Below are 72,089 nucleotides of genomic sequence, written 5' to 3'. Positions count from 1 at the left end.
AATATTAATAGGAACAGCGTTTTTCTAATAAAATGGTATAGAATTTATCCAACATGTAGAGCACAACAAAGGCAAATGAGGACTGGGCTATACACACACACATCACTGGGTTCTGGTTACACAAAATGCTGCGCTGCCTGCCTGGAGCCTGACCAGGGCTGAGCTCGCTCCTTCCCATCCCAACACCTCTGCTGGATGAGGGGGGAAGCTGAGGCTTCAGCCTCACACCTGGTAAGATGATGGCCACTCTGTTCCCTTTTGCCTTTGCCACATCCCTCCCTGCTTCTAACAAAATTAGAACATTACATATAGATGAAGTCAGGCAAGAAGTAACAGAGGCGCTGCCAGTTGGTAAATGTCTGTGCCTGATCTAGGTCCAACCTCACTTCTCCTTCCTTGCCTCCTCCCATTGCTAATATTCCTCCCAGTGCTTCACAGATGTTTTCTTATCATGCTACTGAGTGGTTATTTTTCAAGTGGCTTCTCAGAGCAGATGTTCTACAGACACGTGCTGTTTAACTTTCTGTTGATGTTATTTCTCTTATAAAAGAAGTATTACTGCCACATTGCCTTTAAAAAAAAAAAAAAAAAAGAAAAATAAACCCCAGAACTCCAAATAAAGAAACAAATCATTGGGATTTTAAACACCTGCTGATAATCTGATAATATTGTGAGAGAACACTGGATGCTGCAGTTATTACTGCACATTTCATAATGCAGCTCTTTCAAAATGTCTCTTGCTCAGAAACATCTAGTCCTTATCCAGTTGCAGAACAAAACATCTATTACTTAGCAATAAAGGTTGCATAAGAAACAAAATGTAGTACAGGTATGCTTAGACATACACTATTTCACAGCTATATTTTGTTTATTTGTTTTAACACACACACACACACACACACACACACACTCACACACACACACAAAAAGGGTCCCGAAATAAACTGTGCATCATTTGGTTTTATGACAGCTGGTGAACCCATCCATATTCTGTGAATCTTATCTCTACCCCTTCCATAAGGTTCATACACTGGGGCATGTTCTCCTATTTACTTGGTCCTAGCACCTTTCTATCCCCCTTTTTATAATGTGTTTCCTTCCCTTTACTATTACAGATATATTTACTTGCTGCAGGTCTGCTCAGGTTTTTGAAGGGTATTTCAAAGTGCTGCACTTTCAATCCACTAGTTCTCAGGTCACCACCTGCAAATTAGCAAGGAACAACTCATTGCAGAGAAATATTGTTGGAGGCTGATTTTCAAACAGAAATGTGCAGCACAGCAGTCATGTGGAAAAAAAGCTACATTGGAGACACTGTCTGGGTGGAGAAAATAAACAAATATTATATGAGTTTGAGAACTACAACCAGTGGCCAGATTTCCCCCAACAAGTATAAAACTGGAATTGGTCCATGAATTAAAACTTGGTTTCATGGGAACTGTGCCAGTTCAAACCAGCTGAAGAGCTAGCCCACAGCCCACAGCCCACAGCTTTTGGCTTTGACCAAACTGCACATCCTGTCCACTACACGCCCTTGATGTGGAAGCACAGCCTTGAAGAATGAGAACAAGAGCAGAAAATCTTTACTAGAGCCACCTTGTGCTCCTGTTCCAGTTGGCCTTTCTCTGAACAATCAGTTCATCAAACAATACTGCAAGTGCCTGATTCATCCTCTCTTTGTAAGTGAAACTGCTGGATCCAAGCCAGTATAAAACTGGAGCCACACAGAGCTCAATTAAGCCCAAGGATTTTGAAAGGGTTGGTCAGCTAAAGCTTTTACAGTTCTTGTTAATACTAAGCACCAAATGTGTTTATCTTGCACAGACTTTGAGTTCCAGAAATTTGGGACACGAAGCTGTGGGATAGTGGCAGTGTGACAGTGACAGATAACTCAGTGAATGGGTTTTGAGACAGTCTATCTACCAGGCAGCCTTCTGTAACTCTCTGACTTCTGCTTTTAAAAGGCAGCTTCAGTTCTGCACTCATCTGTTTAGGAAAAACAAATCCAATGTTTTCTGTTTATAGTCTCTCCCTCCTTAGCTCAACATCACTCCTTTCTCACTGTCCTACATACCACCAAAACATCTGGGGTGGTGGCCTGTGCCAGAACTCACACCAAGTTGTTCAATTAGTCAGATATCCCCAGGGATTGGACAAATGCCTTGTATCAGATGTCTCTCCTTCCCACTAATAGTTCTTGCTATACAAAACAATAGTGCAGTGATTTAAAAAAAAACCCACCCTAAAACACAACAGTGGGATATGAGAAGTTTGGAAGCTGAGGTGAGGAAAAAAAGAAAAAAAAAGGTTAAATATAGTTGCCTGTGTGCATACATGTGCATATTTACTCACACACATACACACAATATAACATTTTCTCCAAACATTTATGATGACCAAGAAATGTCAAGGGTGGGCACAAAATATTACCAGAAAGCATAAGAGAAATAAAGTAGCTGGTTTCAAAAAGAATGGAAGGTACTTTTGATTTGGGTTCTACTACCTGTGGGAAAGCTACTACAGGAAAAGTGGGAACAGTGGGAACTGTCGGAAAGAGTGCAGTTGAAATTCTTCCCACTTCAACCTAAACAGGGAAAAGTGCAACATAGGCCATTGTGGTTAGGTAAGGAATGAAATGCAAAGAGTTTTACAAGCAGAAAGCTGAAAGCTTTTAAAAAATATAAACAAATCTGGTGCAGAGGATTTGGAGGAACTGTGTGTAAAAACAAGCAGAAGTAAGTTAAAGGATCAAATTAAAGGAGCAAATGGAATTACTGAATGCTAAACTACATAAATATTTCAACAACAATGAGCTCTTTAGACATACTCACATTAAAGAAAAAAGAAAATATTACAGTGGTCTCCTAAAAATGCACAAAAATGAGAAAGAGGGACAAAGGAAATGGTTTAATAATAAAGAGGAGGAAGGGGAAAAAACAAGAATTATATTACTGGTCCTGATTCAGAGCCCAGTCCTACAGGAATCGAAATGCAACTCTTTACTCTTTTATGGGCAGACATTCATCTGCACTAGGCAGACAACAAGACACAAAAGGCAGGACAAAGCACACCAATTTCTCCACCTTTTCTCCCAATTGTGATTATGGGGCTAGCTCAGGCTCCTATGCATGTAAAAGAGAGATGTGAAACTCCTACAAATTTCACCTGGCCACAGTGATCCTAAAGATGCCTTTCTGGTATCTGTGAATCACTCAGATTCTGTTGTGGTGTGTTTTATGTTTGTTCAGTTTTCCCCCCATTGTTCTCTCAGAAGGTCCTGCCCTGTTACCAGTTTGTGTCAATCCCCAAACCCCTCCCCAGTTGTCTTGGTTATCTTTCTTGTTCCCCACCCCTGGCAGCCTGCCTGTCACTCGACACCCCTGCCTCTTTTTCTAGAAAGTTCGGGCCAGGATGTCGGGTGATTGGGTTAGGGGCCAGGGTCCCTCCCACAACTGTGTTTGATGGGTTCTCCGATTATGCCAATCCTTAATGTATCCCTCTCTGATTTGCTATCTTTCACCCCTCCCACCCTCTGTAAAACCGAGGCTTTCCCTGCCTCGGGGCTCTCAGCTCCTTCTACCTGAACCTGCACGTTTCCCTACCAATAAAACCACCCTCCCTGAAGAAACTGAGGGTCGCCTCTTCATTTCATCCTGCGACTTCGGAGCTCTCTACTGCGGCCACACGTCCGCAAGGCCTGACATCGCCTTGGGCACAAGGCCCTGACTTCGGGTTGGGGAAGTGCCTGACTGGCTGGAGGTTGGCTGGACACTTATCTAGCCTGGGCGTTTTACTTTCCACCGGCCACCGCTCCAAGATTCACTCTTTTCTGATCACTTACAAGATTCAGACCAACTTGATGCCAAATAGCAGGGCACTCTATATAAAGCCATTACAACATTATTTAACACCCCATACTCTAGAGAAAACCCAAGGCAGCTCAGGAACACTTAGGTAACTCCCTACTTACTTTGTTTATACCTTGTGTCTGTGAAAGGAAAAAAATAAACCAAAGTATTAAGAAAATATTAAATATCAGTATGACATAACAGGCTGTGAAGAGTGATAATTGGCAGATAGACAGTCAGTGATTAGAATTTTTGGAGCTGGAAGACTTCCTTATTTTACATTACTCTCTTCTGTCATATGGACATTCAAAGCAAAGCATTTCTGCAGAGGATTTACAGAGGGAGTGGGCTCTGAAGGTGTTGCCCTCCCTTTGCATCAATATATGCTTGTGCTGTTTGATGGAGACAGAGCCTGCACTGAAGTGGATAAACCAGTATTTTTCCTTCACGCTTTCTCTCCTCATCTGGCTCCACACCTGTTGTGTGTTAAGTATATTTTCCTTGAAGATAAAAAATATTTAGGATGACCAAATACATATATACAAAACAATGAAGGAAGTGATAATGATGTACATGGTAAAATATCCTCCCATCCAAGAAGCCCAACCGCCATGAAATGTGGCAGAAGCATTCTAAACATAAACACAAATAAAATCCAGTAAAAACCTAGTTCACTAAGATAATGAAACACCTGGAATAAATGGTGGCACAGGACAATAAAAAATTGCAACCATGTTCTAAGCATTTTTTTTATTGTAAATAAAAATATAAACCACTGAAAAGCAGAAATCAGATAAATATAACCAGAAAATGAAAACACTTGAACACATCCATGAGCAGGCTGCATATGTATTAAAAGCAACTGTGAAAAAGCAACTGTTCACTATTATTAATTATTGTTACTTTATGCATCCTTCTGTTACAGAAAGTATATGAAACCAAAGCCAGATACTTACAGTGGAATTAAGTACATCCATGCTTACAAGGTCTGCAGGAGAAAGTCCTGATTTCTTACTGTGAGCTACCACTGGGGAAGATGGCACATATTATGCCTGACCACTCAGGAAGGAGGATAACCTTTCAGAAATAAGACCAGTGTTGTCAAGAATATTTCCTGGTTTGAAAAACCTGCCTGGCCTCTCAAAACAGATTTGCTCTACTTAAAGTTAGCTCTGAACCCCAAATCCAAAATCTGAAAGGAATGGTTCTGTCCCTAGTTTTGAAACTCAGCCCCTTCTCTGAGCCTGGTTCTCAGTTGCTTTATTGAAGCCACATTGATTTACACTTTCTGAGTGTGTGGTTCTCTAAAGACAAGCTGAAAAAGCTCATGTACCCCATGCCCAATACACATACATTTTGACACAGACTTTGAAAAGAGTGTTAAATCCTTAATATCATTTAATATGGGAGTTTATTACATTTTTTTCCTTCCACAGCTGTAGGCTTCCTCAGTTCTCCTAATTTCTGCCCTGAAGCACAGTGCTCACATGTTCAGATACTGCCCAAGCACGCTGGATGACAGCCCTCTGTTTACACAGAGGACAATCCTCAGCCCAAGTTTTCTTCCCCGTCTTCAGAAGATGTTTTCTCAACAGACTGTGTCTCAGGGCAAGAAGCAACAGGGTTTCATTAGTGCTTTGCTTGGAAGAGTGCTGATTACCGCCCACTGTGGGTGTGGGAGTTTGGGCCATGTTTTGGCCTGAGGGTGCTCCAGCTATGGCCCCATGTCCAGCAGCCAAACCAGTAGAAGATGATGGTGATGGCTGTCACTCCCCACTGCCCTCTGCCAGCTTGGAAACCATCCACTGAGAAGCTGCATCTCATTACTGCTGCTGGACAGTGCTGGGCCGCGTTCGCCCACAGTGATTAATTCAGTGAATTTGGCATGCAGAAAAGAAATCTCTCAAAATTGCATTATTCCAGCAAAAACACCTGGATACCCTTAAGAAACAAATATAGCAACACTAGTATTTAGAAAAAATAATCACTAGGAATTTTAAAAGGGGGAAATGATTTGCAGTCAGAGATTTCATGGATCAGAACCAGCTTGGTAAAACAGATCCCTTTGTAGTGTTATCAAATGTTCTGGTACATGGTGACATGAAAACTGTAGTTTTCCTATTCTGCTAAAATATTAGGGAGTGACTTCATTAACCAAAAGCTTTGCTTTATTATTAAAAATGTCGATAGGTGCTTTCTATGCCACTATGAAACAAAACCATATAAATAAGTTATACTTTTATGCCCCATAAAGTAGATCAAAACCTACAGTTTTGACTCACAGTCCATTATGTGTGTCCGTTATTTCTTTCCCCTTTCCTCCCCCATCTTTTTACCAGGAGAAGGCAGTAGAGAATTTGAGCATTACTCAAAGTTGAGCATCACTGAAGTTTTCTTGCTTTTCCTCTAATAAAACATAGCAAAATTGAAAGTGTTAGTAAATCTACATGCCTGTCTTCATATATCAGAAGGTGGAAAGATGCTGGCAAAACTTGGAAATCAGGGTGTCTAAGACAGCAATTCTCCCACGTTTTTATCAAAAAGGTTCTAATATTGAACACTTCAGCTGATTCAAAAGTATAATAATTTAATTGTGGCCCAGATTTTTGAAGCCTTTCTAAACTTGAAGTTCAGAACTACAAAGGATCATACAAAGTAAGAACCAGCAAAAAACGTTTGCCAAACAGTCCCATTTAGTATTTTGAATATTTCCCATATGGAATGGCAGTAACCAGGACAGAGAGGAGTAGAAGAGAATTTCACTCCAAAATCTATCCAACAGGACTTTATTGTTTCAAATACAAAGAAAAACACACAATGATTGTGTGTACTCAACATCCCTACTCTGTATCTCTCCATTACCCATTTGAGGACAACACAATCTAATTTCAGCATTCTGAGCTAATTGAATCAGGGTCTGAGAGATTAGTGTTTCCAGTATTTTTCTGCAAAAATGTCTCACAGTCCATTCTATTGAAAAAGAAAGATTACATTTAAATCTTTAATTTCTTTATTCAGTCAGTAAAGTTCACACATGATCTCACAGAACAAAAGTAGGCAAAAGTGATGATGTGCGAAAGGTATTTTTTTCCATGTTCCATTTCTGTGAAATCCTATCTTCTCAAGCACACTGCCTATAATATCAATTTAAAAGATATATAACAGGACATTTCATTCTCATCTGCAGCTTCTGCCTGGTTTGTAAAATCCTTTCAGTACTTCAAGCTCCTTATTTACTTTTCTGAAATGTTTTCTAATTCACCTGTTTCATGAGAAGAGCACTGTCTTCACACCAAAGGTCTCTAGACCACTTCTCTACCCATCAGCCAATTACCAACAATCGCCTATGATAAAATTACAAAGAGTTCAAAACCTACAGTGTTTCTTTAAGTTAAGCACAAAGAAAATTTGCACTTACAGTCACCATGTTATGTGTACGTAATATGTGTACAAAGTACACCAGAATCTAAGTTGCAACAGTCTTGCCTACACAAGGTAAATGCTTGCACCATCTTATCGGCCTCAGGACTTTTTCATTCTTTGTATTTGAATAGCAAAACATGTAATATAAAAGCCATATGATGATTAGTAACCAAAACTAAATTGAAATCTTTACAAATTCAAACCAACGTTTGAGCAATTGTAAATCGGGATTTGCTTGTGCAAGATGTTACTGCAATATTTTGGGCAAGACTCTTCACCACAAAATGCTGATTTTATTCATTATAATGCAATACCATGACAAAAATCTCTTACTTGATCCTGTACTGAACTTTTGCTTAGCTTAAAATATTATAGCAGCAACATCTGCTTCCACAGTATCTCTAATAAATAGATATGCTCATGAAAAAATTGCACCCCAAGTTCATCTTGGTCCTCTTTAAAAAAAAAGGGCTTTTTTTTTTCTTTCTGACCTTCTTCCTAGAAAAGACAGATAGATTGTGTGCGGAGTTTATTACAAGATCGATCAAGATAATTGAGGTATAATTTTCTTAGCTATTTCTGTCATCATTTTTAAAGGCAGAGATGATTATGTTTCTCTTTCACCCATCTGGGAAAGCACACTGTGTTCTCATGTAATTTGAACATTTCAGCAAGGATGTGAGACCATCTTTTTGGATGTAGCTAATAGCTCTGCCATTAGGCCATCCTCTCTTGAGACTTAATTTTTTCTATTAATAATTGTCAACACTATCTCTTTTTCAGAAAAAAAAACAACCACACCTAAGTCTTCGCTTCCTGTCTGGCACAACACCAGCCAATTTGAAGCTCAAAATGTTGTTACAGTTCTGAGGCTCCTTAAAGATTCACTTGCTCCTCACGAGAATCTTCACAGATAAAACCTTTCCTACCGCACACTTTTTTTAATGAATGATAGCTGAGCATTTATGTGATAAGAAGCATGCTCTTTTTATAAGGTCACCTAAAAATTAAACTCCAAGTCTCATATTTTTGAAGGAGTGACCATGCATAAATCCTCCTTTCATTTATGTCAATCTTCCAGTGCCATAATTTAAGTGAATTACTTATAATTGCATGTAACCTTTCAGAGAACCAGATCCTGTCTCTCTGCTGTGTTAGTTTTCACTCAATCTTTTTTTTCCTGTTTGCCATTCCATTATTCCATTTCTGTTAATAGTGATATCAGTTACCACAAGAAATGTTCCTCTTGTGAAATACATTTTTTGTATCCAATATTACATATTTTTTTCCAGTCTGTGATGATAACACAGTTTCACTGTGATCTCTTATATTTCAATCTCCTTCAACCACCTGTATTCTACCCTATATTTCTACAGGTATTTTCCAGCAGTCACCTGCAGTCATTAATGATTGAATAGTTAAGACTTCCAGTCAAAAGTTTTTGCTTCTGTTTACCATTAAGGCAAAACCAAGACATTAAATAGATTAAGGCATGCATGAGTGTGTATTATTGTTTATGTAGTTTGTAGTAGTGGCATGAACCCTGAGTTTGCAATTTTTCTGGAGCTGGCAGAGGCAAAATGTTCTTACTGGATCTAAACCCAGTGATTTTTCAACTGTGTTGGTGACATAAAAATATCTATGCCTCAGTGTCCACACCATATCTAAGCATCTGTTCCTACATTAAACGTTCTTGTTTATATATATATGGATATAGAATCTTTGATGTGCCTTTTATACCAAATCTAGTCACTGTATAAAGAGCTGCCAGCTCTGTATTTGATTTACAGTAATAATATTAATCAATTTATACTGTTCCATCCTACTCTTTCACAAGTATTTTTTCCCTCTACCATCAAAAAAAGGCATCTTAGTTGAATTTTTTTGTTAAATTGTTATGAAACTGAAGAATCAAATCAAACTAAATAGTAAGCTTTGAAAATTTGCATCTTAATGGTGGATTTAGTCAACCAGGACTTTTCCAGGACTATCAAAATCTCTTTGAATAGGAATCACAAATTCATCACTATCTATCTGGGGAGTTCAAAGAACTTCAACATTTTACCAAAGAGTTTGCTTGCTCTGACTGGCAGCAAAGTAAATATGATGGGCAGTCTGTTTAAGGCAACTGTCCAAGCCCAATCACATTGCATTTTCATAGGATCAACATTTGCAAACATTATAGCTGCTGCATCTACAAAAATGCATGGGAATATCTCCAAAGCAGATGGCAACTAGCACATCACAAAAACATGCAGATTCCTGAGCCAATTTGTATAGCAAAACAGCATCTACCACAGAGCAAAGGGAAGAATAATTAGCATATTCAAACACTCAGAACTTCCCAACATCCCACGGTTTAGGCAAAGGACAATGAAAAGTAATTGCTCTCACATAATACTGGCTTTCACTTGGACAGGACCTACTTACAGCAGGGTTTATTCAACTGAGTAATTCCCTTTGAATCTGAAAGAGTACACAATTAATTTGAAAATATTGGCTAAATTTTGCATAATGGAAAACACAGGAATCCAAACAAGGAACTTCTTAATGAGATTATTTCTGAGTCATAAACCAATGTGGTTCTAATGTCATGAATATATCAAATTTTATTGTAACTCACAGGTATCTAATACAGTCCACATTTCAAGACAACATTTAGCAATCTGCCCCCATATAACACAGAACACTTTGTGCCAGATTTCTTCATATAATGCATGCCTAGGTCTCTTTGCAATTGTTTCTAAAAACACTGATAATGTTATGCAAACATAACCTACAATGTTTCCCATTGTCTGAATATAGAATTCTTTAATTTTCTACATAATCCTCTCAGTTAATCGACTCAGAACGGAATTATCCAGAGATGGCTGATTTTGCAGATTTCACGTGTGAGAATTCATTCAGATATGTAATGGAAAATCTGCCCTACAGCTACGTGTGCTTAGCGCAGATCCAACACCCCGTGGATAACCTTTCTACAGTGACCTGTTCATATTTTTCATACTCCAATTCCATAGTTCTCTGCTGCAGGAAACAAAACAAAATCTTGTTATTGCTAGCTTGATGGTGCTGATTTGAAAAATGTAGGTACATTTCAGATACGACATAACTGTCTCTTAACTGTGGCTACTCAGCCACCACACTCCAACCAAGAGTGTTTGCAGATCCAAACTGGGACCCAATTAAATTTCTGAGTGACATAATTTTCAGTGGCCTGCTAATAATACTATGCCCATGACACGGAATCCAACAAGACAAAACCAAAGCTGAAACTTAGGATGTGTTTAATCTCACGTAACTTAAGATGTCCATACTTTAGGTGGATATAGATGAGCTCATGGCCATAGCTGAAACCAGGATTCTTTACAGACCACAGAAAAGATTCACTGCCTCTACTGACTACAGAAAAGGGACAACGCTACAGATTCAGAAAAAGATACGTGAAGTCCAACTAAACAAAAGAGTAAGGACCAGCCACAGATTTTATCCTCAGCACACAGAAAAAACTGTACATACAGAATTTGTTAACAGAGGTTACAGAACTACTCTTTTGGGACATATAATTTTACAAAATTAAATAAAATATAAAAAAATCTATATATCATAGTCATTCTGCACCCTGCTTTTATATTCAAGCATAAAACCATCTATAGGAAAAATGCCCTTCTGTAACCTCTGGTCTGTGACAAAACAGAATCACCAGAGTGTTTTACTCCAAAGCACCAAAAACATTACCTCAAAAACCTGAAGTACAATATTGCACTTTTCATCCTACCTTAGTTTTACTTACATATTTTTGTATGAACAAGCTGAACACTGTTTTGGAAGAACTTGATGCAGTGACACAAAAGTAATTTAAAATGGAGCACATTCAACTTAAAGAAATGGGGGTTCCAATAATGCACTGTCTGAAAGTCGAACTGTATCTTTAGGACACCCTCTGATTTCCAGTCTTTCAAAGGTCTTGGTGGTTGAGCTTGTCTAATAGTCACAACACTGTACTGGAAATGTGAACAAAATATCAATTTTCCCAAATGAAATGCTACAAACTTAGGCCAACGTAAACATGATAATCAGAATTATCCCTCTATAAGTTTGACCCCAGGGTGTGGTGCTGCACAGCTGAGGAGCTGAGCTAACAAGTGTTGAAAAAAAGGAAAATGCTGCTTTATGGCATCATGTAAATTGGCACAAAAAATTGCTCACACCGACACCCCAATCTTTACAAATAACAGCCAAAATGTGGAAGCCATATAAAGTCCCACTGGTATGAAAGCAGGAAAAAAAGCAACAAACAGTTCTGTCAGGGAGTTCTGTATTATATGTTTCCAGTATTGATATAAATTTCTAGATTTCACCTGCTCAGGCCCAGAAAAGGTAAATTAACCAAAACCAATGTGAACTCGATTACTTTCTACTTGCATATTAAAAAAGCACCTTCTGCCATTTCCATGTTCAGTGGCATCACAAGACTGTGAGTCCAAAAGACTCTTTTGTTGTATTCAACTTACCTTTGGATCAACTAGAGAGTTACTCTAGAATGACAGTAAGGTAACCAAAACCAGATTTTACCATTAAGAAAGCAAATGTAGATTTTCTCGTGATTGTATTAAGTCTTGCCAATATATTTATGTGAGCAAAGCTCTCTTTCAGACTTCCAATTTATACTGGCAAAAGCATTCCGCATTGGCACAAGATGCTTCAGTTGGATAGACTGCATTTCTATGGAGAAATTGAGAGAGCTTTCTAGCCTAGCTGTGTTATTTGAGAGTGTGGCATGTTCAATATGCTCAATTCATCTATACATGAAAGTAAAATGGGGCAGCAGTGCTCTGGGCACATTCATTTATGAACTGCAGAGCAGAAACCTCAGTAGAATACTCCTACTAATTTCAAGAATTTCTGTTTTGCAAATCCTAACTTAAAAAATTGAATCCAAATTTTAAGAGTTTTAAAATAGCAGTCTTGGGAGTATTTTCATGCATGTCTAGATTTTAAGGTTCATGTTTTCACAGCTTCTTTCTCCACTTAGAGTGCCTATGTCCTTTTAAGGCAACAAGAACCTGAGATTTATCTACAGTAACATATATGCAAGAACACTGGTCCTTGAGAGAAATACCAAAACACAACAAAATTATGAGGTGTAACCAACTTGCCACATAACCAGGTTAAACTGAAGAAGGATCTTTAATTCCCCATGGAGCCAAATCCTTCCACAGCACTTCAGTCTTCTGCAGAAGATCTCCCACATTCAGGTGTGTTCACAACCCAGGAGGAGAGTGTTTGAAATACTGTCTGATACATAAAGCAGCTCTGCTAGCAACTTTCAAACCCATGGAAAACCATTCACAACAACATATGAAATAAATGGCAGACACCACTAGTCCAAATATTAATAAAAAGTAGCTTCACTATTTGCTGAGAACACTGTTAATATGATTTTGGTAAGCCTTGAGCATGTCTGTGAACTTCTTTGGGGAGGTTGGGTCAAGGAACATACCTCCAGTCTCCAGCAGGCTCTGGGCTAAACAAGATGGGCCAAGGAGCTTCCCTGAAAGGTGCCTGAAGATGTAGCAGCTGAGTGGACTTCCATATGAATCAGAAATAGCAAACCTGCTGCAAAAAACAAGCAGAAGAAACACACAGGCATCACAAACATAGCCAAGCCTGGGTTTGTTTTGGCAGCTTGTTGGCTAGGTGCAGGCTCAGATTCTTGAAAAAGGGAACAGCCTCCTGTTGTCCCTGGGACAGAGCCCTTGTTTATCTTAAAATAAATTGGATGGCATGCAGTAAATATCTGGCTCCTGCTAGCAAAATTATCTCTCAAAACCCTAAATACTGATTGTCTCTTGGGCCAAGAAGAATGTGATCTGTTTATTTATTACTTGTTTACCTTATTCTGGTAACTAGAAACATTGGGTCAAGATCTCATGCTGCCAGACAGTATTCATACTTACTTTTCTCTTATGGACTGAAAACCCTTACCCAACTCCACACTAAATCCTACCTATGATGCACAATATTATTGATGCAGCCCAGCCATGGGTCTTTTTTTCTAAGAAACAGGAGAATGCAGCCCCAAAACATCCTCCTGACTGGACAGAAAACATCTTTTCAAAATCTATGTATTTTGAAAGTTGATAATTTGCTAAAGACTCAACTATTTTAAAAGTATGAATGGAAATACATTTTTGTTTGGTTTGGTTTGAGTATGACCAGTTTTGCATGATAAATGGACCACTAGGTTGTGTGCCTGAATAGGAATTTCTGTGGCATTTCCTACCTCTACTGTGGCAGTTGTGCAAAGAGCTCTTGATAAAAACTTTCAAAATAAACTATGCCAAGATGTATAGAAAGCAGAAAAATAAAAATATTAATTCTATGTCAAAACACTGCCACTGAGTTCCAATACATGAAACCACCTGCAAATTAGAGGACAGTTTCTTGTTTCTAGAAACAGACCACAGTAAGTGGCATGAAGTTCTAAAAAATAGGGGACAGACCCTTGAGCCCTGGAAGAAGGGTAGGAGAGGGAAGAAATGTACAAAAGACTCAAGTTCAGCATTTAATTTTAATGCTCAATAATGAAGAATACAAGTAGCTTCACTCAATTATGCCATCTCCTGATATGGAGACAATAATCCCACTCTACTGAGAAAGAAAATAAAGGGGGGATTTGAAAAGCTTCAAACATTTTATACTTTTATTTCCACACCACAATCCATGCTTCTGTCAAAATCACCTAGCTATATAATAACAACATAGTAATATAATCATAAGTATTATATAACAATACAACCAATTAGAAATCAGATGTAATTCTTTGTAACCACCAGTGAAGCATCTATGGATTAACTCACCTACTAAAATAACCCAGCAGTAACTCTGAATACCTGAAACCTATTTTTCAATATTGAGTGCAGGAGCCTTAGCTCTGCATACACAGCTGTAGCAGTTTTTCTGGATGTTATATATGTACACATGCTGAACATAAAAATTACTCTGCAACATACTGCTTTCAGCGAAAGTAAATTCTAAAGTGCAAAGCCATTTTAAATGAGAAAAAGTATCAAAATGGTTTCAAGTACATTAAAGTCTTCTGTTTTTTTCTGAGCAGAGTCAGTGTGAGAGAACAGAACCTAATCAGTGAGCAGTGAGAGCAAGGGCCTATCCGAAGGAACAAAACAAAGCTCACACTTAACATTTACTTTCTTGGAAAACTTAAATAAAGCCACATATTTACATTTCCATATTTATTTCACATTTAAGTCACAATGTAACCCATTTATTTCATAAAGGCCAGAAAAAAATAAAAAGAGAAGCAATTGCAACAGAACATGTTTTTTAAGAGTGTGGGATCCATTTTATTAACAATATGAAATGTAATAAATTCCTTTTGGAGATGTTACATGTCAGCAGTGAAAGACTTGTAAAACACCACAAGCATTAGAACTTAAGCATATGTTAGTTTAACAAAATTTGCAAGGTATTTCCATATTGCCTATAATCTTCTACAGTCATTAACATACTATTAATTCATTCAGGAGAGTCCTTTCAGTTAGTAAGACTAGTTCTTAGGAGCCATGATTTCTATGGGCTACATCTCTCTGCTTCATTGGCTTTACAGCTCTGGTCCAGGAAAAGAGTTACGACCCTATTCTAGTTCTTACTCCAGGCATGTTTCCTCCTTCCTACTCCTTTAGGTAGAAGGCAAAATGGGCAGGGAAGGGGGATCTTATTCCTCTAACAACAGAAAACTCCCAGAAACAATAGAATTGCCTACTGGCCAAGACTGAGAACTTGATTTAGACCCATTACCTTACGAAGGGTGGGTTTAGGCGGTTTTTAAAAATTTAATTAAATTTCATAAATCATTAAATGTCATTTAAAATCTTTAATATTCAATATAATTTATAAACTTCAAGAGAAACCCAATAAAACATTTTCCTCAGGTATAAAAAACAAGTTATTACAGTATATTTGTTGTCATTCAAATTGTAACACACCACTTTTCCATTTATGTTTGTTCAGAGCTTCTACTCTCTCACAAGTTTCTATGAAGACCTCTGCTTTGTTCTTTTTAAAAAAAAAATTAGTCTTTTCCCTGAAGCCAATCCTGAATAGCCAGCCCTCTATTCAGGTAAAGATTAGGTTAGCTTTTTCTTTGTTTTCTGACAGGAAAAAAAAAGGATAAATCTTATGCCTGGACTGTTTCTCTTTAAAAAACAAACAAACAAACAACAACAACAAACAAAAACCAATACACAAAATCCTCCAAACCTTGAGTACTGTTTTTGTATAGTGTGATATTTTATTCTTTATTTTGTTCCTGGCATCAAGCTTTAGTTGTTGGCACAAAGAAATCTTGTACCTCCAAGCTTGTAACTAAGAGGCAGGGAATGAATTTATCAGCTTAAAAAAAAATTGATCATGGTTTGTTCCCATAACTGTGCAGAAGAGTGTTTTCAAAGCTACACATCACTGATGTACCTTTGTTTAGTAACTCTTCACAAATACTAATCCCCAAAAAATGACATTGCTCATGGAAGATGTTAAGACAAATTAAAAAATTGCAAATAAGCATAATTAAATGAGTGACTCTGTCCTATAATAATAACAACTTAATTTCCTTCTAAGCTAATAAAATAAATGAGCCTTAATGGCTCAAATACCAAAATCAGTTTTGTGTACTGGAAGTCAAAGGAAAAGAAAGGTGTGGCTTAGCTACTAAACACCATCAATACTGACTTGTTCATTTTGGCACTACTCTGCTGAGATTTTGTATTCATCAACTCGACAACTGACACTATAGAAAATTTTAGATATACTTTTCATTTCTTCCCATCATGCAATTTATTTATTTCCCCAACTATCAGATTTTTTTCCTTCTCTTTTCTTCTTGGCCTCACTGCAGAACACTTTTGGATATATTAAAAATACAGCTGCATAGCTGCATTTTGCTGGAGGGGCAAAATAACCAGTGCCCTAAGATTTCATGGCCTAAATAAACAGGAACAGAGTAGTAAGGACAGTAATTTGAACAGAAATACAAGCACAGCATGCTCCTCATACTACACACACACACACACTTATGTTTCATCTACTTAACCCACAGGCCATTCTATAGGTAATAACGTGCTACCTCAAGAGGCTAGGGTTTCATTACATTTTTAAGAACTAGCAGGTGCGCCCCTATGGCTTGCCAAAATGCGTTGTGATGAACTGCAAAACTAATCCGCGCACTCGCCGCTCACCCCGGGTCGCACTGCACCTGGCCAGCGAAGTGGCAGCAGTGCAGTTTGTGGCCAGCAATTTGTGGCCGGCCATCCTTGTCCCGCTGTCGCAGACCTCAAAGTGCTAAAGCAAGTGGCTAATCTGCACAGCACTAGTGGGGGAAAAAACAAATAATTATGACCTTGAACGTGTATAGGTTACCTAAAAGTGCAAAAGTAAGCTCCTACTCCTTATACACTTATGGCAGTTCAGTAGAGACTTGCGAGAGCGCCAGGATAGTTGTGCTTAGACATGGCTTAAGGTCGGACAAGTTGTCAAATGTCGGCGGGACCTTTTTCATGGTGCTCCTTGAAGGTTCTTCGGTCTTTGCAGCGGCTCGAAGGAGCCCCCAGTGCCACCCGCCTTCCCTCGGCTCTCCTGCAGCCAGGCCTTGCCCTTGAAGGGCTCCTCCTGGTGAGCTGCTGCCCGACACCTCCCCGCACGCGTGTGCCAGGAAACCCCACAAACGCCAAAGGTTCATGTCCAAAAAGGAGATAGAGGAGTCCTGCAACTTAATTCGTATAAAGGCAGGGAGTCCACTGGGGCACACGCCCCCAGGGCTTTCTCTCTCTCACGTGTGACACCAAAGGGGCGGATCGGTCTCTGTCACAGGACACTGCTAAATGTGGCGTTCAGAGCCAGGCCGCGCTGCCTGTCAACAAGCTTTGCTAACCCAGCGCAGTGTCTGGAGTGACAAATTTCCTAGCCCGGTGCCAGGAGAGCCCGGGGTGCCTCAGCAGAGGAGCGGGGGGCGGAGACAGGGCGACTGCAGGCCCGGAACCGGCAGGGCTGGCCCGCAGGAGGAGGAGGAGAGCGCTGGGCATGGCGGCGCCCGCAGCGCTGCAGCGGAGCGTGGTGTCCCCCGCGGGCAGGCACACCGCCTCCCTCATCTTCCTGCACGGCTCAGGTGCCTGCTTTCCCTCCCTTCTCTCCCGCTGCCCGTGGGGACGGGGCGCTCCCGGGAGCGGGTGAAGCGGGCAGGGTCGGCCCCTCGGTGCTGCGGGAGGAGGGCGGCGGGGCGGGGTGGCCGCGTCGGCGGCCAGGACTGGGAAGGGCTTTGAGGTGACCCTGTCCCCGCGGCTCTGCTCTCCTCGGGCCCGCAGGGTCGAGGCGGTGGGCGGCAAAGCCGTCTGCGGGCGCCCGGAGTTCCGTGAGAACACACGCGTTCCGGGAGATCACGGAGCGTGCTCAGCGGGAAGGGGCACATTAGGATCATCACAGGCCAACTCCTGGCCCTGCACAGGACACCCCGAGAGTCACACCCTGTGCCTCAGAGCACTCTCCAAAGGGTTCTTGGACTCTGTCGGGCTGCCTGCTGCTGTGACCACTGTCCTGGGGAGCGGGTTCCAGTGCCCAGCCACCCTCTGGGTGAAGAACATTTTCCTGATACCCGACCTTACACTTCGTACCGTTTCCTGGAGTTCTCTTACTCCCTAAATTGCCCTTCTCAGAGAGTAGCCGCATTCGGAGGATGACTTTCGCAGTTTAAGCGTTTCTTGCTGGTTTAGAATCGGCGTGGGGCACCGTTTAAAAGCCAGTGTTCATTTATCAACAGTGGTTGTTCAGAAGGGCCCTGTCCATGTCCAGACGGGCTTCATGGCCATGCTCTGCAGAGGGGAGTTACCTACAGCAGTGACTGGTCTGAGAGCAGGAGGGGAACATGTGTTTTGTTGGGTTTAATTCCTTAAAAGTTGTTTCTAATGAGCTAAATAACAACAAGGTACACATGACGTGGGAAAAAAAAAAAAAAAAAAGAAATAAGAAAACCAGCAATCTTAGGTTGATTAGATCAAGGCCTTGAGAATCGATACTACTGAGCTGGCCATGTGCATATGGTAACATGCTCAACACTTTCCCTGTCTCTTGTTTACTTTTGCTTTTAGCTGGTGCTTCTGTTTAGTTTAACAAAGATCTATGTCCTTACTAAATTAGTTTCTTTTTTATAATCTAGTTTAATTTTGTTTTTTAAAAATTCTGTGAGTAAAAGAATGAAAGTGAAAGAGTTTATGTGTCCAGCTCTCTTGTTAATGCTAATGCTTTAATGCTTGAGGAAATAATTTTCTGTAATGTTGGAGGAGTAAGGGAAGATTATGGTTAGAGGTTGATTCCACATGTGGTTAAAGTACTCTACAATTTTCTTTTTTTTAATATATATTATTTTGTTCATAATGTTTGTAATGGGGTGGTTTTATTTGGTTTCTAGCAGTTCCAGAATAGAATTTAAAACAGAAGTCATCACAGTGCTGTTGCTGTGGGCTGGCCTGTAAACCTGAGTTGTAAACCTTTGTACAGCACTTGTGATGGAAAGTGGTGGTCAAATTGCATGAATCCATTTTGTACATAATGCTTGCTCTAGACAAACTATAACAAGTGCAGAATGCAAATGCAAAATGGTACTGAAAAGTATTAGAACAACAATTGGTACTATACATCAGATTTAGGTAGAGGTTCCATTTGTAGCTTGGCAGGGAAGGCAACTGGACATAGCAAGTATGTAATAGCTTTTTAGGCTGAGGATTACAACTTTGCAAGTTGTAACAAGCACAGAATCATAGGCTGGAAAAGACCTTTTAGAACATCAAGTCCAACCATTAACCAAACGCTGCCCAGTCCACCACTAAACCATGTCCTTAAGTGCCACATTTACACATCTTTTAAATACCCCCAGGGATGGTGAACTCAGTGACTTTCCTGGGCAGCCTGTTCCAGTGCTTGAAAGCCCTTTTGGTGAATAAGTTTTTCCTAATGTCCAGTTTACATGTTACACATTAAATTTAAACTTTGCATAGAAAGAAAACTTGGAAATACAGCCTATATTTGAAAGGAAAGAAAGTAATGTTTTACTTAAGGAGGGAGAAGAAGATAATAGAGCTGCCATCAGTCTTTTTCGCTTTGTAAACTGTCTCAAAGCAGAATCACCCATCATTTGCTTTTTTTTGTAGTGTTCAGAACATATAATGCTAAAATTTCAAAAGAGCCTGAAAGACTAGCATTTCAGGAGATATGTTGGCTTTTGTTTGATGTCACAGTCTCCTCTTCTCCTCCCTCTCCTCCAAGTTCTGTTCCTAAAATCAAAATACATTATCTGAGCATACAAGTGCTCACATTTGAGTAGCATTTGGACCATGACAGTTCTTGACACAGAAGGTCATAGTTAAATTTTCTCTTACTGATTTTCTGTGACCTTTTCATGGACAAAGTGTATTCAATAACAGTAGAGGTTTTTGAAGATCTCTGTGAAGTTTAAGAGGTGGGAATAAATCATAGAATAATGATTTATCCTACATCATTAAGGAATTTGTAAAGATCTAAGTCCCAATTCTGTAATCATTTAGATAGTTGGTTGAGTTACCTCAGGGTTCATTCTGTGTAAGTATTTTGCAAGGCCTAGACCTTGGCTTTCTAACTGAAAAAAAAAACAAAACAAAAGCAGTGTATAAAGGGGAAGAAAGTGTTAGTTCAAGCCTCCTTAAGATACGTTGTTCATAAGTGAGGTGACAAGAGCCTTGAGGAAACCCTTGTGTGTCGAGAGTGTCCGAGAAGAATCAGAGGCGCTTTTGGGCATCAGATCACAGTACTTGCATAAGCCAAGTGCTTGTGGGGGGGGTTTTCGGAAGCATCTAGTTAAGGAAGTAACTTTGATTTTACTGTTTAACTTAGCACAGGGTAAGATTTGTGTCAGTTTTGCAGCCCTGTTTTTTATTTGTCACGTAGAGTATTTAGGTCAGAGAACAGTTAGTTCTAGTTATGGTAATTGTGCTTAACAGGAAGAAAATTGCTGGGTTTGAATCCTTCTTGCCTTCTGTTTTAATTTTGAAGATACATTAATTATGTTTGTAAATAAAAACCATCTGAATTTTGTTAGAATGCTTAAGAGCAGATTTTCTCCATTGGGGAATTATAATAATTTTAACAATGCATTGGTATATTCATGTGGCATTGTTCAGATGAGCCCATGTGATGTTCCAATAAGCCTGGCTAAGGACAGTGGTATTTTTTTTTCTTTTGGTTTGGCCATTTTATTGAAAAGAAAGGGGCAAGTTCTAAAGTCAAATCAAACAACTTGAGCTAAAAAAATAGAGAATTTTAGCATTTTGTGTTGATAATATGTGGGAACCTCAACTTCAAGCAAGACTGAAGTCCCATGGCATGAGTGGCAGTAGTGAAATTCCAATTTGCTGAGCTGCCACTCAATTTTTTAGGTTGAACATCCTTGCTACTGTAAAATATATTCCTTGATGGACCGATTTGCTTAAGCTTGAAGTGTTGTATACACTAGTGCCTGCTCTTGGGAGGGGTGGCAGTGAAATTATGGCTGAAGATATAGTGCAGTGGTGCAAAGACAAGCTGTAGACACTGTCTGGTGTATATATGTATATTTATTTAAAAGGAGCAAATGCTATCTACAGAAGAATTCATCCTGTTTGTGGTACTTCAGTCTACAGGGGTTTTGGCCATAGGCTGTGTTGGTGAGACTGGGAAAAAATACAGATTGGGAGTGGATCTCAACTAGTTTTCAAACAGAACTGTGTGGTTAAAGTTTCTTTAAGAGTCTCCTAGGTATTTTAGCTGAACCTATCTCTTTACAAATTGTCTTTTCCCATAAAACCTATGTGCAATGTTAGCATAATTAAATGTGAAGATCTTTTTTACTGGGTTCTGAACTGGGTTACATAAAATTCTCTAGTAAAAGTAATTAACTTTTCTAAGGGGAGCAACAGTTATTTTACCTCACTTTTTAAGATGTTCATCAAGATTTTTGTTTATCACTTAAGCGTAAATATGGTCAACTGTAAGTAAGAGAGTAAGGCGTTGTATCTGCTTGGGAGTTGCTTAAGTCATTAAATGTAGTAAAGTATTGATTAAACTTATGTTGTGGCATCTCTTCAGTAGTCTTTTTCTATAGGAAGTTTTGAATCCATTGGAAAGGGAACTGAAGCTGTTCTAGAAAGTCCTGTTTTAGCATTTTAGTGTATTAACTTCATAATTTGAAATTAAGTCAATCTGAAGTATATTTGATATTCTATCATTTTCTTGCTAAATGCACTGAATAATTCTTGTACTCTTCTGTGTGATACAGGTGATACTGGCCAAGGAGCAAGAGCATGGATAAAACAAATTTTGAATCAAGACATGGCATTCCAACATATAAAAGTAATTTACCCAACGGCTCCTGCCAGGTACCATTTAATATATTGTAACTGTAGGATTAAGTTCCTCTGTTCCAGTGCTATAAAGTACAGCTCTGGATATTAGTACAAATTGTCTTAACAATTCTTTCTTCTTTCTCATGTATATGCTTTCTGACAAAACTGAAACTCAATCATGCATTGTTGTCCAGGAACTGTGATTTTAAGTGGTTAAGACTCTAAAGGATTCCCAGAAGTCACAGCGTCTATTTGAAATTTGGGTATTGTCCTCATAGTAGCTTTCCATTTCCTTCATATAAGTAGAAGATGATCCTGCAATGTGTGTAGTAGTGGCATTAGAGAGTCATGATCCAGATCACAATCTTACCTTTAATAACTCCCACATATTAACTATTAAAATATTGTTTTGTATTTAATGCCAGGTTTCAGTACTGAAGGTGGTCAGTCTTTTTGGCAAGTAGGATGTCAAAGATCCTCAGCTCCTGGAGAAAGGACTGGGAATTCGAAAATGCACATAACTTCTTGTTTGAATCCTGGCCCAACTATTTCAAAGAGAATTGAGTTTAACATTTGCTGTGAGCTCAAGTCTTGTTATTAAATGACACTGTGTATTCAGTGGTAGATGGATATATAGATAAAATTTTTTTCCTGCAGGAATTTTAAAGTTTATGCAGTCAAACCTAGAGGGTAAAAGTTGGACATCTACCCCCATAGCTATCCAAAGGTAATATTAAATACGGAATATATAATTAATTACATATATTATGTATGTAACATATATTAGATATATAATACTAAATTTTAAAAGTGTTTAATTTTTCTTAATACAATTTTTTTTGGGTGTCTGTGGCTCTAAATTAGGAAAATGTTTCCTTGAAAGGTAATGGGGTTGAGTTTCTTTCTGAATTTGTGTATAAGTGTGGATGAATGCTGAATGGAAAAGGAAATTGTTACATAGGCTTTTGAGGTACAGAGGTTTCAAAGTCAGGAGAAGTTCTTGGAGGGTATAAACAAGTATAATAGCAGATTTTGTCTGGCACTCGCTATTACATGAAAAAAAAACCCTTTTCCTTGACCATGTATTTTTTATGGTCTACTTGGGCAGGAAAAGCAACTGAGAGATTGCAGTGAATGTACTCGCTGCAGAGTACAGAACTTGTGTTACAGAAAAATCAAGCCCGTGAGTGGAAGCTTTTGAAGCACTGTGTTCTGGGTTAGCAGGGAGTGAATCCCATTTTCTGTAAATAATTTCAGCCTGATGACAGGCTGAAGTGATGCTAGAGTTATCAGTGGCACATCACACACACTGAGTGGCTCCACTGCTTCCCTCCGAGCACAGCAGGTATGGGGAAAATGCAGGAGGAGCTGCTCCTCTGGAAAATTATTTTTTTCCCTTCTGCTATATGCAGCCAGAGCACCTCAGACCACATCTGGTGGGCCAGTGCTTGACTTTTCCATCCCACTGCACTTCTGAGGTCCAGTCCTTTTCTTATTTATTCTGGTTTCTTTGGGTAACTACAGAGGTAAACGATGTATGAATGATTAACCAGCAACATCTCCTGACTCAAATGAAGGAATTTGTTTTTGTCTTATGACTTTGAATTTCAGTACTTTGCTAAACAGATGGGAAGATTCTGTTGTTATTAAAAAATGTGAATAAACAGTTTATTTCATTATCTTCTTTTCTTTTTTAAGTTGAGGTTATTCTTGTTCTTTTCTAGAGCAGGTAGAGTCATGCATGAGCTGATTAAGTGGCTTTTAGCAAAACAGAAAAGTTGTCTATTCAAAGAATATAAAATACCCACACTGTTTGTCTTTAACTGGCAAGGCACTCTTGTGTATAGCCCTTTGTTGCTGATGAGCAGCCCTAGCTGACACAGTAAAATAAAACAGATGCTCCTAAAGCAGCTTGCCACTGTTTGCAGCAGGGCTGAAGTTTGTGATGATACATGTCATTGGTTGAAACCAAAATAACGAAACATTTACAGACCTATTTCATATTGTTTTGGTATTCAAGAACAAACCACATTATGCTTTTTTGAAACAGTTTTGTAAAAGTTGTCTTCCTTTCTTTCACAGAAAATAAAAGCAAGGCCTAGACCTTCCAAACTTGAATGGCTGACATTAAAGTAATTAAACTTGAGTACATATGTTGGTTTTATTTGTGTGTATATTTATATGCATATATATTTTGATAAGAATTCAAAATGTTTCTGGTAGCAGGGGTAGAATTCAGCATCCTTGTTAATGAGACCTATAGCTGGGTGGTTATGGACATACAGATCTGCTGAGAAGATTCTGAAACCAGATTCTTTGCCCACCCAGAGGCTGAGGAATGTGCTGGCTGAAAGTCAGGCTGCTGAGAGAGAGCCTCCATGGGTCTCTAACCTGCCACTGCACTGTCAGTGCAAAACTTGCCTGCAGGTTCTTGTGCTGATGATGAAATCAAAGAAAAGCTTGAAGCTTGGCAACACCCTCCTAGGATTGGCTGATGTGCTCTTCTGGCAAAATATTGTTAATGTGGATGTGCTTCGTACTCTGAGCTCCTGTCTTTTCCGGGATAACTACTTTGCACATGCACAGTGAATGTTCTCTGTCAAAGTAGCTATGCCAGTAAAAGCATGATGATATAACTGCAAAGCTGGGGGCTTTGGCAGGATAAACTGCAGGTCAGGAATACCTCTTCACATTTTTGATGGAAATTAATAGATCCATAGATATACATTCTTCACATCTGTTCCAACAGAGTTTTGTAAAGCAGTGGAATTCACATTTTTCAACGCAACATTGATTTTTTTTTTTTTTTTTTTTGTGGAGGATGGATTTGGGTTATACTTATGTTATGTTTAGATTTTATCCCAGGTGCTGAAACATGCATATTTTTCATTTGTACAGCATCAGAGGTTTAGACATGTTTTGATTCAAGAGTCAATGTATTTGAAAATTATTTTGAAAAACCAGTCCAGCATATAATCAGGAAGAATTCTGAAATATGTCCTTTGGCTTCACTAGCATTGATTTCGGCAAACAGTGAAGAAGATTATGGGTAAAAGCAATGGAATTTAACTGAACTAGATTTTATAAAACTATTTTTTACTCTTCTCTATAGGTATCTGTAAAAAGTCACACTTCTTTTTTTAAAAGAGATTTACTTTAATAATTGTTGTTTGATATTCAGGGTTTGTGCAGAGAGCAATCACCTGATGCCCCCTGGACAGGCAGTGTTTACATCATTTTGTCTCACTTATTCCCCATCACATTGAAAAGTGCAGTGAGTCTCATATTTGGTTGTTTCTTGAGCAAAAATAACAGAATGTGGATAGTGAAATTTACAGTTAAAAAAGAAAAACTTATAAAAATACTAAATAAATCACATATGGTAAAAAGCATGCTTAGATAAAAATGGAAAAAATATGTGGATTCCAAGACTTGATGTGATGTAGTGAGAATACTGACACCTGAGTTTGGAATATGTTTGGAAATTAGGTGCATTTACCTGGGGTATGCAAATTTTGCTTTAAAAATTAAAAGTTTTACACATTGCTTGGAGGTTTGGGTTTGTTTGTTTTTTCTGTAATATACTGAGATACTTAAAAATTAGCAGAGAACTTGTTTTAACTGTGTCTAGCTTTCTGTCAAGATTAGCGCTTCTACACATAGATTAAACTTGTTAAACACAACAGAATTCTATTTTCTCTCCATTGTAATGCTAATATATATCTTTAAAAAAAAAAACCCAAGCTCAAATTGGAGCTCTAGTAGCTGATGCAATCCCTAAAGCCACGTCTACACTAATAGTTTTAAAGGAAAGGGTTTCCTTTTTCCCTTTTTATTTGGGTCAGGATGCCTACAACTTTAAATACTGTTTCAGCTGCTACAATTGTGACTTAAACATTAGGTTTCTATTGAGTTTCTAAATCAGAACTGAATACCACCCAATTGAAACTTTTTTTTTTTTTTAATAGAAAGTGATAGTTTAAATTGGCATTGCAGGAGCTAACGTGGTAAATCTAAAACCATTTAGGCTCTGCTTGTTTTAATACATATACCTTGCCTTCTATAGTTCCCTGAAAAAATCTAGGCCAAAGATTCTTTGCATTGTCTTGCATTCCATTCTGACAGTTCTTCTCTCTTGCAAGTCAGAAAATCAACTATAAACTATAATAACTACTTTGGCTATTTTATGGATCTTTTTGACATTCACCCAACAAACCTTTCTGTGGGATGTAAGTCTCTGTGCAGAACTTGTTCTCTGGGGTGCGAGGGCCCCAATGTATTCTAATTTTCATTATCCTTGTGTGGCTGGTAAGGACTAAAAGGCCCACTGCTCCATCTTTTCTCCTAAATTCACATCTTTGCTCGGCTCATGGGTGGAAATGAGCTTCATCTCACCATAGTCCCCATCTGGCTCTATCACAAAACCACCAGACAGTTTGGCACCACTCAGCTCCTCTGGCAGCCTCTGCCTGTGAGAGGCCTCGGATTGGAAAAGCAGCAGGGGTACTGCAGCTTGGACTTGAGATGGATTGGAGGGGAGCGTGCACAGTGCCTATCATACTGTTTTTGGCTCAAGCAAATGTTATTAATCCTTGACTTTTGTAAGCCCTAACCTCATTCATAAATTTAACACAAAGGAGTCTTTTTTAAAGGTGGGAGCTTGAGGGAGAAATGGGAAAGGTTTGGGTTGGTATCATGGGGTGGTTCTTTCATCTCCTTTAAGTAGAAATTCAACGTGTTCTGCATAATAATGCTTGAAGTATGCTTGGATAAGCTTTGTATTTTCCTTTTATTTCTGGTCTGGAATTAGGTGAGGAAAACTGCATATATCTAATGCTCACATCAGATGCTAAATAGCACATGAGATGCACTAAACACTTGTCAGAGATAACTGAAGTCATGCTTTGGAAAAACAAATTAGAACACGATAGAAGTAATCTTGGATTTTTAATCCCTTTTACTGCATTGTGCTCTTAGGCATCCTTCATCTTGTTTTTATTCTCTCAACCCTTTTCCAGTACAGAAGAATTGGAGACAGTCGTTTTTATATCATCCTTCCTGCAAGCAGTTGTGGATTTCTAAGTTATGTGCCATTCTGTGCTCTTGCTTTACAGTCTTTTCAAAGGTTTCTGTGCTTAGCTAGTGTCATTCATCCATCCTCAGTGTTGTTTGCCACCAGCGTGTGAAAGATGCCACTTTGAATCCCAGATCGCCTTTCAGACCCCGTAATGGAGAGCTGAGGCAGATTGGACCCTGGTTAGCCTCTTGCCACTTTGTTTCAGTGAATTTGTAAGGCAGCCACTATTGGTTGCTGAGGAACTGGCAATGTGTATTAAAGGTCTTTTATGGTTTTTTCAACCATAAAATTATTGCTGTTTTCTGATTAGTACCAATGCCCAGAATTTACACCATTCTCTCCAAAAAAAAAAAAATCCTCCAAACAACAAAACCAACCCAGCAAACCCACAACAACAAAGAAACAGAAACAAACTTAATTTTTCCCACTGAGTTTTATGCCAGACTCTATTGCAGCTCCCTTTGTCTTGAATGAATAAGATTTGTCTCAAGTAACAAAAGCTGTCAGCATAGTATTTCTTCAGGTAACCGTTCTGTACCGGCTCAGTCAGCTCTCATTTCAGACAATGTTCATCCAGAACAACTCTATCAAAAGCATTTGCATGTGGTTGAGTGAACAGGCACAGCCTTTTCTGGAGAACAGCCAAGATTGCTCCTCATGGAGATGACTCTTGCCTTCCTTTTGGTAATTTTTTTTTTTTTAAGTATAGTTCTAAGTTAAAGCTGCTTGAGTTTTGGACACATCATATGCTCTGTTACCATACCACAAAGTTTCATTTTTAAGATATGCTGACCCTCAGTTTCAACACAAGATATACCTTGGACTAGAGTTTCTGATTTATACTTCTTATTTGACTAGCTGGATTCTCTGCTTTCCTCCCCATTTCTTTTAAAATTTGCTTTCTGCTTCAAGCAGACAGTGGGAATTAAAAATCATATCTTGGACCTAAATTTTCTGTTGAAATGTAATACTGAAATTCAGCAGTGACATTATGCTATGAGAGAATTTGGGATTAGGGAGTAATATGCTTTCATTCAAAAAACCTGCCATCATTTTAAGAGAGTCAAGACTTGCTTCTAGAACCACTCAATATTTTGAAATGGAAGGGACTTTCAAGGTCATCTAGTTCAACGCCCCCTAACAATAAGCAGGAACATCTTCAACTAGATCATGTGGCTTGAAATCCCATCCAGCCCTTTCTAAAATGTTTCCAGGGGTGGGACATCTGCCACCTCTATTCAGCCTGTGTTGGTGTTTCAGCATCCTTGTTGTAAAAACCATTCTTCCTTATATCTTGTCTAAATCCAACCAATTTAAATTGAAAGTCATTCCTACTTTGCTTGTTGCAGCAAGTCCCACTAAAAGGTGTGTTCCCATCTTCTTATAGGTCCCTTTAAGTACTGGAAGGCTTCAATAAGATCTCCCTGGAGCTTTATCTCCTTCAGGCTGAACAAACCCAACTCTCTCAGCCTTTCTTTGCGGGAAAAGGTGATTTGATCATTTCTGTGGCCCTCCTCTGGACCTGCTCCAACAGGTCCATGTCTTTCCTGTTCTGAGGATTCCAGGACTGGATGTAGTTCTCCAGCTGGAGTCTCAGCAGAACAATGTAGAACTACTGTGGTAGTGTGCCCTGTAGATTTTTCAGAGGGATGCACGGTCCTCCGAAAGACAACATTGCAATTTTAGAGGCCCTACCTCCTAACTGAGAGGAGATGGGTTTGGGAAGCAGGAAAAATCGAGGATTTCAGTAATTTTTTATCTTTCTTAGTCTTTATTTCAATCTTGAAGCCCAACTTCACTATAAATTTCCAGGTCTGTCTGGCATTTTGGGAAGTTCTGTCTGGAAGCCTGTAAGCCAGCACCAGAGGTCTGGGTTTATGTGTCTGCTAATGCAGAATGATCACAGTGCTGAGCATGAAGGCAGTGATACAATCATGCATCAGGAGAAAGAGTTGGGGGAAGAATACTTACCATTTTTCAATGTGCTGTCTCATTTAAAGCAGCTAGAACTGCTGGCTTGTCTTCTAACTTAAAATGTTGGATAGGGACAGTGATTTATTGGGTAATGAACGAAACCACCTGTAGTTTTATGTGAATCACTATGCTAACAGCATCATTTTGGAGATGGAATTTGCCGTGGTTTGAGATCTGAATTTGAACCTTGTGTAGCATCATTGGGTTGCTCTCCACTTCTGTTAAGATAATTTCAGACTAGCTGGCACAATTCTAAACATGAGTAAGAAGGTCTAGAGGATATATTTGTGCTTCAGAAAGGTGGAGATAGATGGTGTTGCTGCTACCTACTTTTCATCGTGGTTTTTTTTATTACTACAGAACTCAGGTTAGCAGAAGCTGATCTATCTTGAATTTGTAAAATCTGTAATGATATGTATTGCTTTGAAACTTTGCAGTGAGGTCAACAGTGAAAATTACTTCTGTCTGAGATGGAAAGGATGATAAGTACTTACAAAGATATTACAGGATATGTTTTCCTTTTTTAGACATTGAAGTGTTGTGTAGGATCTTCTTGAAACTGCACTCTCATGCAAGAGGTGTATTAATCTACAACAACACCCTTACAAATAGGAGCTATAAAGTAATCAGAAAACATGTTTAGAGTTATTGGGGGTGTTGGGAAGCATTTTAAAGATTCTAATCCTCCTAATACTCTAATCCTTCTAATCCTGCAGTTTCTTAAACAATGTTTGATACTAGCCGTGTCTCCTTTGCTGTCCATGCTCCTAACATTTAAATGTTAAGAAAGAAATTCATACAAATTGAACTTTCGTTCAAGTGTGTCTTAAAAATGGATACAAGTTTGGAAGCTTGATCTACACAGAGAGAGGATTCTTGATTCTTATTTTCTTATATGGATTTGAATCTTGTATGTGCTTCAGAACAAGCAAAACATACTCACACACAGCCCTTAAGACCAAATAAGAAAAATTGTCCACACAGCTTGGGGGACTCTATATTTTCATTTCCACTTTCAACAGTCCACATTTTTAGGGACAGAGCTTTATTTCTAGTATAATTTTTAAAAGAGAATAAAGAAAGTGAGGCACAGATGGATTGATGGTATGAGTTTTAATTAAACTTAGAAAGCAAAAACAATTCCAAACTTAAAGCTGATTATTTGGTCTGACATTGTCCTTAACTGACCATGTTGGTCTTGTTGGATGGAGTTTCCACTGCACTCTGTTTTTTTTTTTTGCTTTTGTATATTTCAGTCCAGCTGCTCACGTCACTGTAACATAGGGAATTTTATTTTTTTGTGGTTTAATTGTATGAAAAAATTTGGTGCTGTATTCTTGGAGCTGTACAGATGGTTCCATGCCAAACATATTTGTTTACCATGGTAATGTCTGAGTTGTAGTGTGCCAGCTAATAAAGGAATTATTTAAAGAAAAAGGTGAATGACTAAAACAGATGTGCCAGTGGGGTGAACCACTAAAAGAATCTTACTTCTCAGCTTTATGTAAAGGTTATTTTTAATGCATTTCTGAGAAATCAAGAGTGCTCGCAAGGATGTTTTTGGGGCAGCTGAAAGCTACTTGTCTGTTTGCTTGGGGGTCTTTTCCTGTCGTCTTGAAAGATGTTGGTCTTTCATCTATCTTATGAAGAATTAACAAAAACAGGAGGTAGAAGTCCTGAGTTTCAACATCTGATCAAGTATTACAGTCTCATGATGAATTTTGATCTATTTTAAATGTCATGAGCTTGTCATTTAGTTGTGGGGAAACATGTTTTAATATTTATGGAATGTAAAAGTAAATTGCTGTAATGCAGTATATATATGTATCTATGTTCCATAAAAATCCTGGAGGTTAACCTGCTGTAATAATAAATCCAGGTCAACATGCTGTAGTAATACTAAAACCTTTCATATCTTCTCTTACTCAGATATTAGGTACCCTGATTTTACTAGAAAATGAAGCACTCTGCTACTAAACATTTTAACCAGGATTGATCTAAAAGTGTTTGAGAGAAGCTAAAAAAATGGATTAAATGCTGTTTACCCAGGCATTTCATCTGTTTTATGTCACATTGTCCAAGTGACTTCCAGAAACTCCATTGATTCTGCTCTTGATAGATTTCACTGGAAGGTCTGCTCTTAGAAATGTGACTTTTGTGAATTAGATGTTTGTAATCTTATTTCTTAGGTGTTGATCAATTCATTTCTGGAGACAGAATTCTGAAGAAAAGACAATCAAGAAAGCAAATAATTTTAATATTATTTTTTAAACACAGCTTTAAGTTGCTGGGTATACAAGATTTTTCCACTGAATTTCCTTTAATTTTGGAGTTAGCTTTTTAATAGACAGGTAAGGGCTACCTTGAAAACGAATAGCTCAATTTTTAAAATTCTGGTGCTTGAGTATACAGTTTGTTTTGAATTAAAGAAATGAGGGATTACTTAAGGCACTTGACCACATACTGTATGGTACTTTTAATAACAGTACATTTTAGGTACCTTGAAGCTCTGCTGAAAAAGATGAACCTGTAGTGTTTCTGTTTGTACTTACCTGTTGCTGTTTGTTGCCTCTTTCAGTATATTTTTCTTACCAATTTTTAAGTCATGGCTTTTTTTTTTGTGTTCATGACAACAGGCAGAAGAAAACCTATGTTCTCTCGTTTTTACTTTTATGACTGAATAGTCCAAATAGTATTATCTTGAACACTCATCCTAGTGGCAGTACTGGTTTTGAAATAGCTGTTTGCATATGTGAGGCCTCCCTGGTGTTAATAAAGGCAGAATTTGTTCCTTCATTAAGATAACTGAATTAGTGGCTTTCTCATGTTAGGTTAGTTGTGGCTTTGTTTAATCCTATCATTGAAAAAATTCCAGAGACAGCACGGAAGTCAACTTTAGCATTTTCAGTGTGTTCCCATCCAGAAATGTATCAAAAACTGTCCGTTTTGTGGATAGTGATTGCAATCTGATCCAAGCTTAAGTAAAAGTGAAGAATTTGCCCTGGTTGAACATAGCAAATAAGGGTTTCAAGGGGCTTTGTTTGAGATGATCGATCTCATAGCAGTATCTTTTGTAATATATTGTAGAGCCATTGCAAGGCAATTAGATCACCTTTCTTGGGATTTCAGGGCTCTATTAATCATCTTTATTTAAAACCAAAGAAAAGGCTTCTTTGAATTGAAGGTTTCTTGATTATCTAGGATTTGGGCAGCCTGTTGAAGCACTTAAAATAACATTCTGACTACAAAGTATTATGGTGAGGAGTATCATAACTCTTGCTTGTGCACCAGTCCAGTAAGCACATGGCATTTCTTTCAGTTATGTTTATGAGATACCTGCCCCATTAAGATGAGGATGGCTGTATTTATTTGACAGAAAGAAAAATTGGCAGGTTTTTTTTAATACCTAGAGGTTCATAATACCCATCCCCTGTCAGTTTTGTCAAGAATTAGGCAATTGAATTAAATAAAGTTAGCTCTTGCAAAGCTGTCTTGTTTAGAAGTTACTTCAGTTTATCATATTCCAGCATGGATTTCAACCCTAACTTTGTTTAGGATTAAGAACTTCTTGACAGGTTTAAGATTTCAAATGTTTAGCTGACCTAACCAACCTTAATACTGAACTGGCTGAAAATTGCATTTACATAGCTTCCAAATGTTGGCTTCATTCTTGAAGGACCATGAATTCAATGCAAGGAAACGCAATGTGGCTGGATATTCTCTCCTTTGCTGGAGATACACTGATATTTTTTTTATTTAATACATATGACAAGGCATTTGATCCTGTGCTTGGTTAATCTTTGTTTTCTTTTGTTCCACCACTCTAGGCCATATACACCCATGAAAGGCGCCTTTTCCAATGTGTGGTTTGACAGGTATAAGATCTGTAATGACTGTCCTGAACACATTGAAAGCATTGATTCCATGTGCCGGGGCCTTACAGACCTGATCAATGATGAGGTTAAGAATGGCATTGCCAAGAGCAGGATCCTCATAGGTAAGAGATATATTTATAATGTGTTTATTCTAATAGTTTTTTAATGGTTAAGAGATTAACTTCTTTGAATTTGCTCTCTCCTGAAGGGTCATGATCATGGCTTGAAACTGCTGAACAGCCTTTTCAGTAGCCTATCCTCAGCAATATTGAATCCTTATTTAAACCCTTATCAGGTGCAGAATGGGGCTAACTGTAAGCAGTATCCTCAAAATGTAAAACTGTTTTTATTTGCAGCAGTCATTTGTAATCATTATTTAAAATAGAGTGGGCAGTGATTTACTTTGAGAAGTAGATAGTTTTACTATTTCCTTTAAGCCCTTTTCAATGATGGAAAAGTACACTTTCCAAAAATGACGTGCATTTTGGAGAATGGAGTTGTAGCATATAAATAATCATGAACTTTTCCTTACTGCTCTAATAATTTTGGGTTAAATTAATTCATGCAGGAAAAATGTGTATGTTACATAGCACTAAAGGTTGACACTTGATAACAAATGAAGTATTAGCTGTAATAGTTCATATGTGTCTATCTTTATTTCTCTTTCCACAAATTTCCAGTGACTTTCACAGTACTTCAGTGAAATAGATGGTGAGATATTGAGGCACAGGAGTTGAGGGTGATGAAATAGCCTGTGGCAGAAAGGGAATGAGAATTCACAAGTCCGTGGATCCTTGTCCCATCTCTAGACCACAAACTATTTCGGGTCGAGGAAAAAACTCTTAAAGTGGGATCTTATGTCCAGCTAAGTCATGCCATCAAAATCTTGTGTGGTCAAGCCACTACCATTCAGCCTGGTGTGTTTTCCTGGTCTAGCCCCATGTTGCTCTGTGAAGGCCTGTGATTCCTTTCCCTTCCTGGCTCATTGCACTGGCTGCATTGTTTTGGATGGCTGTCAGCAGAGTCCTTATGATCTGTCTTTCCTGTGTTGTTATACCTGCTGGCTTGGAAGCAGCTGGAGAAGTGCAGGTGCTTTGCTGTTGAGTGAGCTGAGAGATGCTCTATGTACTGATCCAGTGTGCTACTAGGCTGTTTTCCTTCCCTCTGTAGCCTTCAAAATTAGAAATAGCCAGACTGCAAAGTATGAAGGTTGTTTTCCAAGTCATAAGCAGAGTAAGGAAGTTGGCATGCACTGAGTGTTTCATCCCGTAGATTCTTTGGAAGTCCCCGTCTCTGTGTGTTTGCATTCCTCACATATAAATCAGAAATAACTGTACTTGTTTTGTCACTCTGGAGAGCTCTGCTTCCCCACCTGACAGAGACTACAAGCCTACATCCTCGTGATTCAGTCCAATATTTATGCAAGAAGCAAAATAAGGAAGCCCTGAGTTACTTCGTCCAAAGTACAGAAGGGGACTCATGCAGATGCATAAGGAACTTGGTAGTGGAAAGTTGTATCACTTGTGGCTGTACAAGATTAAGTGTTCTTCCACAAGAACTTTGTGCCTTTTCTGTGCTATTTTTGATGATTAACCAGTGTGTGATGCAGCGAAGAGTGAAACTTAAGAGATCCTCTAAGGTCCTATGCATCAAGGTGACATTAAATGTCCTAGGACTTTGTGCAAATAACTGCCCATCTTCTGGCATTCTTTCTTACAGGAAACTAGGACTTTTGTAAAGGTTCTCTGCAGATTTATAGTATTCAGCCTGAAGAATAGAAGGCTCTGGGGAGATTTTGTAGCACTTGCCAATACCTAAAGGGTCCCATATGAAAGTTGAGGAGGGACTTTTTACAAGGCCATGTAATGATACGACAGGATGAAATGGCTTTAGACTGAAAGAGGGTAGGTTTAGATTAGATATTAAAAAGAAATTTGTTACTTTGAAGGTGGTAACACACTGGAATATATTTACCAGAGAAGCTGGGGATGTCCATCCCTGGAAGTGTTGAAGGCCAGGTTGGATGGGGCCCTGAGGAACCTGGTCTAATGGCAGGACTTCCTGCCCATGGCAGGGGGTTTGAACCAAATGATCTTTAGAATTTCTTCCAACCCAAACCATTCTGTGATTTTTTGATCAAAAGAAAATATGAGGCCAAGTCAGTATGTCTGCACCATAGTGTAATGTCCACTCAAAAAGGAGAAATGTGCAGCCTGAAATTTTTCTGAGTTTAGAAGATGGGTGTACAGGTGATAAGGGAAGATTTGGTTACTTGCTTAGAATGTCAGATAACTAAGTTCTGTCAGATCTTTTTAGATTTCTCTTGGAAAATGACAGGAATATCCATCTGTATTGGATGGTACAATAAGATGAGGCCTAAGGTAACAGATGGATTTGTCACTGCTGGTACCATGGAGTTGGAGGAGGCAGCCTTTGTGAGGTAAAGGGAAAAAATAAGGCATTTATAGCAGAGGAAGCCTGGGTGAAACAGGGTGAAATTTTGCTATGAATTCATAGTGCATTCAGTGTTGTTGAGTCATATTGGAGATCCATAATGGCACATATCTTTTTATGGAAAGCAGAGGTAAAATAGCTGAGAGAAGCAACTGGAGAACTTGGGAGTCTGTGAAGAACAGTGGGGGCCTTTTTGGGTAGAGTCACAGAAACCAAAGAGCAGAGCAGTCATATGAAGGTATTCACAGGGAATTAAATGCTCCTTAAAGGGTTAAGGAGAATTGGGTTGAGTGACCATTTTGTAGTAAGTGGGAGTTTTAATGACTGGAAAGAAAACAAAATGAGTATGAGGAGCATAACAAGATTGAAGGTTATGGTTTTATATGGAATAGACGACTAGAAATTACAGGCTGAGGGTGAGTGTCAGATATTGTTGGATGAGGGTGAGCGAGCTGTTAGGCAAGCAGGAAGGTGAGCAGAGGCTGACAGCTCAGAGGTGTGGGATAAGAAGGCAAGATCTGAGAGAGCACTGTGCAAAGGTGAGCGAGTGGGAAGAGACAGGGAGCAGCAGTGGGCTCTCAAACATGGAAAATGAGAAGCCCGGCACCTGGTGTTCTGGAGGATGATTCCCCTTGAGCTATTCAGACTTTCCACAAAGCTCAAGATAGTGGGACAGTACGAGCATTTTCTCTGAGCCTGCATTGTTTGCTTCAGTACCTCTGAAATTCACAAGTGACTGCTTGCAGATCAGAACTCTAAAGCTGAGGATGGAGTCCAGGTTGTACAGTGCCACTCCTCTCTTCCTTATCAAGGAAAATGCTGGTGCAGCCTTGCTTTTAACAGCTGCTCTATGAATCTACTTCTAAAGAAATAAATTACTTAGATTGCTGGATCTAAAGGAAATCTTATTTTTAAATCATCCATATTAATTTTGTGTCATGGCTTATCTACCCATTCTTATCTCCTAACAGTTTCATTAGTTGCTTTCCTTTTAACACAAGTCTTTTGAAGAAAGTAGACTTCTGATTAAGTTTTATTTCCCCTGACCTTGGAGGAGGAAGGAAGTGAGACTAGCAGCAATACATAATTATTCCAAAAAATAATTATATCATCCCCAGAATTTGTTAATGGCACTTAGTTTTTAGCCAGACATTCTTATTGAGTTACTCTTACTGATCTTCCTGGCTAAAGCACTTTTTGTAAATAGTCCTGTAAGTAGGTTTGTATTGACTTTGGAGATAAAAGAGTGTTATAAATTTAGTCAAATTTTGACACTTAGAGCTTTGATATTATCCTTTCTTTAAAAACAGGATATATTTCTTCTTTATAAATGCCTGAATTCATTCCTAAATTGGCCAAACAAGCCACAATTTAAAATGTGGGACAATAAATAATTTCTTTTTCTATCTAAAGCTAAGTTGGTTTTTCAGGTGGTCTTGCTTTTGTTTTTTGTTTTTTTCTGGTTGTTCCTTTGTTTTGGGTTTTTTTAACTGCTTCCATAGTGACAGTGCCCTGTTAAATAAGTCCACTTCAGTGAAAACTGTTTAAGATTTCAACAATATTATTCGAGAATATGTTAGAAGCTCTTGAAAGAAATGGCCCTCTCGTTTTTTGAGCATTTTGATAGGGCTTACTGTAGTCAACTACACTTTGGTGAAAGGCAGTCTTTTTGCTCTTTTTTTGTTCTTAATTTAGCACTGCTTTCCTGCTTTCACAGGTCACTTTTTGTGTAGTGCAGAAGTGCTGATCCAAGCACATTGGTCTCTGCCACCTGTAGTCACTCGTGTAAGCAGCCAGTGAAAATAAACTTTCCATAACAGTCTTGTAAATTTGACTAAATGCCAAAAAACACATGCATGATTCCTGACCCCTTGTGCTGTAACAATAACACAAGACACACAACCACTTTTTGTTTATTGCTAGACTTCTTACATAGCTACTGAACCACGGTGGAAGTAACATGAAAGCTCTGTGCTTCTTGTAAATATTAGCATTTCCTTCTCTCTCAGTGTGTGTGAGAATGGGATGGGGGGGAAATATCTTGGCTTTGACGCCCCAGAGAACAGATTCTATAAATATGTGGAGATAAAAACTTCCAACAATAAATTGTTGAAGTGTTGAGCCATCTATTTCACCCACAATCTTGGCACTTTATGCTTTTGGCTTCTGAGCCTTTTGCTGTCACTCATCCTATCTTGTGTCTTCTGTCTTTATTAGGAGGACATTGTCTTCCATTCAGAGGTACTTACTGCCTTGTTCTTACAGAGGAAATTTATGGGTTTATTTTGCTGTTTCTCTGCAATTCAAATGAGATTTTTCTTTCTGTACCTCCCATTACATGGCTTTGTGGTTTCTCTAAATTGTGCCTGAGATGCTGGACTGAAAGCAGTACTATTAGTCCATCTGCCTCATAATACCTGCAACATTTTATTAATTTTCAGTGCATCAGTGTAAATTTGCTTTGCATTTATACTTTGGGGTAAATTTTGGTCCTCTTAGTTTTGGGGCTTTTTTTTGTATCTGAACTGACCATATGTCTCTTTTGGATCTCTGCTAGTCTAGCTCACACATCAGGAAGTAAAAAGAGACATTAACAAATTAATCTTTGTTTCCTTTGTAAGTCTTTTGGTAGGAGGTACAATGCTCATTTTAACCAAGACTAGACCATTACTTGTTACTTTGTTTCCCAACATGTGATGGTGTCAATATTAATGTATCTAAAGACTCTGAATGATGACACATTCCCAGTATGGTGAATGACGGTTTAGCAAACGATAGTGAAGATTAGGAGTAAATGAGACTCACAGAAGTAAACTAATAAAATCATTCAAAAATAATTCAATCATGATAGTGTTGTTGCATATAAGATTATGACTTCGGTAAGAAAATAATTATATATAATCAAGTTCTGATCTTTTCAGCCTAACTAAGAACTCTGTTGAAGGTATGTCCGTACTCATCTTTAATAAATACCTGAATACAGTGCAAAATTAAATGGATGGATGGATGGATGGATGGATGGATGGATGGATGGATGGATGGGCTTTTAGACTGCTTGAGAGTTGCACAGACATGCCCCGGGGTACAAATTAACCTGTACTTTCTTCACAGTTGTGCCAACACAGTCATAGAAAAGTGAGACGTCACAACATTTGCTATTCTGTTGTCATGTGCCAGTGCAGGCTCAGCTCTACTTAGGCAAATCCTTATCACTGCTTTTCTGAATTCTAAAAGCCCTCTGCTAACAGAAGGTTCACAGCTCTGCACAGCAGCAGCTTGTTTCTGTGCATTGCTACTCTTTTCTTTAGAGAGCTACTTTCTACTTTCCTTCTTTTTGAATTTGTGATTCAGTTTAGAGTCACAAATACTGTGAGCATAAAGGACAGGTTTTTCTCTTCCTTTTTCCCATGTTTGCAGTTATGCTGACTGTAAAAATGACAGGTAAGTGTTGCAGCAGGACACTGCTGTCCTCTCTAGAAACAACCAAGACAACACACACTGGGTAAATTAAGCAAGCCATAGATTGGCAGAGTAACATCTTAATAAAAATTGATTCAAGACTTTTAATGGATTTTATTTTCCTTCCAGTGCTAAAAATTACGACCCCTTAGGTACACATGTTGGGTTCCCCTCTATTACCTGTAATAGTTGAAAATAAAATGTAACTGGTTCTGGCTTTACTGCGAGTTGATACGTTAGAAACAATAGTACACTTGTTTTTACAAGAAAGTGGTAAAAGTCATACCACTTAAATATGCATTTCAAAATGTGTTTTGACTGGTGAGAAAGTTGTGGAGCAAGTTAATTCACGTTCCTAACTAGAGCAAGTGGCTGAGCCACTCAAGGGAAGTTTCCTTTGTTCTTGTAAAGACTCTCAAGTTTGTTGCTCTTGTAAAGACTAAGTAACAACCAGAATAACAAGGCTATCAAAGGTGGAAATCATTCATTGCAGTTCTGCTGCTGTGCAAGGTTTGGGTTTGATGAAGTTTCATGAAGAGATTAAAAGTAGAAAATCACTGCTGTGAGGAAATTCACTTGAGACAAAGTGTTTGAATACTTAACACAGGAGCAGTGTTCAGGGAGTTCTGTGGAGAAGGGAGTTTGCTTTTCCACTGGCATTTGTACTCTTTGCTGATATTCATTTGTGAACACTGTTAAATGTATATAATACTTCCATTCATTGATGAAAATGGAAGGTCAAAACAGAAAGTCAGCTTCTTTGCAGATGATGTGTAGAACAAGGTTGTGCTGTTACCATTAATATAAGGTAAATTACTTAGTCCCTAGGGAGAGGGAAAGTAAACTGGAATGTAACTTTAGGGAGAAATTCTTGATAATAAACTGATTAAAGCAACTCTAACTTGAAATACTAAAAAAGGAGAAATTGAGAATGAAAAACGCTGTGAGAATGGAATGAAAAGGAGGCAAGAGTATGTAATGTATTGTAATAATATCAGAACAGGCTAAGACAATTTCCTGACTGTGCTGGTGTAGCCTTATACAACAGAAGAGTGTTTGTCTTGTGCTGTGCTGACACAGGCACTGTGTGCTGGAGGATTCATTTCTTGCCACTTTGTTACCAAAGCTGTACTGACAAATGGGAAGAAATACAGGAAAGATGAAAAACTACTAATACAGAGAAACTAGTGAAGAAATATTGCTTAAAACAAACACCCCAAACTGCACCTCTACACCCAAGTCCAAATCCTAATGTCATCAAAATCTGGGGTTTAACTTCTCCTGTTCTTTTGCTCTTCAAAATTTGTGCACTAGATATAATTCATAACTGGTTTTTTTCCCCATGGCTGTGGTTTCTAGTATGGCAAGCAGCTTTGAGCACATGTTAAAGTTTTACTGAAAAGCATGAAAAAGTGATGTTTCCATAATCATTATAACAAATGGACTAAGGCGTTTTACAGTCAGGTTTGTATGATTCAGGATGCACTTGGCAATGTCAAAACTGTGTGTGCTAGAGAGCTGTTTTTTCTGTGAAGAAGACTGAACACCTAAAGAACTTCCTGAATTCAGGAATAGCTCATTGCAGCCACTAAAGTGATGCATAGGGGAGAAGGCAGTTTTTAGCATTCTCTTACGTATACAGGACAGGAAATACAAAATAAATCTTTGTGTTGGATAATAAAGTTTGTCTTTTCTGAGATGCAAACACAGACATTGTTAGACAAAGTATAAAGAAACAAATAAAGCTAAAGTTTGACAGTAGGTAAATACTCGGTTTCCTGAACCCTGTATAACGTTCAAGTGTCATCATGGACCACATTGTCATTTTAGGCAAATACAAATGGGAAGCAAATTAATACAAATCAAGATCTTTTACAAAAATGAACTGGAGTTTTGTTTAAAAGGCTCCTAAGGCCATTTACAAGGAATATTTTATCACTGAAAAATGGCAACTGTGGTGAGGATTTCTGTTTCATTCAATCAGGAATAAATTCCATTTGAGAAATTCTGTTTCTGTTCATATTGTGTTACATCATCCTGTGCCTGAGATCACCCGAATTTAGTTACAGATTATATTCCAGAAAAGAATGTTTTAGTTTTAGTAAAGTATTGCATGGGAGTTTCCTTCTGATTCAGATTCTTTAATTTGGAAGTGTGGTGATTGTCTGATTTCAGCAGATCTTTCTCAGCTGTCAAGGTGAGTCACAAGCAGCTTTCTTCTTATTGCATAGGGGTGCTACCTAAAAATCAGCACTACACTGAAGCAGATTTGAGGTCATAAATGCATCCTTGAGTGAACTTTCTCTGCAACTGGAAGTGTTTTACATAACTGAGTCTTTTGTGTGTGCTCCCCTATTAGTCTACACATAAATCTCCTTTGTGAGTCAGGGAAGTTAACACAAAGAGTTAGGTGCTTTCCTGAACTGGCATCCTGAGCATTGTTGAGCTAACCCTGTTTAGCTGTTGTGAAGCATTAATCACAGTTCTCATTAAAATAGGCATGAGGGGAAAACTGAAAGTGAACATACTTCTAAATTTAAGACCCTCTGGCAAATTCTGAACTTCTGTGCACAGTCTTTGTGTTTCTTGAAGGTAGATTGGTCTCAAGTAGAGAAGTAGATTGGTGAAGACCTTGCAGTGTTCTGCCCATCTAAGGATGAAATGTTGCTGTGTCATTTTGATTTTATCTAACACTCCTGACACGATCTGCTTAACAATGCTGTATAGTTTATGTATTGTTCATGTGAGATCATCTGTATACATGTACTTTTGTGTTTTGTTTACACTCTGTCATTTCATACATTGGCTTTGTGTAATATCTATACCTCCCTTTTATTTTTCCTTCATCCAAAATTTGAATTCTTTTAGAAGTTCTTGACTAAGAGTCTCTTTTATGTCTTATGTCAAACATGCACATATACTGAAATGGTTCTTTTAATTGAAAAAATAGTCTACATCTATAAATGCTTATTCAAATTGTTGTTTTTGAAGCATTTAGCATATGGCATTTATTCAGAGATTGTTGTGGTATCAGGTGATAAACTTCAGGTATTCCCATGCTAATCAAATTCAAAGAGCTAGTTCTTTGTATTGCATTTTCTTGTAGTAGTATGAGCCACATAAAAGAACCATTACCTAATATTCTTCTAAACAGAAGGTGACTGCATTGTCAAAGACTGTTGGTGAGTAATTGCAGACAGTGTGCCAGATTGTGACTAACTGGGTACAAAATTTTAAGATTAAATCATTTACAAACTAGTAATGACTTTTCAATGCAGTTTTTCTTCCTGTAATCTGAAATGCTTTAAATGGACTTCATTTTATTTGTTGATCAAGCATTGTCTGTATTTATTTGTAAGCAAATGCAAAATGGTCTCTTAGAGTACAAGTGCTTCTTTTGGGGTTTGGAGATGACAGCATTCTTCAGAATGATCAAAAGGAAATTAAATAAGTGACCATATTGTGCATAAGAAAATAAAGAAAGCTTCACTTTATTCATTATCTGGATACAGTCAATATAATGGCCTGTGTACTGTGTCCTTGTGAAGTAATGTAGTCTGGATTTCTTTCTTACTGAACAAGCATTTGTCATATAAAAATCATCCCTGAAGAATTATCTTTGGTAAGGAATTAGTGTAGTTGAAGAGACATATGGACCACAGAGGGCCATTAATTCAGACCTCCTGTTAGAGCTCAGGGTTATACATTGCATTTGTTCCCTATTTATGATATATCCCAAGGTATAGCAACAAAAATATCCTCAATGCTAGTTGAATGTGAGTGCTCATTGATTATGTAAAATAGAGATCTTTCATGTGTGAATGCTGCTAGCCTAGGGGAGAAATAACTTGAATACAAAAAGCAGTGAGAATTACCTGTTCACAGAGTTTTACTTTGTTTATGTCAGAGTATGCATGGCCACAGTGTTCAGCTACCTGATAGGGACCATATGCAAATGGCTTCTGAAGTAATGACATGATGGCATTTTTTGTCCTCTCTCAGTAATGAATCTTCAGCACTGCTTTAGCTATCCATTATCTTAATTGCACCATGCTTTGATTTAAACCTCAAGCTATTCCACATCAGGTTCAGGTTGGATGTCAGAAGGAATTTCTTCACAAAAAGGTTGTTAAACTTTTGGGATGGTCTGCCCAGGGAGGTGCTGGAGGCACTGTCCCTGGAGTTGCTCAAGAAATGACTGAATGTGGAACTTGATGCAATGGGCTACTTGACAAGGTGGTGTTGAATCATAGGTTGGGCTTTATGATCTTAGAGATCTTTTCCAACCTAAGTGACTCTGTAGTTCTAAAATCTTTGTAACCTTTATGATACTCAAGATGGGTGGTTTTTTTTGTATTATGTATAAAAGAAACAAGTCTGAAGATAATAAATTGTACATTGGGTTACAAAGACTTATAGAAAAAATCTTTTTTTCTTTTGGTGCATTTTAGGAGGCTTTTCAATGGGAGGTGGAATGGCAATGCATTTGGCCTTTAGGTTTCATCAGGATCTGGCAGGAGTCTTTGCCTTGTCCAGTTTTCTGAATAAAGACTCTGCTGTTTACCAGGTGAGTGTGTAGTAGATATTATAGAAAACATGTTTAGCTACATGGAAAACATGGTGATTAAAATTCAATATACATGTTTATATGTCTGAGGCAGTTGATTCACATTCTAAATTTATGTCATTTCCAGGAAATAGATAAGCAGAATATTAGGAAAGTGAGGCTTTAAGCTGTCTTTAAATAATGTTTTATTGCACTTTTTTGCACAGACAGTACAATATCAAAGTGTAGAAAGAGATTAGCAAATGAAATGCTTTACTAGTTGTCCTTAATTGTTAAAGAGACTGTGTAAGCATAAGTATTCTTTTAAAATGTATGATGCATTATAATACGAGCTCCATTTGCTGTCATGAGTTTTTTCTCTTTCTCTTATTTGGAGGGGGATATAGACCTTAAAGTAAACACTACCATTTGTCAAGAGTTACTGTATTGAAACTTGAAGGGCAGTTTTTTCCAGTATTTCCTTATTTACTTCTATAGAGATAGTACAGTATGACCCCTAAAATGTAGATCAGTAAGTGCAGTAATTGTCACCATGTAATTGTAAATATTCCTTAAATTTTTGGCAGTATGTCTGACAGTGTCTCCTTTCCATCTAGGCTTTGAAAAGAAATGAAAGTGCTCTTCCAGAATTATTTCAATGCCATGGAACTGCTGATGATCTAGTTCTCTACTCATGGGGTGAAGAGACCAACAAGATGTTAAAGTCTCTGGGAGTATCAACATCACTTCACACTTTTCCAAACCTCAATCATGAGCTGAACAGAACTGAAATAGAAAAATTAAAATCCTGGATTGTAAAGAAATTGCCTGTTGAAGCACCAAAGGCTAATGAATAAATGAAGATCCAGCCTCATACTTTCTGATTTTTCATAGTTTTAAAATCATGTGTGACATATATGTGGGTGTCCCATATCCTTATATAAGCATAGCTTCAGGCAAACACTTTTATATTCTATAAAGTTCACCTAAGAGGTGAAAAAAGGTGCTGACCACTAAACCTCACTTTATTATATGGATTTCTTTTTCTGTTTTCTTGTCCAGTTTTTAAGCACATGCCAGTCTACAAAAAATACTGACTGATAATATTGAAAGCATTCCAAAATAGTCAAAGCAATATTCAGGGAGCAGTACTGTGAATCTCCCAGGTTTTGTTTGTTTGTTTTTTTGTTTGTTTGTTTGTTTTGGTTTTTTTGGGGGGGGTGAGGAGGATTGGGCAGGAAAGTGTTCTAAGATGGAAAAATATGCAGCGGCATGGTAGTTTCTAATGGCATTGTAGCAACAAAAAGGCCAATTACTAAAATAATACAGTTTTACTTGTACAAATGCATGCATCTGTTCAAGTTAGTTTAGTGAGGGAGACTGTATTGGCTTCAATTGGATTCTCAGCATGTGGGAATGAACTTGCCTCAAAGCAGAGCTGTATGTCCCCTGAAAAAAAATCAGATTTGTGTTATATTTTAAAAAGTCCTATGTAGACCCTGTGTCTAGCTATACCACAGGGTCTTGTTATTGTTCTTTCTCATTGTTTTGTTACAGAGCTCTAGGTTTGTGTGAGTTTATTGAGCCTTCTGTGGTTTGCAGTGTAGGTTTAAAAAAAAAAAAAAAAAAGTACCATCATGATTGCTAAGATCTATCCTGTTTTTGAAAAAAATCATTCTTTGGGCCCTGTTCCTGTAGAAACTTATTTTTGCCAAGAGTTTTCTTTTGGCCTGCATGGCCACATTTTAAATTAAAAGATGAGGATACTTGACTCTTCTGTGAATATTTAAAAGTTGTAAATAATGATTGTGATATAAAGAAAACTTGTATCCCCTTATTTTTATGGTGGATGATTCATCTCTCTGTCAGTTTGATAAATTAACTCAGAGTATAAATATCTATTCTTATGTAATTGTAATGCTTTTTTTATTCTCCCCCCCTCTGCCCCATTTTCTACTCCCCAATTTCAGTAATTTTTTTAGCATGACAAGCTATTCAGCCTTTTGCCAAAGCCAATAGATCCAAGTCTCTTGCTTAATCCTCTCATTTTCCCGTTTTTGAGGAGTGGATCTGGGACACTGTTGTTTGCTCTGTCACAGCAGATTGCTGCCAGTACTGACTATGACTCCAGAAATATCAGCCAGCTCCCAGGGACTAAGTTTTATTCAAATCCTCATGCCCTGAGACCTCAGCCAGCTTTTACCTATCTTGAAGAGTAAGCAAGGGGAAAAAAATGACACTGTTCAAGTACAAGCCATGTAATTGGCAGTAGCAAGTAACAACTTCCTGCTGCTAAAAATATTTTGCTGTATTTCATTTTCCTAGCATTAGCAAGTCAGCAGTCTGTTCTGAAAAACAGCATTTTAAATGGCACATGAAAACTCAGCTATTTGAAAGAGTGAGTGACCAGCAGTTTTTCCTGGTGCCCTAGGCTTCCTAATTACTGCAAATTAAATTGAAACAGGTGTGTTCAGATGCAGCTGAGCTAACATTGCCTTGGCCCAACTCTAATTGCAATCCCTGACAAGTGAAGTAGTGGCATTTTAGGGATAATGCATCACTTTTGCCCCATTTTCTGTTCTTCCTGAGCTCCTATCAAGAGGCTCTTTGAACCACTAATGCAAGGTGGCAATTAATTTTGGTGACAAGTGCATTCACATGGGAAAGTGGCAGTTTTCTGGCAAGGTGGCTTTTAACAGGGTCAGAGAATAGCATAAAACAGTTGAAGGAATACCATGGAGAAAATAGAAAATATTACCAAGCCAAACCCAGCTCTTTTGATTGCTTTTGCAATGTGAATAATTGCAAATACAGTGGATACAGGGTTTGGCTTAGTTCCCCTGTTATAGGTTGAGAAGGAATTACAAATGTCATGACATCCTTTAGAAAACAGTAAGTTCCCAGTTTGCATCTATTTTCTTCCATCTTCTTGGCTTGTGAGTGAAACACCAACCAATCAGGAGATGCATTGTGACATAACAGAAATCCATCAGGTATATGCTGTAACAGAGTCTCAAATCTCAGAGGTTTTGAGGTCACTTCTGGGATGTTGGAGAACTCAATAGATTTCCTTCAGTCTGCGGGAAGTGAGCACAGTGGGACTCGCCTGTCCCTTTAGCTGAAGAAGGTGTGGCTGTGTGTTCCAGATGGTGCCAAGCTCATACTGGACAAACAGATTGAAGTTTAGCCCAGAAAAATTTGGGTTATTGGTTGGTATTGAGAAGCATCCAGAGGCAATATTAGTCCTTGAAGACAGTGGGCCTGCTGTTAGATCTCTAGTCAAATGAAAACCTTAATAGTCAAAAATTAGCCCAGCTGTTTGACAGCATGTTTCAGAAGTAATTCAGACAGCTTTTTGACTGATTGGCCCTTTTTTTTAACCTGGCCCTTTCTTACTACACTTTTAAAAATTATTTTTTAATTTAATACTGGAAAGAGGGTGGGGGTTTATTTGCCAAAACGGCATCTCTGCAGTGCTTATGGCACTGCAGCTCCAGGAGCTGCCTGTTAATTTCTGGATAGAGTTTAAAGTCCTTCTTAGAGACGGTAAGAATCAGACTTCACTTTTGCCTGAATGGTTGCCTGTTATTGGGACAGACTTCCTGTACCAGGTGCCAGGGCATACAGAACCCTGAACTGGTATGTCTTACCAGCTGAATTTAGATTTAGATGAGGAGAATGATAAAGAATGCAACATTTCTGGTTCATCCATAATGTTTCACTCCTGATCATACAAAAATTTTAAGGCAAAAGATGCCGTTCACTTTTGGGAGGAATCAATTTGAGGTGCTTTCCTTTGGTTTGTTTTTGGGGTTTTTTTGTTGTGGGGTTTTTGTTGGTTTGTTTGTTTTTGTGGATTTTTTTTTCCTTTCTGTTTTTGTCCTGTTTAAAGATACAGTCCTGAACATCACTTTGAGGAAGATACTGCAAAATTTAAGAGCCATGCCAGGATCTGTACCACTTGACCTACTGAAGGTATGAGAACATAAACTAGAAAGAGGGTGGTTCTGTCCTGCTCCAGGAAGAAGGCAGGAGCAATTAGTTGGCAATGCTGGTTTATGTTCTTACTGTAAGTCTTTTTGAGGTACTTTTTTCTTTCCTTTCATAGTTAGATAAGAGTTTGGCTTTAAAGTAGAAACTTTTAAAACCATTTAAAGTGTAACTGGAATAACTGACTAAGTCCTTTCAGATTGATACTATTTTCTTGGAGCTTGGTTCTGTTTTGGTGAAATACACAATTCAGTAGGCAAAAGAAAACTCATTTAATAAAGTCTTTAACTCTTGGGCTCAGTTACTGTGTTTCATAGTGCTTCAGAAACAAAGCAGTATTGTTTGGACCTTTTCTTCTTTCTACTTTTCTGATACTTCACATTTATATTTCAGATGTTTAAAATTTGTGAGTAGATCATTGCTGTGAATGTGGGTGCCTTCTGAGTAATTAATGTGCTTGCATAGACATATAAAGTCAAAGAACAAATATGAATAAGGCAGAAATTGGCTGAACAATGTGGGAAGCCAGAAGTCATTGGTAACATAATTTTGACATTAAAGCAAGAAATTCTCTACTTAAGTTAATCTCTTCTCATGTTAGATCTTTCACTGCTTTTTTAGTAAATCATCTTTAAAGCCATTTAAAAAGGCTCTGCATATGAAGTGAGCCAAGTGGGTGAAAGTAACTTGTATTTATAACGATGAGATCCAGATGGCAAAACATGGAGATGGAAACCTAGTGGACAATGTTAGAACAAAATTTGTTAAGACATAGATGGAGGAAAGTGGATATGAGTTTACTTTGCAATTGACACATGTTCTAGAACAGCTGTGAGGATTCTTTGGGAGATCATAGAAGAGAAATCTGTTTCATAAGTTTTCCATCTTGACGCAACCTTCATTTTAAATGCAGCTGGTTAAGGGTGCTCTGGAGAAAGGAAATAATAATTACCAATTCAGTTTCCTACTTCTGTTTCTTTTCCAAATCCTCTTCCACTGTGTGAACCTGATATCACTACTCAGAAGAGAACCTAGCAGTTCTATTTTCAATATCACATCTGGTCAAATATTTCTCAGCACACTGCACTGGGACTTAGCACCCAGCCATGCCTTGGGTGAGTTCTGTGTTTATTGAACAGTTAGATTAAAAAATCATAATTTAGAAGAGCCAGTGGCGTCAATCCAGGAAGGCCTCATATTCCCCATGGCACGGCATTGAGCCTGAGTACCATACCAAACCTGCTGTCATCAAGATAAGTTTTGTGAGCTTGAAGGACAGAAATCCCACTCTTCTGTTATGTATGTGAGAGCTGTAGGCACTGTTCTGGTGAGGAGGCACCTAAAATCTTCAGTAGGTTCACTGTGTAAATATGTAGGATCCTTTAAAAATGCAAGGAGAAGTTGGTATCTCCTTATTAAGTGCTTAAAAAAAGTTGTGTAATGAGTATTAAACATTACTCTTGAACCATTAATTGCTAATGACAAGGAATTTGTCATTTGTCATGATTCCAGACAACAAAGCCAACAAGGCTTTCCAACCTGTGTCTTAATACACAGTGGAGATTGTCAAAATAGACCAAGAGAGTGTGCTTAGAACCTTCCACCACTTCTAAGGGCCAGTATTTTGTGGTTGGGGAATATTTTACCCTGCTTCTTAAAAGTAGTTACTGTGTAAAATTAAATGCAACATGAAGCAGTAATAGTCTAATAGTCTGCAACTGCTAATGAGAGCATAGAAGAATTAATTGCTTGCTTGTGCTCTCTTGGTTGGTTAAAGGTGTTTTGCACTACAATGTACAGTGATAGGCATCAAGTATGTCAGATCATAGTTTGAATCAAGCAAGCCATCAAGATCTTATGTCATGCATACGGTAAAAAATTTATAAAAATACGACTTCTGCTGCTTCTTGACTTTTAAAATATGCAGAAATGAATCAGACTGTAAGCGTTATCTGCTGTCATAGTTGATCTTAGTAGAAAAAATGCTTTCTGGGGCACATTCCAGCCAAATACTGATATTCAAGCATGTGAATGTGAGCTCTGCTGCCTTAGAGCCTATGGTTCCCACTGATGGATCTATGTAGAAAGCCTAGATTCAAATATGGAGTTTATTTAGTTTGAATTTGGACAATTTGGGGTGAAGTTCTCGATGTAGCCACGGTGTTGTGAGGAGCAGTCAAAATTATTATGAATCTTAGTCACACTAATGTGCCAAAATTGGCAGGGCAGTGATTTAATGCTTCCAGACTAATAAGAATGGTCGAGTGCTAACCATGCTCCTGTTCCATAGTTTCCATTGCTAATCTCTAGTCCACATAAGGTATGTTTATGTATCAGAGGAGAGACTCTCTTTTGTGTTTTCCTTTTTATGAAATGGAAGTTGGAATAACATGCAGGTTAATGCAATGCATGATTTAGGCAACTAACTTCATCTACTCTTAAAACAGAGCTTCCCTTCATTGTCTTTGCATGCAGAAATAGTAATGGCTGACTGATGACCTTCTGGGCAAGAACTATGGCATTTTCATCACTAGGATTTTTCCAAATACCCGGTAATTGAAGTCAGGTTTACCCGTAGACCTATTTTGACTTAAGCCTTGAGCCTGCTTTTCTCAGAGAAATTAATAATCTTCATTGTTTCCACTGAACTGATTACACTCTAACTTGGCTAAATAAATGGTCAGTGAGGAACTCAGGGGTTCAGAAATGGAATTAAACTTTTCTTTGGTTTGCAGCAGAGTATTTTTCAGTTAGGACTTTCAGTTTACTGTAAGACAGAGGTCTGACTGCCCCCTTCCCTTCCCCACTGGTTTGGGAAGGGAGAGGAAGCTTGTTTAGAAGTAGGTTCCCTCTCCTTTCAGGCAGTCAGCCTGTGGAGAAACATTTCATTTCATGACACATCACATCAGATTTACACTTGGAAGCATACAGATTTTTGTAATGTGGCCACCTCCGGCATGTACAGAGGTGGCGTGGAGTGCTACGTGCTAATTTAACATAATTTCCTGAGAAATGAACTGGATGGCAAATAGTGCTGACAGTATTTATAATAATATATTAATATGTTTTTTGGGAAACAATGTGGCCTCTGCTTCTGTTTGTATTTATAATTTAGCATGAATCATAACCAGAAGTCAGAACTGTGCTGGTGAAAAGAATGAATATTAATTTTGGAAGTGCCAGGGCAGATTTTGTATATCAAAAGCTGACAAAAAGGACAATTTGCAGAGGTTTCAGTAAGTACATCATTAAATTATCCTTGGCTCCTTCTCAGTTGTTTTTTTTTTTTGGTTTTTTTTTTTTTTTGTAATGATGCTTCTCTAAGCAAAAATATAAACATGTGAAGCACTGAAGGTGACTTTATTGGAAGAACTAGATTTTTTCCTCACTAAGGAAATATATTTTTTCTGAAGATGTCCAACTGATTAATGCCAGACCACTGGAATTACTGAGTGAAATCCTCAAGATGTTTTAGTGTTTTTATAGCACAACTCGGTTGTCAATGTTTTTGTGTATATGAAAATATTTGGCAGCTTTGTTGACCAGATAGATGATGGTATGTGAATTTCACATTTTATATAAAGGCCCTTGGTTTCATATTTGCAATTAGGGGTTTAACATTCAGTTGAAACAGCGGTTAAGTGATTGCCTTAATAATTTCTGTAATGTCATGAGAAGTGAGAACCTTGTGTCATGCTCCACTCCACCAGCTCTGAATATTTGGTTTTCCAATATTTGGAAGTCATTTTTGGATCCAGCAAGCTGTCAAACCTGGAATTGCCCGTAGTCCTGCTGGCCTCAATGCTCCCCGCATGGCTCACAAAGGGACTTAAATCAGCTCTGCTGGTGACAAAAGCAAGTTCCATCTTCATAGTGGAAACCCCTTCCTATGTTTGGCATGAGAAGCACTGAGAAATGTACATATTGTATAAATTCCCTTCTTGAAGTACTACCAGTACTTTGGTTAAGCCACTGTAAAACTACTGGTATGCATTTGTTCATAGTTTGGAAAATACTGTTTTCATTACAGTAAACCAATATAAACATCAGCAATATTGCTATCAAACAAATTAGTTCTCATATGAAATGTATGGTAAGTAAATTTGTTGTGTAGCTGAATACAGTGTTATTTAATGGAATTTGGTTTGGTGCCAAGCAAACATATGGATCTTTAAATGCATTTCCCTTGGGGCTGTGTTGAAATCATCCACCAATAACATGGGCCGAATTCTCTTCCAGATTTGCAGGCTGGCTGCCCTTATTATATGAGGTTTGAAATGCAGCTAATGGTGCAATAATTTCTGTTTTGTCAGTTTGAGGTGTTTTTTTTAAATTTGTTTCACTAAAGTTTTTCTTCTCTCACTCCCTCCCAAAAACCTTCCTTTCACTGTGGAAAAGTGTTATTTTATCTTCAAAAGCCACAAAGGTTCTTGATTCCTTTGGGGATTCTTGTCTTCATTTCTCTTCTAGTTCTTCCCTTTTACCAGGGAAAATTGATATAAGGGGAGATAAATGGAAGACAGAGTAATATGGGTAAATATTCTTGTCTTTGCATCTTTACAATAATTAAAATTATTATTTTAGGAATATGTATTTTGGAAAAGTTATTTTTTCAGAAAATACTGGCTCTTTTTCTTTAGTTGTGATAGTCTGGTTCTTTAACAGGAAGTGGTATTGACAAAGCTGCTTCAGACATCATATTTTTAACCACAGAACTTTAGTGGGCTTCCACAACAGGTTACATTATACTTACAGCAGAAGTTGTAGCATAGATCCTCATCTATTATCTTGCTATTGTGTGTACTTGCTTTGCTTGCTGAATGTAGTCATATTTGAAATCAGTGTCATTCCCTTCTTGTAGTGAAACTCATGTGTCAAAGCTTAGTACAGTGTTCCTCCATAGTAGTCACTATTAAAGTAGTTTTAAAAATTACTGTAATTACCTCAAGTAATTTAAATTTAACTCACTGCACTTTCTTTAAAACCTTCCCTTTATACTTAATCAAATGCCGAAATGGTGCTAAGAAAGATGGGCTTCATTTGACTTTGTCAAATTCCCTCCAGTGCTACAACCACAAGTGAGTGTGTTATAATGATTTACTTGGACATCTGCACGTGCCGATGTCTCTTGTAGTCAAAACTGTGTTTTGGCTTACTGAGAGAACTAAATGGCACAAATTGTGCCTAGATTTGTGCCCAACATAATCTCCAGAGCTTTGAACACATTTAGCTTCTGGCTGGCTGGCCAGACCTGGTCAGGTTAGCTGATGGTGGCACGCAGAACTTCGAGGCATTCAAAAGCAGCTTAATATCCAGCGCCAGGCACCGGATGGAGACCACCTTGGAGGGACTTGGTTTTAGGAAAGCAGCAGGAAAATAAAATGTTCTTTCAATAAATAATTAGGAGGACGTGTTAATGCTATACAGAGCAGAGCAGAGTTGTCTGTGCCAGTTCCTTCTGTAAATTGGTAGAGCTCATTTAGGACCAGTTGAACTGTGCCAAAATACATCAGACAATGTGCTTACATGAGTGGAGTTACTGGGGACTTGACCCCATGTCATCTGAGGATCTGCTTCTCCTGGATAGTAGTACAGATGATGTCAAAAAGTTCAGTAGTATGCTTTTAACTATTATTTTCTTAGAAGCCTCAAAAAAATGTAGGTGAAATGGTGGCATAATGCTGAAAGCTGGAGAGGGGGCACTTGCATTCAAATTCATATAACCACTACTGGCAAGCTAAAAGATGTTCTTACTCCTTCAAAAACAGAGGTAGGGTCTAATTATAGACCCACTGATGTAATGAGAACATTCTGACCCACCATTATAGTCCTAATCACAGTTGTAAGCCTGGTGAATTAGAAAGTCTGTTTTTCTTGCTTTCTGCATACAAATTCAATTTCAGAATAACATTTTGCGTTATTTCAGGGAAGTTGCAGGGCTCTGAAGGTGATTAAAGTTACTCAGTCATCAGCAGCATGACTTGTAACCCACCCAAAGGCTGCTTATAATAGTATTGCTTCATTTTGTTACTTGTCTTGAAAATTCCTTAGCTTGAGGCGAGATGTGGTCTCGGGAACCTCAAGTGTTAGACTGAAAAATCAGAGCTTTGTGCAGCTACTACAGCCTGCTGTCTATTTTGTTAAAATCTTGGTGGGAAGGGAAAAATGAGGAGTGGGGGCAGCCTGGGGGCATTGAGTCCTGCGTGGAGCATGGAGCAGTGTCTGTACTGCAGCACTGTGCTCTCTGGGGCACTGTCCAGAGCAGGATCCACAACAGAGGAATCTGTGCAGCTCTGTGACTTCACTGTGTAAATCCAAGCTCAGTCATCATGTGTTTGATGGCACATGGACTTTGTGCTCTGTTTTTACCAGGTAAGTGCACCAAGTCTGGCACCTCATACCTAAACACAGGTTTTTGCCAAAGAACTTTGGTCTCAGACCAGTTGATTGAACGGTTTCAAGGCAAACCCAAACTTTCAGTGTAGTCTGTACTGTCAAAGATCATTATAAAGCCAAATTATTTAGCTGCTCACCCTAGATAAGACCCTTTGGTCTTACCTGGGAAGAGTTATCTAGTCCCTCCCCAAAGTGTTTTTCTGCTTGGAGCCCAGGTCTCTGCATGGCTGTTTTGTGTGAGCAGTGTTTTGGACTCAGGGTAGAATTGAGAGTGGAAGGGCAGGAGCCAAATGTTCAAGAAGTTTATTCTGCCTGCAGGGGCAGGATTGGCACATGGATGACCAGGGTATTACATGTGAGGTCAGCACCAGAGTAATGTTAGCCTGTTAGCATGCTTTGAGGTTGGGTGGCTGCAAGTAGTTGGAGATGTTGCCCATTCACTCAGAGATAAGCTGGGCTTTCCTTGCACAGCCCAGATGCAGAGACAAAACCTCTAGGTCTTGAGTGTGTTTGGATCTGGTGTTGCAACCTGAGACCTGAGGTACACTGAGAAGTGAGCTGTCATAGCAATATGCATGGATGGAAAACAGGATCCCAGAGGATCTGACCTTCTTGGAAGACAAATGACATGTACTGCTGTTTTGTTTTGTGGGTTGGCTTGGGCGTTTTTTGTTGGTTTCTTTGTTTGTTTGTTTTATAGGATCAAAAGCAATTAATAATGTGGGGAGCCAGAATGGTGTTTGAAGTTGGCAGTCAGTACTTGGGAATCAGATATCAGAGATACCAGGCGTGATGCAATCTAATGAGACATGCTTGGAGGGGGTGAGGGAGGACAGTAGAGATGGTGAATAACCTTCAGAGGAAAGGCTCTGGAGGACATAACCACATTTCAGAGAAGATGTAATACTTAAGGAGCAAGAGGGGCAGTAGAAAATATCAGAAGCTTTTGAGAGAGCTGGAAGGTTACGATCTTTTCCCCAGCCACCACTTGGAGACAAGCTTCTCTTTAGGAAAGAATCAGAAATATTTAAAATTTATGTGATGCGCATTAAATAAAGTGCATTTTCAGCTGATCCCTCAGCCAAATTTTAAACATGGTCAGAAGCTTTTCAAAGCTTTGTAATCTTTCAAATTATAAATCAGTGTTTTTACACTGTATTAAACTCCCAGGCTTTGTGATAAGCCACCAGATAAAGGACTAGAAGCCAGCAAATATTTCTTGCTAATAATTTCAGAAGTTCTTCATTCTTTCCCAAAAGATTGAAAAAAATTATTCCCAAATTCGGTGCTGCTTTGGATATATAGGGTATAATTCTTTGGGAAAAGGTTGGGAAGTTTTTGGTAAAACGACACTTGAAAGGTATGTTAGTTTAGCAAAGGGAAACAAAAGATACATGTTAAAAAAACCATAACTGCTCTGTTTAGTTGCTCTGTCCCAAATAAAATGTGGAAAGTAAACCAGCTGCATAATGGACTAAATGCAGAGCTAAAAGCTTGTGCCATTCCATTGCAAATGTCATGATTTTGTGATGCATTTCATAAAGCTGTAGCTCATTTAAAGTCATGACTCTGTGAGAATTTTTACTTATTAGCATTTCAAGTTTTTAATCTGAATTGCATGAAAATTGAAAATATGCTCTAAAAACTCTAGAAATCCAAAGCAAAGAAAAAAACCAAACACTAATTATCTTTAGTAAAAAAGATAATTTAGGGAATTTTTAAGCTGGTCATAAAACCTTGGGGTTATGTATCTTCAGTGATATATGTGAGTAACCTGTATTTGAGTGCTACATTTCACCACCAACTTCAAAGTGATTGTCCAGCCTCAAGAGGAATATTTGCGAAGTAATATAACCAGGTCAATATGAGGGTGATTCCACTGCATGACTTCACTGCCATGTGAATTTACCAACATGTAACTTAAATCTTCATTCTCACAGATAAACCTTTTATTTACTACACTTTTTGAGGTGAACCTGGAAAGCATCTGATCACCATCGTCCTTTCAATTTTTTTCTGTTTTTCATATTAGGGGAATGATTGTCACTTATTCCTTGATATTCAGTTCCTTGGTGAAATCTAAGTTCTTCAGCCTTGCCTTATGTCATGTTTCATAGGTCTATATAATTTTTATTGCTCAATGTTTAACTGGGTTAGAGGCCTCTGGATGAGATCTTGCAATAGAAAAGTTGCACAGAATAACTACTGCCCACCTCTTGGAAATGTTTTTCACATTTTAAATGCAAACCAAAAAGAGTTTTGCCCTCTTGCAGCATATTGATTGTGAATTGTATGTGGTTTGTCATATGGTGTAACTCCAAAGCCCCCAAGATCATCTATACTTTGTGATAGTACAAAAAGTAACAAAAAAGTTTACCTTTTTTTAAATGAATTGGCTTAAGAATAACAAAATCCAATTTAACTCTCTGCTTAAAAAAAGGGGGGGTTGGGAGGCAGGGAGGAGAATTATTTTTTTGGGTGGAGAGCTTTTATTTCTAGCTTCATACCAAAGCAAATTTTTATGGCTGAGTTATAAACCCCTGAAAATTGCAGTTCATAATGGAAACATTGGCAGACACTGAACGGCACTGCTGTAAAGTAGTATGAAGCTTTAAGTTTTTCCACTTTTAGACCTGGAATAAAACTAAATTACAACACTTTCCATACAGGCATTTGATTTTCCCCCCAGTAATTTCTGGTGGATCTGTCCAATGTTTCCTGACTTCCTATATTGCCATTGGACTTTTTCATATTGACTGCGCAATTGGTTTCATTCAATCAGTAGATTTACCAGTGGGGATGCTCAAAGTGTTGTTTTCTGTGGCAGAGGGTGTTGGGGAATGTAATACTGGCTTGAGGACAGTTACACTGAAGATTTATGGAAGAAATTTACAGCAAATGGGGTTGGAATGAGTGTTATGGGGCTCACAAAACATGTGAAGTGATAAGGGTTCTTACAATATTGTTCTGCAGAATAGAAACATTGTGTCAGACTCCATCCAAACCCATTGACCAAGTGGATGAAAAAGCACTTCAAGATGGTAATATCAGGATTGTTTTTCTTTCCCAAGGCAGAAGAAACAGAGCAGCAATGTGATTGTTCACAGCATTGCAATATGCTAGAGTATTCCAACAGGAGCAATTTTATCTGAAAGTAGATGTGAAAGCAAATGGCAGAATGGAAGTCAGCAAGTGGACAGGGCTTTTTTCTGGAATTATTCCTGGAGCCATTTCTCATACTGGCGCAGGCTGCAGGAAGCTGAAGATCAACATGTGGGTTATTTATAGCCATTTGCAAATGATCTGTTTAGGTACTTCAATCCTTAGGGCAAGACTTGCAACACCATTCGTTTGGCCCCGTGGTATTCCTGTTACAAATTATGGGGCCAGGGCACAGACAAATAACATAGCCTTGCTTTTCTGGTTTGGGTCCCTCCTTGAAGATGAAATGTTATGTTTATTATTATTGCTTTTACTGCATTCCAATGGATTTGTGGTGCTTTCTGGCATGAAGAACTCAGGGACATGGTATATTCCTAGCTGGTGTGTATTTAGCTATTTTATATGGGCAGTTTTGCCTTCAGCCCTGTAACAACTCCCCAGGCTCTTGGGGCAGTGGACACTTCTGGAGTTCTTCTTGAGCAGCTGGTAAACTTCCTTGGACTGTAATGGGAATGATTTTAAATCAAGATATGTGGGACAGGTGCCTTAAAATTAGCCTTAACATCATAGATAAAGACCCCTTTAAAAGAATCCAGATCAGGAAATAAACACTCATGTCCAGACATGGCTGAAAGTTGTACCTACCTTTTGCCAGAAGTTACAGTACCTGTAGGTCTTCTCTGAATGGAAGTGTAGGAGAGCTGCTTAATCTGCTGCAAGAAAAGTTCTTTAGCCCTCACTGAGGAACTGAGCTATTCCAGCCGACTTTGTGGGTGAATTCCAGTAGCTGCATCTGAAAAGCTGAGTAGTGTTGAGACCTCAGGAAAGTGATGAACTGGGGCAAGTCCAGAAAAGAGCTGCTACAATGGTTAGAAGGTTAGAGAATGAGAGGGTCTAGGAATTCCTGATGGAACCTGGTTTGCTTAGTTATGGGTGTTGAGGGGTCCAGTTGCCATCTTTCATTATCTAAGGGAATTTCTGGAGATTTTTTCAGACTCTCTGAAAGACACCATAGCAGACAGACAAGAGGCAATGATCATGATTTCTAACAAAGGAAATTGTGTTTGGATGCAAGGAATGTATTCTTCATCATGAGAGTGGCAAAGCACTATGAAAAATCAATCCCTCCTTGGGGCTTTTCGATCCTCAACCAGACCAGACCCCATATTGAAGAAGGTGTTGCTCTGAGGAAGTTGGAGCAGGTGACCTCCTTAGGTCCCTTCCAACCTATTTGTTTCCTATGAACCTGAATTCATTTTACCAAAGGGAGCATCTGTACGGAAGAAAAAGAAGTAGCAGAATTGAGGATTTGAGAAACAGGCATGTATGTATATGACCAAATGAGAAAAACAGTCTTCAAACTATTTACTTTTAGTGGTTTAGTTTTCCTTTGGAAAATAAAATTAGAAATAATCTGAAAGAGAAAAATACAGTTAAATCAGAAGAGCTTAATATTTTTAGCTCCTGTTTTTCAAAAGCAAACCATTATTTTAGAAGAGTATATTTCCATTGCAAAGCAGAGAATGATTGTATGTTCTTTAATGTGCAGTGAAAACTACAAAGGCTACACTCTGCAAGCTTTTGTGTAAATGTGTGTGTGTTAAATATAAATAAACTGATGTATGCATTTTCAGTCAATGTACATAATTTTACATCTTAAAAATTGTGAGCATGGAGATGTCAAATAAGATGTTTTGGTAAATAGAACTCTCAGAAGATTATATAGCATTATGAAAAGCTAAGGTGGGTTTTTTGTTTGCTTCAGCTAAAGGACAGTTGTGGAGGGTAAGAAACGTGGAGAACTGGGCTTTTGCTAATACTTCCTCATTACAGCAATCAGCCTTGTCACTTTGCATTGGTTTTACTCTAAAGCTTGCCAAAGAGATCACCTGTCCTACAAACCAGTCAGACTTGACCAGAAAAATGAATAACCGGGGATAGTAATAGTTGCTCAATGGTGCTCATGCTAGAGCCTATCCTGTACAGGAAGCCAGGAAGCATATTTGGGAGCAGAAACCAGGTTTTCTCTTGGCTGGTCCCACTCACTTTCCCCTGGCCTGCGCTGTGTATTTGTTGTTAATACAACAACCAAAATCAACCGAAAGCAGATAACCTTGTGTTATAGGATCCTGATTGTTTTTAAACACTGATAAGGGCACTTTGTAATATTAGTTTTGATTTGTAGCTGTTTACATTTGGAAGAGACTGAGAGATGCTAATGTCCCTTCTGGCATTTGTAGATATTTTGTTTTCTAAGATTTGTGGATTTTACATAGCATAATATCAAGCAATAACAGATCTGTGACAGGCAGGATTGCTGTTGAGGGACAGCATGAGCCTTTAGGCTCCAAGCAAGTTGCTTACTTTGCAAGTCAGTGTCTGTTCTCTCCAGTGACTTCTTTTGCATAAAGGGTCATCACTTTAGATGGAAGAGTCTGTAAAAAAAGACACAGCAGGGTTGCATCTGTGAGTGGATAAAAGAAGACTTTGAGCTGGGATTTCTTTTCTGCTCAGGTAAGGCTTCTTCCTGCACCATAGATGTCCTCACAAGACAAGCAAACATAGTCTCTGTTACTGAGCCAGAAGGAGCAGATAAATCTGACAAATTTTGCTCTTCTGCTATTTTTCTCTTCTTGGTTTATGAAAGGTCACAGTGTGAACCACTTCAGTGCCTTCCACTGTTTTCTTTTACATTTTACAGTGCATGCATGATCTCAGTGAGGGAGCACATTTATTGTGCATGCCATTCAGTTTAGATTCAACTGCAGCACATGATTACAGTGACTTAGAGGAAAAAAACTGGAAAATAATTCCCCGATGTAAAACTGGTAACTGAGCCAAAACAGTAGTGCCAGTTATTTCAATGCCTCACATAGTGATTTACGAATTCACTGCAAACACATTTAATGATTTATTGGGACAACTGTGCATATTAACCAGCTCTGTCAAAACCTTGCATGCGAACTTCTTTTGATGATAATTTTTCCTTTAATATTTTACAGAGAGGCATTAGAAGGTGACAGTAGTGAAAGCTTACATTTGCATCATACTTTTTAGTGCCACCCATGAGTTTATCCTGTCAGTCTCCACTGTATTATTTTATTTGGGAAAATATATGCAATGTCTCATGCAAGAATGAATACCTACAGGACTGATCTGAACCCTATAAATATTTAGTAGGCTGATTCATAACCCATTTTTTTCACACACACGTATTGAGCATGCATGCACCTACTGCCTACGTGGCTCTCTTAGGCTGCTGAGGACCATGAGAAGTAGTTTGTGGCTGGCATCACTGATTGTCTTTCAGCCTTTGCCTACTCTTTCCTAATTTGCACAGATTAAATTCATAGGATTTACAAAACAGGCCATGGCTGAATGGAGGAGGATGGAGGGTTGCAAGTAAGGAAAAAGAAATTTATAGGAAATGTCTGTTAGCCTCTTCACTTTATGGCAGCTCACACACAGGTAAGTTCATTTTATTTCAGGCAGGCATTCACTTAGACTTAGAGTAGTTTCTATCACAAGGCTCTTCTCCAAAAAATGTACTTTCAAACAGTGCCTGCCCTGGTGGTAAATACAGAAGCCCTGTCAACCTTTCAAACTGTGTATGAGGCGCCTAATACCTTTCCACCGGAGAACATTACAGCTGTTGCCTTCCTACTGAACCTGCAACAAGGAATGACTAAATGTCACCTGCAGAAAGTTTTAAAGGTAAATTGAATTAATGAAAGCCACAGGTTATTTATTTATGTTTTGTTTAGAGCCTGAGAGAGGCAATAGGTTAGATTTTTTTTTTTTTTGATCCAATGAAGGCCCATCCCACGACCTTATCTATGTGCTGGCAAGGTGAAACAGAACAAAGTGCCAGCACAAAGCAGACAGTGAGAGCTGTCCAAGGGCTCTAGAAGGAAGTTGGAAGTAAAGATTTGTTTCTCAGACAGTGCAAAAGCTTGGTCTTTTTCTCCCTCCTGGTTGGTTATCTGCAAATAAACCAGATACCATTATAAACATTTTGAGAGATATTCTTATGTTTTTGTAAGTGTTCAGTGTGGTTTGATTGGTAACAACTCTAGAAAAGTTCCTTTTATTCGCACTACTGATTGTGTCTAGGGCTCAAGTATCTCAGTCCTGTTGCATATCTATTTTTAAAAGCCATATTTTTTATAGCTTACATACAGAGTCTCCAATGCACATTTATGTGCTACAATGAGGTCATTTTTCTGGATAATTGGGAAAGTCAAGTAATTGCTAGCAAAAGTAAACATTTCTTTCCACGTCCATGAAGCAAGTCTTAGAGCTGTTAGATACCTACACTTTTGAAATTAAACAGTGCTTTACATCAATGTGAAATCCATCTTGAGCTATACTATGACGTCATCTGGCAGTTCCAGGGCACGTGTAGGCCACTTCAATGCCCTTCATTCATGATGGGGATCCTCATTGTGATTTCACTTTTCCACCTACTCTCTGCAGTTTTTGCTACCTTATGTCATTCACTTAACTCTTGGACTCAAGCTCCACCAAGACTTGTCTTTTTTTATCTCAGAGTCTGGTGACCCAAACTCTGACTGAAATGTCAGTTAATTATTGTAGCTGTGATTATTCCCAGTAATTAGTGGTATGTATTCCAGTCACTGAGAAAGGAATGAATTTAGGTAGCATACAGCCAAATGCCTTTTTGATGAGGGAAGGATAAAGTTTATGATCTAAAAAAAGGATCAGATTTCAAATTTTGTTGCAATGAAGGTGGGTGCACTACATAGGAGAAAGGGAAGCAATAGGGTTGTAGAGGCTGAGAAGTTGCATACAGGGAAGCCCTCAGTTACAGCATGAAAGCTGAGAACAAATAAATATGGGGGGATTTGACAGAGAGGAAGAATAAGAAATACAGGATGACTTACTGCAAAGGCCAGTGAAGAAGAACCGTGGCACCTGGGCTTGAGTTCATTCTTGACAACAGGGAGCAAAAATCAAAAGAAACAGAAAACAAGTTCTGGAAGTGGATCCTCAGCAGTAGGCACTGATAAATTCTGCCCTCTGATGTGTGCTTTGATGCCCTGAAATGTTTCAGAAGATGCTTAATATGTGCATTGGCTCTTTAATATCTTTCTCTAGTTCTGAGTATTTCTTAGGTTAATATTCAATGGATTTTACTTCATCCTGGATGTGATAGACAGTTGTTGATTTGTGTGCTTGATGCAGCTTCAATTACTTTCTCCAAAGAAAGAAAATTCTGGAAATCTCACAGAATTTTCAGTCTCTGTGGCTCTCTCTACTGGTAATAGAAATCAGTCACCTTCATTTTGTATTTCTGAAATATCAGTAATACCTTCTCTGAACTAAATAAGCTTGTGTTGCCCTGGGAACCAGCTGGTTGCACACATTGCTTTCTGACTCCTTTGAAATCCACATGTTCCCTCAAAATCATTAATTAGATTTGCCACTTTACCTTACCATAATTCTGTAACTACTTGGTGCAATGCAGAAAAAACTTTCTAGCACATTGCTTCTGCATATTTTTGAAACAGAATTACACACAAGTGGTACAAATGAAGGATAAGTTGAGCAAAAAATATTTTGAATAAGAATTAGAAAACATCACTATAAACACATCACATTTTTTTGGATTGTTGAAAAGCAGGGATTATAAATGCCTCGATTTTCCATATAATTTCCCTTTCCCCCATGCACCCATCTGTACTGAATATTCTGTGTGCTCTCTCTAGCTGCATAATTTGCTTACTGCTGGAATCTCACTCTTTTAATTACTTTGGGTCAGCATAAAGCAATTGTTTGTTCTCTTTGTCATTGGTTTTACAAATATAAGCCAGAGTCATGGTTTAAGCATAGGATTTCTCCAGCAAATAAAGAAATTAGAATGAAATCTAATTAATTGCAATAGCCATGTTACCAAACAGATGCACATAAGTGAATTCTTTTCCCAGCATTAAGCACGAGTGGGGTAACTCTAAGACTTGGGTGTTTTCTTTCATCTCTGCAAGTGCTCAAGGCCAGGTTGGTGGTTTTAAGCAACCTGGTCTGGTGGAAGGCAATCCCTGCCCATGGCAGGAGAGTTAGAACTAGATGATGTTTAAGGTCCCTTCAATACCAAACCACTCTATGATTAATTTCTTGACCAAAACCAATTTCCCTCTATTGATTACTGTGGACCAGTATTTTAAAACAAAAACACACTCATCCACTTACAACAACCCTTCAAAACATGAAGGTTTGTGGAACTGGATCTTTCCTGGTTAGGTTAAAGTAGTCACACTCCCTTTTATCATTAGTCTCTGGTGCAAAATAGACATTTACAAGAAAGTATTGGCAACCACAGAAGCATCACCACAGACTATATAACAGTGATGGTCCTCAGGCTGAATTTGCATCTCATTGCTTTCCCCTCATTCCAGGAGTGATCAGGACCTGCGTTTTAAAAATGGTGAGGGAGGACATAACTTTAATTTGTCATGTGTCCTTTTACCTCATTTCACCAAATGTCAAACTTAGACATGAGCTTAGCCATGTTTGATTTTGACTTTCATTTCTCTTCCATTTTTAAACTGTGATAGCCTGCTTTGTGTTAGAGTTTATGATTGAAAGTCCGTGTTTTGTGTTTTCCTCGAGGACCACAAAGGAATATTTAGCAGGTATTTCAATACCTTGGTTGAAGATGTAAAGTTTTGAAACTTATAAAAAGTTTTCTGTGTTGAAATGCCTCTCTCCAGGAAAATAATGGAGGTGTAAACAGAGTAGAACTCTATGGCTCCTGGGGCTTTTTTGCAGTAAATTCAGAAAGAGGGGGACAAAAGGCAAGATGCTTTAAAAATCACAAATGATGAAGAAATGTAATTCTGTCTATTTTTAAGCCTCATCTGAGATGGAGATTAATAAAGATGAAGATAAACTAAACCAAATAAGGATGACTTAAACCTCTTTTTCTTAGTCACAAGTGCAACTACAGTCTTGCCAGTGAGTATTTTTGATTTCTGCATGTGTAAAATTGTGTTCATTTTCCATTTGTTCATTGACACCTAATCAAACCTAACTTATCTACTGACCAAGCAGTTTTCATAAAACCTGTGTTCATAAACACCAGAGAGCCAAATAGAAAACTTGTGGGGGGAAGGGGGGGGGGGGGGGGGGGTGTTTGGGGTTTTTTTTTGTTTAGTTGTTTTCTTGTTACAGGTTAGGGGTGTTTTTTATCATACATCTATTAGAAGAGTGTTAAAGGATTACAGGACTTGAGGGTGCATATTTAACTGAGGAACATTATGCAATTCTTTTTCCAAAAGAAATAAAAGAACAAATTTCTTTTTCCAAAAGAAATAAAAGAACAGAAAGAAAAAAAAATGCCTACTGCATTCTTCATTAGGTAGAACCCCATAGAACCCATATGGGGTTCTACCTAATTTCAGACCCCTCCAAATATTTTTACATCCCCAGAATGAGCTAAAAATTCAAATCTTTCTAGCTCTCTCATCATAGGCTTAGAATTGGCTCTCTCAATTACAGGCTTTGAAGAAAAGCCATATCCTGACTCAGCAAGCAGTTCACTGACCAGAACATGAGTGGTTTTCCCATGTTCTCTGGGTAATCCCCAGCTGTGCAGGCTGCCTGCAGAAGCAGCTGCCTGGGGGCTTTGTAACCACATTTGCAAACTTCTCCAGCTGCAGAGGTCTTCAAAGGGCAGCAAAGTCAGTCCTGGAGTCAGGTAGTGTATTCCATGACCTTGAAGCTGGGTTGCATTTTCCTGCCCTCCTGATAGGTGAGCAGCTGTATTTTTTACACACTATTTAGACACCACGAAGGACAGGAATGATTTAGCAAACATCCAAGTACATCACAATGAGAAATTTTCAAATGCAAACAAATGCAAGCTTTCCTTTGAGAAATGCCCATTTCTGTCACTTTTTTGAAATACTGTGTATTTTTACATTCCATTTTACATTACTAGCTACATTTCACGACTAACTCGTCAGCAAGGTTCATCCATTTTACATTGCTAGCTACATTTCATGACTAACTCGTCAGCAAGGTTCAATTAAAATTTTATCTCAGCTTTTAGAGGAAAATAATGTCTTAAAAACTTAGCTAAAGAATGAAGCGACATGCATTGCTTCTTATGTGGAGAAAAGGTTTTCAGTGGAACTTGGATTATTTTTATGAATGTTATTTTTTATTTAATACCTTTCTTGATTGTTTTAATATTTTCTTGGAATATATTTGCCTTTTAACTAATATTTTGTCCCTAATTTCACCTGCTAACCTAAGAGGAGAGCTGATGCAGAAGGGAATTTTGAGTATTGGTGTGCAACTACATTCAGATGAGTCCCTGAACTTGTTCCAAACAATGCTGCTGTTGGAGCATTGCAGAATCAGGAAGCAAAACTTTCCTTCCAGCTCCTGGCCCCTAGCTAAATGACAGATAAGACTGAAAAAAGGCATTAAATTGCCTATAATGGGAGTAGTTATTTAGTTAAATACAGGTCTGGTTAGGACTATGTCCCTTTCCTATGCAAAGTATTTTCAAGAAAGTAGGGATTCACAATTCTAAAATTGCTTAGATTGTCAGGAGCTGGATGCTATTGATACCCTTGTTGATAAACTTTTTCTGGGAAGCTTTCAACCTTATTTGCTTCACAGCATTTCAAAAATAGGAGAAGCACCACCACCACCGTGAAGATTTCTGGTGAGTTGACATCAATATTACACTCCAGAGCTCTGGAAGGATTAATTCAATTTCAGCTTGTATGTTGTGGGAGGGGAGGGTATACCCTGGTTTATCCAGCACAGAAAAATGAGAATGATGACTGATCTGGGTGAGCCAGTCATGGGGATTAAGGGGAAAGGAAAGAATTACTTAGAGGATATTCTTAGCCCATGAACAAATGAGCTTGAACAATTCATGAATAAATGAAGCTTTTGGAAGAAGCTTAAATACAGGGTCTGGAACAGTCTTTTGGTCAGGAGAAATGGGTGAAACACTGACCTACTTTCAGTGGGAACATGGTTAGTTACAAAAGGAGCTCATATAATGTACTTATTGAGAGGCTCAAGAGCCCAGGAGGTCCCTCCCCAGTCTGTGGTCTGTATTAAAGAGAGCAGAATAACAACAGCAATGTCATAACAGGGGTGGTGATGCCTACTGCATTCTTCAATGTTCTATTGCTTATCATATGTATCTTTATCTTTTATTAAATAAAAAAACCCAAATTAAGAAAATCACTGCACTTCATTATTTTACAGTCAAAACTTTTGAATAAGGATATGATGAACAAAACTATTTGTTAAAAGAAGGAAGAAAAAAGATAGGAGAGCTGTCTTTCTTTTCCCTCAAGTTTTTCTTCTCCTTGTGCATATTTGTTAACTTGCCAAGAGCCTGTGTTGTTGGCCAAGTGCTCTCAATTTTTAGTAAGGTGAAATTAAAAAAAAAAAGAGTCAAAGATATTTGCATGACCTATGTTTTTTTGCAGAGTGTGAAATGAAAACTTTCTACACTATGATTACTAAAATTGTATTTGTATTGTGAATGATGATCGTTTCCATCTAGTATGGCAGATGCGTTCTGTCTGATGATCCTAATCCTCTTTCTCATTGCCTAAACAGCAGGATCACAAACTCAGTTATCTGCAAAATGCTAATTTTTACCCTTCAAAGCAGTTTTAGCCAAAACCAAGCATGATTTGGGCATAGGCAAGGATTAATAGGCAGAGAGTTTTGTCTGTAGCAGTAAGGTCATTCAGGGGAGATCAGAAGTACAGTAGATTAGCATCCCCATTGTGTGCCTACCTCTTTCCTGGGAAAACCTCTGGTCAGGGCAATAAAGCTGCTTCAGTCCCATGGCTGTTCTGCTGAAGCCTGTGTCAGGGCACATATATCAGCTTTCCAAAGCAGCAACTACACATTAGCTCATTAGTAGCTTCACACAAAACAGGTCCGCAGCCTCTCAGTCAATAGGACATAGCTGCCTTTGTGCAGGCAGGATTTTGACAAAGCACTGCAGAGTGTTGCTTAAGCTCCAAGGAGGAGTGAGACAGTGACAAAGAAGAGACAATAAAACATGTCATAGATCCAGTTAGATTAGTGCCATAAACCTTTTTCTCTAATTAAATATTTCTAAAACATCCATAAGGTCTCAAGACAGGCACCCATAGATTTAATTTAATGATTTAAAGAAAAAAAAATTTGAAAAACCACATCTCACTTCTCTGATTCCCTTAGGTCCTAAAGACTGAAATCACATAAGATTTATGTGAGGCTGAGGTTTTTAAATGTCACTGTCTTTTTTTTTCATAAAAACAGAATTTTTGTCCAGTCAATATAAAGATGAAAATATTTTTCAGCCCAAAATTTCACTCTGCTGTTCACAGAAGCTAGGAAATTTTGGTGGAGGAAGAGAACAGCATATTTTGTATCTTACAAAATATTTTGAGATAATTTATGTGGAGAGCCAGTTGATCCAGATTTTATGGATTAAATTTTATGTTCAATCACTAAGAGACAGAGATAGTGAAAACTAACTGATGAAATTTTCTGCCAGAGAAATGATCCTATATGGTTAGACACTTTTGAAAAACCTGCTCCAACATGCCTGCATCCTTAAAAAGGATTAAAAATATTAAAATTTAATTCTAATATGTTCTTCTAATATGTTCAAAATCTATTTCCCACAGACACCATATATTTCCATGAAAATGTAGCCTTGATTTTCTGTAGGATCTGAAAATTGCCACCTTCCACACAGAACATGTTTTGTTTCAATGGGAGTATATTTGCTGCAAGCATATATATATAATACCTCAAAGAAATGTTGAAGCTGTTACAAAGACTGATAAAAAAAAAGCATCACTTTCATGCAAATCTGACAGCCTTGGCAGGAGTTTAACTCTATAATGCTTGAGGTAAAAGAAAAATCCATTTAGGTGACACCAATTCTAAAATACCCACCTCATGGAGTACTCTCGAGAACTCTCAAAACTAAAGGCTGAAACTGTTTGGGTAATGCAGAGCTATGAATTTTCTTACAATGTAAAAAGTTTAAAAAACAGCATTCATTTTCTTTCATTTGTTCTGTCTTCTCACCAGCACCTTTCAAGGACAGTGAGTGAAAGGAGTAGTTTACTGGAGACAGGTACAATATTGACAAACAATGGATTAATGCAAAACAAAAAACTGCATTCTTCCTACAGAAACTGAAATTTCATATTCTTTCTAAAGACATTACAGAAAAACAGAGTGACATTTGAAGATTTTCAGACCCTAATTAATATGAATGAATTCCTAACCTCGTGGGACTGGTTTAACCATTAGAATTTATTGTAAAGGCTCTGAACATAATTTTTTTATGTATTTATTGCATGCCATGGGGTATTTTGAAAGTAAGTGGTGAGTGCTATGGAAAACAATGTGAAGTGACCACAGCCAGTCATCCAAACCCCAGAAGCTTAGCCCATTGACTTCTGTCCCTGTTGCCAGTTCCTGTGAGCAGGAATGTCCCACTTTAGTCATTTCCTGAGCGTTTGTCTGGTCTGCAAGGCAGGCTGAGTGTCTCAGTTTAGCCACTCACTGCAGACCTTTCCATTCCTTTAAAGATGATACCTCAACTGTTTTTCACAAGACTTTCTCAGTTTGAACACTTCATAGTGTCCTTGATTGTGAGAGGGGTCTATACTATTAAAACTTTAATGTGAATCATGAAGTACTAATGAATAAACATGATTAACACCTTCAACCTCACATGTGGTAGCTTTCATCTGACCTTTACTCAAAATTGTTTTGCCTCATTTTTTATACCATCATTAATCTGCTGAGTTTCAAAGCATTTGCATGAGGTAGATGATAATATTAATAATTTGCAGACAAGGAAAATAAGGTACAGATCTCCTCCTGGGAAATACCAGTAACTCAGCTACCAGAGCTGCTGTTATCAAGGGAGGTTTTACAAAATTTCCTTAGAGAATAAAAATACTAAGGGAGGACTTGTCTGTGAGTCACAGGAGGAATCAGGTTTTTAAACCAGAAGCTTTGTTACAGCTCCACGTACTAACCTTAGGCAGAGCGACCACCACAATTTAATTGCTCAAATCAAATTATGATTCTTTTCCAAAATAAATATCATATGGCTTTTTTTCAAGTGCTGCAGTTATCATTTTACTTCTTCCTACACAGAAATGTTAAAAATGTACAAAATCTTTTCTTATCTGAAGCAAAATTTCATTCAAGAAACCATGTTTACTATTCAATTTTTTCCTTTTCTTTTGTAACTCACATATTGACCTTCCAGTGGTACAATAGCTAAGCTGAAGCTTTGAAATATAGTTACAGTGAGTTGGGCAATAACAAACTCTTTGGTTCTGCTGGTTTTGTTTGGGTTATATTTGTATGCTTTTAATAGGACATTACAAATTCTGTCTTTCAGAAAATAACTATTGAATTTTAAGTACATTTTTATATTTATGTAGAAAATTTAAATTTTTTTCAGGTATTGTAGGTCTCAGAACTAGTGATGAGTAATTCTCAGAGGGTTTTTTTAATATGTGAATGTACAAGATTTTTTAATCTTAAAAAATATTCTCATTTTTAATCTCTTATCCCTAACCTGAAGTAGTCACTACGTCACCCCTTTAAATGTCCTTTTAAGTCAGGTGCCCTTAAGCAAGGAAGGGGTTTTTTAAGACTATATATATATATAATTGAGCTAAAAAGAGACTGGATTATTTTTTTTGTAGTTTCCCTTGCCTAAAATACCTTTACATTAATTTTACATGATGTAATGGCATCTTTGGTCATGAACCTAGATAGAAACAACATGTGAAAAAAAACTTGAGGTTGCAGAAATTGTTAAAACAGGATCTGATCTGCCTCCCCTTGTGTATCACCAGTTTTCAGAATGGAACTAGAACATAATCACCTTATTATCATTGTCATCCATAATTTCCTAGAGGTGTCTCAGGTGTTTTTACAGAAGGTGTTGCCAGTTGATTCAGAGTGATGTTGGACAGTATGAGACAATGTACCCATGACTCTTATATTAAGATGTAATTACAAAGGAAAAGCCTGATTCATCTTCTGGTGCAGACAGGAACAGTTCAGGAACAGGCAGAAATGAGGAGTGAAAATAACAGACCAGTGGGAACTTACAAAGTACAGAAGAAAAACCCCAAAACCGAACTGCAGTGACTTCTCTTCATCCTACCAGCCCTCTTTCAAAAAAATCTGAATGTAAGAGAAAGTGGTCCTCTCTTCCTCTCCCATTCCCCATCAAGAAAATATTACCATTTTCAGGAAGGTACAAATTAATCCCTAAAAGCCTGAGCACAGAAGTTGGAATATGTGCTGGGAGCTGTAATTTGTTCATCACAGCCCAGTTCCCTTCCATAAATCAGGATCTGCAACTGGATTATATCACCCATAAAGCCATTTGCCAGAGGTTCCAGGGTGAACCTCTCTCCCCTCATCCTGAGCGGTGACCTTGCCAAGAGCACTCTGGTAGTAAATAAACACAGAACATGGGTTGTTCAGCTGACTGTCCAGCTCTCTGCTGAAAGGCAGGTACAAATGTCAAGGCTGGACACTCTGGAGAGAGGGAGGCCAGCACAAGAAGACAGAGGTAAGAGTTCAGTGTATTTTCACAGTAGTCAGGGAAGAGAATGAAGAAAGAAAGATTTAGATTGCGAAAAATCCCACTTTTTGTCTTCTCTGGAAACAGAGAAACACACTTAAAATGGGGTTTTGGGTGTTTACCATGATGTTTCCTGTACTGCTTGTTAGACTTACCGGGCTTCTTAAATCCTGTATATGATCATCCAAAGATTGTGGCAGTAACAATCTGTTTCAAACATGTCCTAAAACTGCATTTTTATTTGCCTGTCTGAGAAGCTGCTTTCCTCTGCCTGTTCTTACTGGGGTGCAGACCAGACTTGCACAGCAGCATGAGAAATGAGAGCTTGGGTTGAAGCCCAGGTCTCAAGCCCAAAGTCGGTCTATACAAAGAGCCTACAAAGATCACTCATGGCTGGCCTCTTCATTTAACCCCACAGAACAGCAACTGATACAAAACCCAACCAATTATCATATACTGGGAAATTGAAAGTGTGTCTCCTCAGTGCTGCCATGACAGGTTTTCATTCCTGCGATCCGAATGATTCAAAGAAGGCTGATTGCCGTCCAAAGTGAGGCTCTAAAAAAGCAGCTAATGATGACCGGCAGTAATGTGCAGAACCTTTGTGACAAAGGAAGCCCTGAAGAATAAAAAGTCTAGGACAAGGTGGCAAGTCATCCAGGACAGTGCAGACTGCTATGACACCAGTGACACATCTCCCTGTCCTAGCAGCACTGCAAAGACAAGCCATTCTCCTCCCAGCAGTTCCGTGTACCTCAACCAGGGAGCCACAAGACAGGGAAGCCATCCTCTGCAGGAAGAGTGTCTGTCTGGTCTCAGCAGGTCCCCTGTCATCTCTCTGAGGTGATGATTCTCTCTGAACTCTAATACTGGGGGGGGAGGCAAGTAAACAATTCTTCACAAAATAGGTCAGGCTGGAAGGGGCCACAGTGGGTCACTGGTCCAACCTCCCTGCTCAAACAGGGTCATCCCAGAGCACATTGCACAGGATTTTGTTCAGACAGTTCCTGAATATCTCCAGTGAGGACTTGCCTATTAAATTAAATGTTTATGTATTCATGATTTACTTCTTCTCTGTAGCTGTATTATTTTGTTAAAATAATCTTCATCATGGCAATTATTCTTGTAAAGACAGTAAGTGGTTATTGTTATAAAGTCTTAGATAGTGATGGTAGGTGTAGTTAGAGAGCTGGGAATGAAAAGATCACCATGTGAGAAAGTATTTATTTTTTAAAGATAGTTAGGGTTTTTTTGATTTGATCAGCAGGAGTTAAATAATTTGTTTATTTGACAGCATATTTTAAAAGACCTTTGAGAGCAGATCACTGAATGAGTTGGATGGAGGCCACCTCTTGTCTCTGAGGCAGATGGATGGATGGGAGGAAATGCATTTAAGACAAGTTTCCTGTGCCTCCATTCAGGAGGGAGGAAGGAGGCCCCCAGTGGACCCAGCTTTCAACCCCCGAAGCATACTTTTGCCTAAGCAGGACAATGCTGAGCATGAATCAGGAGGGTAATTTGAGATTTAAGTCTCTGAAACAAATGTATGAATAACTTTTCTTATTCATTGACCTCTTCTTTTTCCCTTGTTTCAAATTCAATTTTTTGGGTTCGTTTATTAAAAGGAGGTGATATTTGAAATTAAATGTTTATCAAATAATAAAACATTTTCATTCAAAAAATGCAGGAAAGAAATACATCAACTTCAGAAAAAAAATCAGCAAGACAAATTTCATAAAGCTAAGACAAATTGGTGGAGCACGATCATATTGAACCTCTGCTTTTATTTCTGAAAGGAGCACTCCCATAATCGGCATCCAGCACTAGGGAAAAAT

At 38.3% G+C, this 72,089-nt stretch overlaps 1 protein-coding gene and 1 long non-coding RNA gene across 2 annotated transcripts; both read left to right on the top strand.

Annotated features, from left to right (window-relative positions):
* The first annotated feature begins 17,227 nt into the window (after positions 1-17,227).
* Positions 17,228-47,369, top strand: LYPLAL1 (lysophospholipase like 1). Its single transcript, XM_071425925.1, has 5 exons — positions 17,228-17,454; positions 21,628-21,727; positions 32,573-32,742; positions 42,985-43,100; positions 43,697-47,369. Exons 1-5 carry the CDS (start codon positions 17,370-17,372, stop codon positions 43,934-43,936), a joined length of 711 nt encoding a protein of 236 aa, XP_071282026.1. The 5' UTR covers positions 17,228-17,369; the 3' UTR covers positions 43,937-47,369.
* Positions 22,435-24,568, top strand: LOC139589474 (uncharacterized). The gene is made up of 2 exons (XR_011679026.1): positions 22,435-22,577; positions 23,777-24,568. It is a non-coding gene; the product is annotated as an uncharacterized lncRNA (long non-coding RNA).
* Positions 47,370-72,089: the final 24,720 nt, after the last annotated feature.

The sequence above is a fragment of the Agelaius tricolor genome, unplaced genomic scaffold, assembly GCF_023055355.1.
Source record: "Agelaius tricolor isolate 1412-34295 unplaced genomic scaffold, bAgeTri1.0.p SCAF_1, whole genome shotgun sequence".
In the NCBI taxonomy this organism is placed as follows: Eukaryota; Metazoa; Chordata; class Aves; order Passeriformes; family Icteridae; genus Agelaius; species Agelaius tricolor.
This window is presented reverse-complemented; position numbering and strand designations above follow the sequence as displayed.

What these genes read in the sequence shown, in the direction of transcription:
- LYPLAL1 (XM_071425925.1), top strand. Translation starts at nt 17,370, where the DNA reads ATGGCGGCGCCCGCAGCGCTGCAGCGGAGCGTGGTGTCCCCCGCGGGC. An exon ending in CAAGAGCAGGATCCTCATAG is followed by an intron (nt 32,743 to 42,984) that starts GTAAGAGATATA and finishes GGTGCATTTTAG; the next exon opens with GAGGCTTTTCAATGGGAGGT. An exon ending in AAGACTCTGCTGTTTACCAG is followed by an intron (nt 43,101 to 43,696) that starts GTGAGTGTGTAG and finishes CTTTCCATCTAG; the next exon opens with GCTTTGAAAAGAAATGAAAG.